Raw genomic sequence first — 72,089 nt, 5'->3', positions numbered from 1 at the left:
TGATTCATTTAGTCCATTAATACTGCTGGTGCATTAGTCAACCCAAACGACATCACTAAGAACTCGTAATGCTTATATCTGGTCCGGAATGCGGTATTTGAAATGTCCTCTGCTCTAACTTTCACCTGATGGTAACCCAACTGCAGGTCAATTTTAGAGTAAACCTGGGTCCCCTAGAGCTGATCAAATAAATCATTGATCCTAGGGAGAGGATATTTATTCTTGACTGTTAGTTTATTTATCTCCCTATAATCGATACACAATCTCATGGTCCCATCTTTCTTTTTCACGAACTGAACTGGAGCTCCTCAGGGTGAAACATTGGGCCTGATAAACCCCTTGTCCAGTAATTCCTGTAACTGATCTTTCAATTCTTTCAACTCGATTGGGGCCATTCGGTATGGTGCTTTTGATATTGGTGCTGACCCCAACAACAAATCTATAGTAAACTCAATCTCACGGTCTAGTGGCAAGCTAGGCAATTCCTCTGGAAAGACGTCTGGAAATTCTCTGACTACTAGTATGTCAACTTGTTTTAATTCTTATTTTAATAATTCTTTTATGTATGTGACATTCCCCTAGAAACCATCCTGTAGCATCTCCTCACCTGAATCACTAACACATGCTGAGGTGAGGAACACACACATGAACCTACAAATCTACATTCTTGCTCACTCAGGGGGTCTGAAAATTACTTCTTTTTTACGGCAATCTTTGCTGGCGTGATGAGTTGCTAACCAATTCATGCCCAGCATCACATCAAACCCCCCCATATCTAGGACCACGAGATCAGCTGGTAGTACTTTCTCCTGAATACTTACTGGAAAATTCCAAAGCACCTTCCTGCATCTTACTACATATCTCATTGGCGTACCCACAGACAGTTCTACATCCAATGGCTATGTCTCTACCCCAATTATTCTTACATACCCCGCCTATATAAAGGAATGAGTGACACCTGTATAAAAAAAACAATAACTTTATATGGTAAAGCAATAAGGGTACCTGTGACCACGTCTCCGGCCGTCTCAGTGTCACCCGGCGTCAACGCATAGACCCTCGCCGGCGCAATATTCCTCTGCTGACCTTCACGGGGCGTCTGGTATCCACCCCAAAATGGTTTGGGAGCTGGTGCATAATTCAATGGCATCTGACACTATCAAGCTATGTGGTTAGGCCTCTCGCAGTGGTAACAGACATTCTCCCCCAATTGGCACTCACCCGGGTGTCTCTGTCCACATCTAGGACAAGTGGCAGGAGGTTTTCCACCCTGAAATCCTCCATGCTCTACCATCTACTTTGCCAGATCTACCTCCTTTCCAAGGCCCTTGACTGGGACCCACCTGAAAACTCGAGGGTGTGGTCCTTTTCTTCTGACTTTGTACTCCAGTCTCCCTCGGAAGACTCTCCTCTGCTATAATTGCCCTGTCAACCAACTATAAGAAATCCTGGATCCTCAGTACTGCCACCTGCCTATGAATATCTCACCTTAGATTTCTCTCGAACATTCTGGCCTTCTTCACTTCTTCTAGGACAACATAGGGGCAGAAACATGATAGCTTAATAAATCTTGCCGCGTACTGCTGGACTGTCAATGATCCCTGGGACAAACTCAGAAACTCCTATACTCGAGCCTCTTTGACTAAAGCAGGATAGTATCTATCAAAGAACACATCCTTGAATCGGGCCTAGGTCATCAGCACTAGAATCGCCCTCTATTCCTCTAATAATCTGGTGGCTGTCCACCATCTCTCGGCCTCCCCATCCAATCTATACATAGCATATAAGACCCTCTGCTCATCAGTGCAGTGAAGTATGGTCAAGATCTTCTCTACATCCTACATCCAGTCCTCCACCACAATAGGGTTAGTCACTCCTGAAAATTCCGGAGGGTTCATCTTCATAAATTTATTTATAGTACATCCCTAAGCTAGAAATTGGACCTCCTGGCTCTCTAGAACTCTGAGCTATATCTGCCATAACTTGTTGAGCCACAACTACGTAGCACAACATCTGAATCTCTACCACTTGTGCTAGAAGGACCAACTCCGTCATCACCACTAGCGTGGGCACTATTTCCTCCTGGGTCCATCCTGCAAATACACAGAACACTGTTTCAGAATCCTATTGCCCACACGGATCTAGCTCATTCCATTCAACTAAAACTTTAGATTCTCTATTAACAATCCCTTCTAATCCTGATCCCACATCAAATTCTGCAACCTAAACACATGACTCGTCGATAGTTTACCATGGCTTTCTTGAAATCGTCATTCTAGGAAAAACACAGAAACCACCACAAAAGTCCTGTATTCAGACCACAGAATAAAACCTCAATTTTTTTCCTATATTCTAGTATTGTTTTCCACTGCACTCTAGAGTCTATAGAACCTAACAACCTAGGCTCTAATACCAAAATGTAATCTGACATCTATATGTAATGGGCACTCCTATGCAGCGGAAAAGCATAAATCACATAACCATCTATATACATATATACAATACCATAATTCAGCATTTCCCCATATTACATTTACACATATCAGTACCATCTTTCCAAAAACTTAACTACCCTATACCAACTTACCCTAACTACAGGGCAATAAGGGTTCTCTCTATCTGCGAGCCTAATCTGCTCGCCTAGCTGGTTCACCTGAAAAATGTTAGAATAATGGGGTGAGTTGATGCTCAGTAAGTGGAAATATGCTATTACTAGTGTGTGGCGACTAAGTTGCAATAACAATAATAATAACTTTCAAAATAGTATAAACTGACAAATTAGTACAAATATACTTTACGTTATCATTACTTAGAATATAACTGTGTCATCTGAGATTTCTATCTTTCATACTACTAATATCATACTATAAATGTCAAATGTTGCACAACTATATACGTATACATAACTGTGTTTTTCCCTAGAACTCTGCATGTCATGATTTGACCCCTTATGATAGGGTTGTGCTGCTCGTAGGTGGGACTTAACTTTGGTTGGCCCACCAGATAAGTCACTATACTCTACACTTCCTTAGCCTGACTTGTAATAACCCAAGAAATTCTTCCAGGCCTCCTTGACGAACACAGGGGTTTTATCGATGAAGGTTTTTCATGACCTTGTCGATGAAGACATGTCTCGTCGATGAGAAGATACTGAGAAAGGGTTTAAGGAAAACTAAAACTCGTCGATGAGGGTGCAGGTTCATTGACGAAATTTTTACAAGACTTTTCGACAAGATGATGTGTCCCGTCGACGAAGCCGGCCCTATAAATAGTTGAAACTTGAATTTTTCAGAAGAAAATCTCACGAGAAACTCTCTTTCTCTCTCTAAAATGTCTTCCTTTCCTTCTCTCTTCGATCCTGACTCCATTTCTTGTTGGATTGAAGATCTGAGGCCACCACGATGCTCCTGGCGAAGTTCTCTGCAAGTCTGCTAGAGCTGATCGTTGGTGGAGATGGTTTGAAGTTCATCCCAATCTCAGGGTAAGGTATTTATCCATTTTTTACCTTTCCCAGAGTTATAGGAAATGTAGTATGCAATGAAATATTGATATTTTGTTCTAGGGGATGATGTTTTTAGGATGTTGAACAGGGAACCCTACAGGTATAGGGCTAAAGTACAGTAGGGGTTTTCCAGAGTTTAGGTAAGGGAAATATGCTATGTTAGAGATTTTTATATGCATACTAGAAAATTATGAATAAGTATTTATAAGCATGCTAATCAGATTATTTTTTCAGAATAACATGAATATTATTTTTACAGTAGAATTACAAAAATTAAGCATGAGATTTTGATTACCCAAATGTGTGGCATGAGTTTATTATAGTATGGTATGTAGATTTTACAATATTACATATATTCAGTTATATAGATTATAGCAATGAATGAGACTTACAGTATTTCTCATAATAACATGATTTCTAAATCATAACACTCGGACAAATATTACAGACAGATATATAGATATTTCAGACAGATATTACAGAAATTACAGACAGATTTTATAGATATTACAGATAGATATCATAGTTATTATAGACAGATATTTTAGATATTTTAAATAGATATTACAGATAATTCAGATAGATATTTCAGATATTCCAGCTCAGATTTATAGTGTTATGGTTGTTTTGAAATCATGTTAAAAGCAGCAAGATGATTATATATTTATATATGTATACAGTATTACACAATATCAGATCCCTGTGGAAATTATAGACATATATATACAGCAGAGCACGGTACCGTTGCTATTTCAGACACGTGCAACCACATGACTTAGATAGTATGTGGATTCCATCTAACCGTGCGAGGGGAGATTGCAGTCTCCCCAGCATGCTAGGTTGAGGTAGCCGGTTAGACGACGACAGAGGTTAGAGGCCCGGAGTGATTGCAATGGGCTAGATTGTTACAGATTGGCAGTTGTTAAAGATTCAGATTGACTTGCCTGGTAGGCCAACCAGAGTAAGTCCAGCCTACGGGCCGCACAATCCTATCATGAGGGGATACATCATGATATACAGATCCCAGGGTATAGCAGAAGTTCCTATGTACATATATATCACACAACAACAGTTTATACTACTATATTAGCAGTACCTTCAGTTAGCAAACTCAGATACACATCTATGTTTTAAATTATACTCCGTATATTCTGTACAATTTATCAGCTTACTCAGATTACAATATCAGTATTATTTTAGTATTTCAAATGTGTAACTCAGCCGCCACACACTAGTCATAGTATATTTCCACTTATTAAGCGTTATCTCATCCCAGTGACTTACTATTTTTCAGGAGATCCAGTTAGGTAAGCTGATCATGCTCGCAGGTAAAGGTTGACTAGAGCTACCCTTACTGGAAGGGTAGGTGTGTTTTGGTATTAGTGATGTGGGGATAGTTTTTATACTTTGATGTTGTCACTCGGTATTTAGTATGATAAAAATATATTTCAGATTATTATAGTTTCTGGTGCATAAGACAGTGTACAATTTTTTAGTTACCGCTGCTTAGATGCATATGGTATACAGAATTATTCTCAGAACTCCTTGGAGCCTGAGGTTACCAGTAGTACTTCAGACAGGTGACATTTATTATATTCAGATAGAAAGGAAAAAAATTTATAAATAGCAAGTCATTACAATTTGGTATCAGAGCCTAGGTTGCTAGGTTCTGTAGACTTTAGAATGCAGTGGGAGTAATACCATAAAATAGGAAAGAATATGAGGTTTGATCTGTGGTTTGAATAGAGGATTCTCGTGGTGGTTTCTGTGTTTTTCCTAGGGTGACAATTTCAGGAAAAGCATAGTAAACTATCAATGAGTCATGTGTCTAGGTGGCAGGATTGGATTTTGGGGTAAGAAAATGGGAGTTTCTAATAGAGAAATTGAGATTTTAGTTGAATAAGATAAATTAGATTTGTATTGGAAATAGGATTTTGAAATAGCGTTCTTTGTATTTTCAGGATGAATCCGGGTAGCAGTGGTATAGATGCTGGAGGTGACAGACTAGGACCCTCCTATAACGACCTCAAAATTTATATCATTTTTTTCATATTATATATATATATATATATATATATATATATATATATATAAACTGTTCTGATACCCTCTGCTATGAAACTCAAGCTTTAGCAAGCACCAGGGTAATCCGGTATACATTATTCATACCTACGCAGCGGAAACATAAACCATACATCCATAAATACTATACAATACCAGAGTTCAATACATTCAAACCATAGACATATAAAACAACTCCCTCCAATATCACCTAATCCAAAATACAAAACTCAGTCACAAACTCACCCTAAAACCAGGGCTATCAAGAAATCAATAAATCTGCGAGCTTGATCTGCTCGCCTAGTTTGCTCACCTGAAAATGGTAAAATAATAAGGTGAGATATCGCTCAGTAAGTGGAAATATGCTATTACTAGTGTGTGGCGACCGAGTCGTAAGACTATAATAATAGTATGTAAAACTGCATGATCTGATAAATCTGTAAAACACATATATCATATGCATAGTAGCTTAAAATATATGTATCATCTGAACTTTCTATCATTCATACTGCTAATATCATATTATATACAATAGAAGCTGTAAAACTGTATACATATACATAACTGTGCTTTATCCCTAGAACTCTGTATGTCATGATTTGACCCCTCATGGTAGGGTTGTGCAGCTCGTTGGCGGGATTTAACCCGGTCGGCCCTCTAGGTAAGTCACTATACTCTACACTACCTCAGCTCGGCCAAACTGCATACTCTCCTAGGTGCGGGATTGGCTGCTACCTCGTCAAACTGGCCCCCTTAACCCAGCGAACTGGGGAGTTGCATTCTCTTCGAGCATAGTTTGATGGTACCCACACACTATCTGAGATATGTGGTTGCATTCTATCTATATTAGCAATGGTACCATGCTCTGTATTTAGTATTTGTGTGTAACGACCTACTATTTAACTGGGTTTTTATTTTTTATTTTTTATACTATAACATTTAAAATGCTCTGATATCACACTGGATTAAACGCAATCATCAACCTATGCAGCGAGAAGCAGAAATCAAATAAACATAACCATATGTAATTATATACAATACCAAAGTGCTAAATTGTTTCCCAAAATATACATACATGACTATTCCCCAAAAATATCCTCAACTGGCTAGGGCTATACAAAAATACTCCCAAAAATACTCACTCTAATATCAGGGTAATATTGAGGCCCCTCTATCTGCGAGCCTGATCTGCTCGCCTACCTGGATCACCTGAAAAATTGTTAAAGTAATTGGGATGAGCCAACGCTCAGTAAGACGAAATATGCTATTGCTAATATGTGGCAAATGAGTTACAATACTATGAAAATCTATTACTATATAATCATGTATCACTGATATAAATCATCATATTTTATCTGTTGCTCAACATTTCTATACTTTAGGCTTGTACTCAAAATACTTCTAATATATATATATATATATATATATTTGTCTCTGTAAATCTGTATAAACATAGTAATAACCGAAATCTTCTCTGTGGATAACTGTGTGTCATGATTTAACCCCTCATGACAAGGCTGTGCGGCCCGTAGGTGGGATCTACCCTAGCTGGCCAACTAGGAATAGATCACTATACTCCATAGGTCTGATCAACCCTCCTCTACCCATATCTAATGGGGAGCCTGTCCACTTGTGAGCTCTATGCGATCGACCTTTATACCACGTATTATCTGAATAAGTGGTTGCACTCTATATACTGTATATAGCTATAGTACCATGCTCTGTAACTGTATGGTCCAACAGGGTCTGATACTATATAATACATCTCTATATACAACTATCTGTTTTACCATGATTCTTTAATAACTATATAAACCATGACGTTGTAGAAAACTATATCTATATCAGCCGTGTTTCTGTAATTAACAGTAAATCTGTATGTCATGGTACTGTAAAACTGTATAATTATGGTATTTCTGTAATTGCTGTAAAATACATTCATTGTCTATATATTCTGTAAAACACATCTCTGAAAAATACTGTAAAGCATGTTTCTATACTATATCTGTATTCTCAAGCCACACAGTAATTTTAAAACATATTAATCATACTTGATAAACTGTATAAATCTCTGCTGTGAATAATACTCTGGTAGAATAGATATAATTTTATACTAAAATCATACTCGAATAACCTAGCATAGCATATTTTCCTTACCTGATTTCCGCTAAAATCCCCCTATTGTAGCGGGTCTTACACCCGCAGGGTTCTCCACTCAACACCTTGAAAACAACATTCGCTAGAACAGAATATTAATATTTCTTTGCCTACATCATTTCCTACAACTGACAGAATGCCAAAATTTGACTAAAAGGCCTTACCCTGATTCTGGGAAGAAATTCGACTCAATCCCACCGACGATCTGTCCTAGCAAACTTGAAGAGAACTCTATCAGGAGCGTTGTGGTGGCCTCAGATCATCGATTTGGCGAACGAAGGGGCTTGAATCGAAGAGAGAAGAGGGAGAGGCCGTAGGAGAGAAGAGAGAGAGAATATGCATTGAAATTCTACGTAAAAACTGAGTTCAAGCACTATTTATATTGCGGGATTCATCGACGAGCCACGTCACCTCGTCAATGAGTCCTGTAGGAAGTTCGTCAATGAACCTGCACCATCATCGACGAATTTAAGACTTCTCAAAAATCCTTGTCAGCATCTTCTCGTCGACGAGATCCTAAAGTAACCTCTTCAATGAAATCCAGTGTTCGTCGACGAGGCCTAGAAAATTTTCTTGGAAATTTTACCTCCAAAATGCAATGTTGTCAATGAACGTGAAGCTTTCATCGACAAAGTCGGCTGCCTCCTTCTGTTACTATTTCCATTTCTCTCCCTCTTTATTATTTAAATACTGTTATTTTTCGGGTCACTACACTATATCTGTCTGTAACCATTCCTTAGGGATCTGATACTATATATATACATATATACTCTTTTACTGTTTTCATCATGTTTCGAAAATTACTATAACGTTATCTTTCTGTACTGTAAATTCTATAATCTCTATATTTTGTATCTGTAACATCTTGATGCTATCTGTATATCTGTCTATAAAATATATATATCTATATACTCTATCTGTATACTCTGAATGTTATGGTAATATGAAACATAGCATACTGCAAATGCTATATATGCTGATCTGAGTAAGACTGTAATATACTATTTTGGATAAACATCTGTAATATACTGATTTGTATAAAACTATAACATACTGATCTAAGTAAACATCTGTATACATATATATATATATATATATCTGTTTTGTGAAACTATTTGAATAAAAGTTGTATATGTACGTATATCTGTCTGTGTAATCCCTGTGAATATCTGGCTATATCTGTATGTTCTGTACAACTTCATGTACTGGAAAAACTATATAAAGTTCTACATCAAATATTATCTACTCAGGCCACACATACTTTAAGAACACATATTCTGAAAAACTACATAATAACTGGCATACATACATGTTGGTAAAATTTCTATTAACATATTTAAATTTCCTAGCATATTATATTTTCATTACCTTATTTCTGAAAAGTCCCTACTATACTTTAACCCTATACTCACAGGGTTCTTCACTCAACACCCTGAAATGACATCCCCAGAACAAAACATCAGTATTTTCCTACATACAACATTTCCTATAACTGCAGGGAAAGCAAATTCTGAATAAAACACCTTACCCTAAATTTGGGATGAATTTCAAACCTCTTCCATTGACGATCCGCTCCAATAGGCTTGTAGAGAACTTCGTCAGGAGCGTCGTGGTGGCCTCGGATCTTCAATCTAACGAGCAACGGACTTGGAATAGAAGAGAGAAGGAGGGAGATGCGTTTTTAGAGAGAGAAAAAATCTTTTGCACCAAAATTCTACTGAAAAATCTGGGTTTTGGCAATTTATATCCCCAAATTCTTCGATGAGACGCGTCATCTCATTGATGAGTCTTTAAGGAATTTCATTGACAAACTTCTTCCCTCGTCAACGAATTTCAGACTGCCCCAAAAACCTCTCTCGGTATTTCCTCGTCGACGAGGCCTACTTATGCACTCGTCGACGAACTCCCTGTGTTCGTCAATGAGGCCCTCTGCAAAAATCTTCTGAAGTCCCTCCCTCTTTAATATTTAAATACCATTATTCTTTGGCTCGTTACATTCGCCCCTCATTATAAAATTTCGTCCTTGAAATTTACTATTCATATAACTCATCATTCTTTAAAGGCAAAATGGTCTACTTATTTTATTACCTGCCCTCATTTATGGTAGAGGAATACCGTGGTTACATTTTATGTTATGAGAGATTACACAAATAAAATTAAAAACTACTTACTAACTAAATAGTACATGAACTTGTAAAAGAAACATTAACAAACTATTTACATTACCTGATTACCTTTGAAACAAATGTGGGTATTTCTTTTTAATTTCATCCTCGAGTTCCTATGAGGCTTCTTCCATAGCATGGTTCCTCCACAAAATCATCACTAGCTAAATTTCTTTAGTATGCAGTTCTTGTGTCTCTCTGTCTAAAATTTGTACTTGTGTCTCTCTATAAGCTAGTGAATCCTTGAGTTCTATCTCTGCACAGCTGATTATGTGGGATGGGTCTGGGACACATTTCCTTAATATAGAAATATGAAACACGTTATGAATTCGAGCCAAAGCTGGTGGAAAAGCTAGCCTATAGGCAACTGACCCTATTCTCTCTAGTATCTCAAAAGAGCCAATATACCTAGGGCTCAACTTGCCATTCTTTCCAAACCTCATAACTCCTTTCAGAGGAGCTATTTTCAAAAATACTTGATCTCCCATATCAAACTCTAGTTCTTGAGAGCAAGTGTCTGCATAACTTTTCTGCCGACTCTGTGTTGTACTGATTCTTTCTCTAATTAATCGGACCTTGTCAAACTCTTATTGTATTATCTCTGGACCCAAAACTCACCTTTCAACTACTTCATCCCAAAAAAGAGGAGAACGACATCTCCTGCCATATAATGCCTCATAAGGTACCATGCCTATGCTAGCTTGATAACTGTTACTGTAAGCAAACTCAACTAATGGCATAAATTGAATCCAGTTGCCTCCAAAATCAAGCACACAAGCACGAAGCATATCCTCTAGTGTCTGAATCGTCCTCTCAGTTTGATCATCTATCTAGGGATGGAACACAGTGCTGAATGCTAACTGTGTACTTGTAGCCTCCTAAAAACTCGTCCAAAATCGTGAAGTGAACCGAGGATCTCGGTCGGAGACTATGGATACCGGCACACCATGAACACGAACTATCTCTTGAATATATATTTCTGCCAATCTGTCGATGGAATAACCGAATTTAATCGGAATGAAATAAGCGATCTTCATCAAATGATCAACAACCACCCAAATCGCATTCAACCCCTACCGCGCTGGTGGTAATCCTGTAACGAAATCCATCGAAACCTGATCCCATTTCCACTCAGGAATAAACAATGGTTGCAACTGCCCTGCTAGACTTTGGTCCTTAGCTTTAACCTGCTGGAACGTCAAGCACTGTTGTACAAATTGAGCTATCTCTCTCTTCATTCCACTCCATCAGAAGTACTCCCGTAGATCCCGATACATTTTAGTGCTACCTGGATATATGGTGTATAGGGATCTGTGAGCCTCATCTAATATAGTTCTCTTGATCTCGGTATCTGTAGGAACACATAGCCTAGTACGGAACCGCAGGGCTCCATCATTTGATATGCTGAATTCCTCACCCTGACCTTCTTGCACCCTAACCATTACCTCTACCAAATCTACATCATCACCCTGAGCTGCTTTAATCCTCTCGTACAACGTAGGCTAAACCACTAGGCTGGCAACAAATGCCTGAGGACTATCTTCTATCAATTCTATACTAAGTCTCTCTAAATCCATTTGAATCAAGTACTGAATCTCCATGGCTGCTAACACTGGACCCACTGATTTCCTGCTCAGAGCATTAGCTACCACATTCGCTTTCCCCGGGTGGTAACTAATGGTGCAGTCATAATCTTTAATGAGTTCTAGCCACCTTCTTTGTCTCATATTTAGCTCTTTCTGGGTGAAAAAATATTTCAGACTTTTGTGATCCATGAAAATCTCGCACTTCCCACCATATAAATAATGCCTCCAGATTATGAGAGCATACACCACAGCAGCTAATTCCAAATCATGCACAGGATAATTCTTTTCATATTCTTTAAACTGTCTAGACGCATAAGCAATGACCTTGCTATGCTGCATCAACACGCACCCAAGACTCTTCAAAGAGGCATCACTGTATGTAACATCCTCAAAATTCTTACCATTTTTTTTTCTACATCCATACCTAAGCAGCGGAACACACATCACATAACCATATATAAATATATATATATATATATATATATATGTAAATACTATACAATACTAGAATCCAGTATATATTGACCATAGCCATACAAAACAAATCCCTCCATCACCATCTACCCTAAAAATACAAAACTCTGTCAAAAACTCACCCTATAACTAGGGCAATCAAAATACTCTCTATCTGCGAGCCTAATCTGCTCGCCCAGCTCACTCACCTGAAAAATGTTAAAGTCATGAGGTGAGTCGACACTCAGTAATTGAAAATATGCTATTACTAGTGTGTGGCAACTAAGTTAAGGATACTTTTAAATAGTAACTGAACTGTAATGCAATAAATAATCTGTAAAGCATATCTTTCTTTCACAATTTAAAATATACTGTATCGTCTGTATTTTCTACTTTTCATACTGGTAATATCATACTATACTCATCATATACTGTAAAACTGTATACACATACATAAATGTGCTTTATCCCTGGGACTCTGTACGTCATGATTTGACCCCTCATGACAGGGTTGTGCAGCTCGTAGGCGGGACTTCATTTGGTCGGCCCTCCAGATAAGTCAATATACTCTATACTACTTCAACCCAGCCAAACTGCATCCACTATTAGGCTCAGGACTGGCTACTACCTTGTAAAAACCAACCCCCTCCACCCAGTGAACTGGGGAGCTACATCCTCTCTGAGCACGGCTGACGATACCCACACACTATCTGAGATATGTGGTTGCAATCTATCTGTATATAGCAACGGTACCATGTTCTGTAATCTATATCTGTACTATATCTGTCTGTAATCATTCCGGAGGGATCTGATACTATATATGTATATATATATATATATATATATATATATATATATATATATATATATACACACATATATAGTCATTTACTGTTTTCATCATGTTTCCAAAATTACCATAACGCTATCTTTCTGTACTATAAATATTGTAATCTCTGTATACTATATCTGTAGCATCTTGATGCTACCTCTGTATATCTGTCTGTATACTCTGTCTATATACTCTGTCTATATACTCTGTATGTTATGGTAATAGGAAACATGGCATACTATAACTCTGTATATACTGTTATGTATAAAACTATGATATATATACTGATCTGAATAAAACTGTATGCATGTATATGTGTGTATATATATATCTATTTCATGAAACTATTCATATAAAGACAGTATATGCATGTAAATTTCTCTGTATAATCTCTTTGAATATATATATATATATATATATATATATATATATCTGTATATTCTGTATAACTCCATGTACTGGGAAAAACTATATAAACTGTATATACTATCTATATTTGTGTATTCAGTATAGTATGATACATTATAAAAGCTGTATAAATTCTTCATTAGATGAAAATCTACTTAAGCCACATAAGCATTTAAACTCATATTCTGTAAAAACTGTATAATAGATTGGTATGAATATATGTCTATGAAATTTCTGTTAACTTTCTTAAAAATCCTAGCATAGCATATTTCCCTTACCTTAACTTTGGAAAGCCCCTATAAAACTCAAGCTCTATACCCGCAGGGTTCCTAACTCAACATCCTGAAAACAAAATCTCCTAGAACAGAACATCAGTATTTTCTTACCCACAACATTTTTCATAACTGAGGGAAGGACAAATACTGAATAAAATGTCTTACCCTGAGATTAGGATGAAATCCAACCCAACTTTTCCAATGATCAGTTCTGGCAGACTAGCAAAGAACTTCGCCAGAAGCGTCATGGTGGCCTCAGATCTTCAATCCGGTGAGAAATGGAGCCAAGATCGAAGAGAGAAGGGGAGGGAGTCATAGGAGAGAGAGGGAGAGAGAAAGAGGGAGAGAAGGATTTTGAGCTGAAAAATCATCTAAAAATTCGGGTTTTCGGTATTTATAGCCCTGGGTTCGTCAACGAGACATGCCATCTCGTCGACGAGTCTTTAAGGAATTTTGTCGACGAACTTCCTTCCTCATTGATGAATTTCAGGCTTCCCCAAAACCTTTCTCGGTATTTTCTCGTCGACGAGTTCCTTTATGCACTCGTCAACGAACTCCATGTGGAACATCTTTCGGGTTATCTTTTCCAAAATGCAATGTCGTCGATGAACGCGAAGTGTTCGTCGACGAAGCTTGCTGCCTCCTTCAGTTTCCGTTTCCATTTCCCTCTCTCTTAATATTTAAATATCATTATTTTTTGGGTCGTTACATTCTTCCCTCCTTATAAAATTTCATCCTCAAAATTCACTATCTGTATCTCCATCATTCTGTAAAGGGACAAGGGGCTACTTATTTTATTACTCTCCCTCACGTATGGCAAAGGAATACCGTGGTTACATACTATGTTCTGGGAAATTACACATATAGAACTAAAAACTATCTACTAACTGAAATCAATACATATACCTACAAAAGAAACACTATCTAGATACTATACTTTACCTGATTACCTCTATACCTCTTGGAACAACTGCGGGTAACTCTGTCTGATCTGCTCCTCGAGTTCCCAAGAAGCTTCCTCTATAGCATGATTCTTCCACAAAACTTTTACTAATTGAATTTCTTTGGTGCGCAGTACTTGTGTCTTTCTGTCTAAAATCTGTACTAGTATTTCTTCATATGCCAATGAATCCTTAAGCTCTATCTCTGCATAGCTGATGATGTGGGATGGATCTGGGACGTATTTCCTTAACATGACAACATGAAACACGTCATGAATACAAGCCAAAGCTGGCAGTAAAGTTAGCCTGTAGGCAACTAACCCTATTCTCTCAAGTATCTTAAAAGGGCCAATATACCTAGGGCTCAACTTGCCCTTCTTTTCAAACCTTATAACTCCTTTCAGAGGAGCTATCTTCAAAAATACTCGATCTCCCACATCAAATTCCAACTCTAGGCCGCGAGTGTCGGCATAGCTTTTTTACCGACTCTGTGCTATACTAATTCTTTCTCTAATTAGTTGGACTTTGTCGGACGCCTGTTGTATTATCTCGGGACCCAAAACTCACCTTTCACCAACTTCATCCCAGAAAAGAGGAGAACGACATCTCCTACCATATAATGCCTCGTATGGAGTCATGCCGATACTAGCCTAATAGCTACTATTGTAAACAAACTCAACTAATGGCATAAACTGGATCCAACTGCCCCCAAAATCAAGCACACAAGCACGAAGCATATCTTCTAGTGTCTGAATTGTCCTCTTAGTCTAACCATCTATCTAGGTATGGAAAGCAGTGCTAAAAGCTAACTGCATACCCATAGCCTCCTGAAAACTTTTCTAGAATTGTGGAGTAAACTGAGGATCTCGGTCCGAGACTATAGATACTGGTACTCCATGATCATAAAATATCTCCTGAACATATATATATTTGCCAATCTGTCCATGGAATAACCAATTTTAATAGGAATAAAATGAGTAGTTTTTGTCAGACGAACTACAACCACCCAAATCATATTTAGTCCCTGTCATACTGGTGGTAACCCCGTAACAAAGTCCATTGAAACGTGATTCCATTTCCATTCTAGAATGAAAAATGGTTGTAACTGCCCTACTGGTCTCTGGTGCTCAGCTTTAACCTGCTGACACATCAAGCATTGCTGAGCAAATTCGGCTATCTCCCTCTTCATTCCACTCCACTAGAAATACTCTCGTAGGTCCCTATACATTTTAGTACTGCCGGGATGGACCATGTATAGGGATCTGTGAGCCTCCTCCAATATAGTTCTCTTGATCTCAATATCCACGGGAACACATAGTCTAGTACGGAATTACAAAGCTCCATCTTCTAATATGCTGAATTCCTCACCCTGACCATCACGTACTCTAGCCATCACCGCTGCCAATTCTGCATCATCACCTTGAGCTACTTTAATCCTCTCCTATAGTGTAGGTTGAACCACTAGACTGGCAATAACTGCTTGAGGACTCTTCTCCACCAATTCTATACTGAGCCTCTCCAAATCCACCAGAATCGAGTGTTGAATCTCCATAGCTTCCAGTATGGATCCCGCTGATTTCCTACTCAGAGCATCTGCCACTACATTCGATTTTCCTAGGTGGTAACTAATCGTGCAATCATAGTTTTTAATAAGTTCTAGCCACCTTCTTTGCCTTATATTCAATTCTTTCCGAGTAAAGAAATATTTCAAACTCTTGTGATCTGTGAAAATCCCGTACTTTCCACCATATAAATAATGCCTCCAAATCTTGAGAGTATACACCACTGCAGCAAGCTCTAATTCATGGACAGGATAATTCTTCTCATATTCTTTAAGTTGTCTGGATGCATAAGCAATGACCCTGTCGTGCTGCATCAACACGCATCCAAGACCATTCAAAGAGGCATCACTATATATCACAAAACCGTTCTCCCCTGATAGAATAGCCAGTACTGGAGCTAAAACTAATCGCTGCTTTAACTCTTAAAAACTCTGCTCACAGTCATCAATCCATTCAAATTTTACATTTTTCCTCGTAAGTCGTGTTAATGGACCTGATAGCTTGGAGAAACCATCCAAAAAGCGCCAATAATAACTTGCTAATCCTAGAAAACTCCTGACTTCCTAAACATTTTCTGGCCTTTCCCGACTCACCACTGCTTCCATTTTACTCGGATCAACTGATACTCCTGCTTCTGAGATCACATGCCCGATAAAAGTAACCTGCCTTAACCATAATTCACATTTCTTGAATTTTGCATGTAATTTCATTTCCCTTAATACCTACAATACCAGCCTAAAATGATGCTCGTGCTCCTCACAGCTCCTCGAGTATACCAGTATATCATCAATAAACACAACCACAAACTGGTCCAAATATTGGTGGAACTCCCAATTCATCAAATCCATGAAAACCGCTCAACCCAAATGGCATCACTAAGAACTCGTAATGCCCATATTTGGTACGGAAAGTGGTCTTCGAAATGTACTCTGCTTTAACTTTCACCTGATGATATCCTGACCGTAGATTAATCTTAGAATAAACTTGGGTCCCCTGAAGCTGATCAAATAAATCATCGATCCTAGGGAGAGGATATTTATTTTTGACTGTCAGTTTGTTTATCTCCCTATAATCAATGCATAATCTCATGGTTCCATCTTTCTTTTTCACAAACAGAACTGGCGCACCCGAGGGCGAAACACTGGGCCTGATGAAACCTTTATCCAGCAATTCATGTAGCTGATCTTTCAGTTCTTTTAACTCGATCAGAGCCATATGGTACGGTGCTTTAGATACTAGTGCAGATCTCGGCAACAAATCTATCGTAAACTTAACCTCATGATCTAGTAGCAAACCAGGCAATTCTTCTGGAAATACATCTGGGAATTCCCTCACTACTGGTATATCAGCTTGTTTCAATACTTCTTTTGGCAATTCCTTTATGTATGCGACATACTCCTGGCAACCATCCTGTAAAAGTCTCCTCACCTGAATAACCGACACCAGCTGTGGCGAGGCACGCACACATGAACCCGTAAATCTAAATTTTGGCTCACCTGGGGGTCTGAAAATTACTTCATTCTGATGGCAATCTATACTAGCAGGATAAATGGCTAACCAATCCATACCCAGTATCACATCAAATCCCTGCATATCCAGGACCACAAGATTGGCTAAAAGCACTCTTTCCGGAATACTTACTGGAAAATTCCGAATTACCCTCCTGCATCTAATCACATATCCCATTGGCGTACCCACAGACAATTCTATATCTAATGGTTGTGTCTCTATTCTAGCATTTTCACATATCCCGCCGATATAAAAGAGTGGGTAGCACCTATATCAAACAAAACAATCATTCTATATGGTAAAGCAGTAAGAGTACCTTTGAGCATGTCTCCAGCCGTCTCAATGTCTCCTAGTGTCAACATATAGACCCTCGCAGGTGCAGTGTTCCTCTCCTGACCACCACGGGGCGCCTGATATCCACCTCGAAACGGTCTGGGAGCCTGTGCATAATTCGAAGGCATATGACACAATCGAGCCATATGACCCGACCTCCCACAGCGATAACAAACATTTTCCCCCATTCGGCACTCACCAGGATGTCTCCGTCCGCATCTAGGAAAAATGGCAGGAAGTTGTACGCCCAGAAATCTACCATGCTCTACCATCTGTCTATGACCTCCACCAAATCTACCTCCTCTCCATGGGCCTCGGCTGGGACATGCCTGAGAACTCGAGGGCGTAGTCCTCTTCTTCTGACTCTGTGTTTCCGTCTCTCTAGATAGACTCTCCCCCGCTATGTGGCCCTGTCAACCAATTCTGCAAAATCCTAGATCCTTAGTACTGCCACCTACCGGTAAATATTACGCCTCAAGTTTCTCTCAAACATTCTAGCCTTCTTTGCTTCATCGGGGACAACATAGGGACAGAAATGAGAGAGCTCAATAAATCTTGCCGCATATTGTGGGACAGTCAATGACCCCTAAGACAGACTCAGGAACTCCTGTACTCGAGCAACTCTAACTGAAGCTGGATAATATCTATCAAAGAACATGTCCCTGAATCGGGCCCAAGTCATCTGCACTGATATAGCCCTCTGCTCCTCCAACAACCTGGTGGCTGACCACCATATTTGGGCCTCCCCCGCCAGCCTATATGTAGCATATAAAACTCTCTGCTCATCGATGCAATGGAGTACTGTCAGAATCTTCTCTACCTCCTACACCCAATTCTCTGCAACTGCAAGATCAGTCGCTCCAGAAAAAGATGACGGATTCATCTTCATAAATTTTTCTATCGTACATCCCTAAGCTAAGGATGGACCTCCTTGCTCTCTAGAACTCCGCGCTATCTCAGCCATGACTTGCTAAGCCACACTGCGTAGCACAGCATCTGAATCCCCACCAACTGCGCCAGAAGAACCGCTCCATCATCCCCACTGGCGTGAGCGCTATTGCCTCCTGGTCCATCCTGCAAACACATAGAACACCGTTCCAAAATTCTATCTTCCTACAGACCCAACTTATTCAACTAAAACTCCAAATCCTTTATTAACTATCCCTCCTGCTCCTAGCCCCAAAATCCACTCCTGCAACCCAAACACATGACTCATCGACAGTTTACTATGGTTTTCCTAGAATCGTCACCCTAGGAAAAACACAGAAACTACCACGAAATCACGTATCCACATCACAGAACAAAACCTCAAATATTTTCCCTATATTCTGGTATTATTTTCTGCTGCACTCTAGAGTCTACAGAACCTAGCAACCTAGGCTCTGATACCAAAATGTAACATCCTTAAAATTTTTACCATTTTTTTTTATACATCCATACCTAAGCAGCGGAACACACATCACATAACCATATATATATATATATATATGTAAATACTATATAATACCAGAATCCAGTATATATCGACCATAGCCATACAAAACAAATCCCTCCATCACCATCTACCCCAAAATACAAAACTCTGTCAAAAACTCACCCTATAACAAGGGTAATCAAAATGCTCTCTATCTGCGAGCCGAATCTGCTCGCCCAGCTCGCTCACCTGAAAAATGTTAAAGTCATGGGCGGAGTCGACGCTCAGTAAGTGGAAATATGCTATTACTAGTGTGTGGCAACTAAGTTAAGGATACTTTTAAATAGTAACTGAACTGTAATGCAATAAATAATCTGTAAAGCATATCTTTCTTTCCCAATTTAAAATATACTATATTGTCTGTATTTTCTACTTTTCATACTGATAATATCATACTATACCCATCATATACTGTAAAACTGTATACATATACACAACTGTGCTATATCCCTGGGACTCTGTACGTCATGATTTGACCCCTCATGACAGGGTTGTGCGGCCCGTAGGTGGGACTTCATTTGGTCGGCCCTCCAGATAAGTCAATATACTCTACACTACCTCAGCCCGGCCAAACTGCATCCACTCCTAGGCTCAGGACTGGCTACTACCTCGTCAAAACTGGCCCCTTCCACCCAGTGAACTGGGAAGCTGCATCCTCTCCGAGCACAGCTGACGGTACCCACACACTATTTGAGATATGTGGTTGCACTCTATCTGTATATAGTGACGGTACCGTGCTTTGTAATCTATATTTGTACTGTATATAACTATAATCATTCCACAGGGATCTGATAATATATATATATATATATATATATATATATATATACACACACATATATACTATTTTACTGTTTTCATCATGTTTCCAAAATTATCATAACACTATCTTTCTGTACTGTAAATACTGTAATCTCTGTATACTGTATCTGTAGCATCTTGATGCTACCTCTGTATATCTGTCTGCATACTCTGTCTATATACTTTGTTTGTATACTTAGTATGTTATGGTAATAGGAAACATGGCATACTATAACTCTATATATACTGTTCTGTATAAAGCTGTGATATATATATACTAATCTGAATAAAACTGTATACATGTATATGTATATATATCTATTTCATGAAACTATTCATATAAAAACTGTATATGCATGTAAATTTCTCTGTATAATCTCTGTGAATATATATATCTATATCTGTATATTCTATGTAACTCCATATACTGGGAAAAATTATATAAACTGTATATACTATCTATATCTGTGTATTCAGTATAATATGATACATTATAAAAGTTGTATAAATTCTTCATCACATGAAAATCTACTCAGGCCACAGAAGCATTTAAACTCATATTCTGTAAAAAATGTTTAATAAACTTGTATGAATATATATCTATGAAATCTCTGTTAACTTTATTAAAACTCCTAGCATAACATATTTCCCTTACCTTAACTTTGGAAAGCCCCTATAAAACTCAAGCACTATACCCGCAGGGTTCCTAACTCAACATCCTGAAAACAAAATCCTCCAAAACAAAACATCAGTATTTTCTTACCTACAACATTTCTCATAACTGAGGGAAGGGAAAATACTGAATAAAATGCCTTACCCTGAGATTGGGATGAAATCCAACCCAACTTTTCCAATGATCAGCTCCGGCAGACTTGCAAAGAACTTCGCCAGGAGCGTCGTGGTGGCCTCGAATCTTCAATCCAACAAGAAATGGGGCCAATATCAAAGAGAGAAGGGGAGGGAGTCGTAGGAGAGAGAGAGAGAGAGAGAGAGAGAGAAGGATTTTGAGCTAAAAAATCATCTAAAAATCCGGGTTTTCAATATTTATAGTCCTGGGTTCGTCGACGAGACACATCATCTCGTCAACGAGTCTTTAGGGAATTTAGTTGATGAGTCTTTAAGGAATTTTTTTCGACGAACTTCCTTCCTCGTTGATCCTCATTGACAAATTTCAGGCTGCCCCAAAACCTCTCTCGGTATTTTCTCGTTGACGAGGTGTAGCTTTGTCGACAAAGCCTTCTGCCTCCTTTTGTTTCTGTTTCCATTTCCCTCTTTCTTAATATTTAAATATCATTATTTTTCGGGTCGTTACACTATATATCATGAAACCATCCTCCCCTGATGGAATAGCCAAAACTGGCACTGAGACCAACCGCTGTTTTAATTCTCGAAAAACTCTACTCACAGTCGTTGGTCCAATAAACCTTCACATTTTTCCTTGTAAGTCATGTTAATGGACTCGATAGTCTGGAGAAGCCATTTACGAAGCACCGGTAATAACCTGCTCATCTAAAAAAACTCCTAGCCTCCTGAACACTGCTTGGCCTTTCCCAATTCACCACAGCCTCTATTTTACTCGGATTAACTGATACACCTGCTTCCCAGATTACATGGCCGAGAAAAGTAACCTGCCTTAGCCAAAACTCACATTTCTTTAATTTTGCATACAATTTCCTTTCTCTCAATATCTGTAACACCAGCCTTAAATGATGCCCGTGCTCCTAAAAAATCCTCGAATAGACTAGTATATCGTCAATAAACACAACCACAAACTGGTTTAAATACTGATGGAACACCCGATTCATCAAATCCATAAATACTACTAGTGCATTAGTCAACCCAAACGGCATCACTAATAATTCGTAATGCCCATACCTGGTATGGAACACGGTCTTCGAAATATTCTCTGCTCTAACTTTCACCTGATGGTAACACGACAGCAGGTTAATTTTAGAGTAAACCTGGGTCCTTGGAAGTTGATCGAATAAGTCATCAATCCTAGGGAGAGGATATTTATTCTTGACTGTTAGTTTGTTTATCTCCCTATAATCGATGCACAATCTCATGGTTCCATCTTTCTTTTTCATGAACAAAACTGGCACTCCCTAAGGTGACACACTAGGCCTTATAAAACCCTTGTCCAGCAATTCCTGTAGCTGATCTTTCAATTTTTTTTAACTCGACTAGAGCCATACAGTACGGTACTTTAGATACTAGTGCGAATCCCGGCAACAGGTCTATAGTGAACTCAATCTCATGATTAGGTGGCAAACCAGGTAATTCTTCTGGAAATACATCTGGAAACTCTCTCACTACTAGTATGTCAGCTTGTCTCAATTCTTTTTTTGGAAAATATTTTATGTATGCGACATACCCCTAGCAACCGCCCTGTAGCAATCTCCTCACCTGAATGGCCGACACCAACTATGGTGTGGCACATACACGTGATTCTACGAATCTATACTCTTGCTCGCCCGGGGGTCTGAAAATTACTTCCTTCTGATGACAATCAATACTGGCGTGATAAGTTGCTAGTCGATCCATGCCTAATATCACATCAAACCCTTACATATCTAGGACTACGAGATCCGCAGGTAGTACTCTCTCTTGAACACTCACTAAGAAATTCTGAAACACTTTCTTGCATCTTATTACAGATCCTATCGGCATACCCACTAGATAATTCTATGTCTAACGACTGTGTCTCTACTCCAGTCATTTTTACATATGTCGTCGATATAAAAGAGTGAGTGGCACCTGTATCATATAAAACAACAATTTTATATGGTAAAGCAATAATGATACCTGTGACCACGTCTCCAGCCATCTCAGTGTCTCCCGAAGTCAATGCATAGACCGTCACCGGCGCAATATTCCTCTGCTGTCCTCCGTGGGGTGTCTTATATCCACCTTGAAACGGCCTAGGAGCCGGTGCATAATTCGACAGCATCCGACACGATCGAGCCATATGGTTTGGCCTTCCGCAACGATAATAGACATTCTCCCCTAGTCGACATTCACCAGGATGTCTCCATCTGCATCTAAGACAAATGGCAGGAAGTTGTCCACCCTAAAATCCACTGTGCTCTACCATCTGTCTCTAGCCTCCGCCATATCTATCTCCTCTCCAAGGGCCTCCACTGGGACCCGCCTGAAAACTTGTGGGCGTAGTCCTCTTCCTCTGATTCTGTTTATCAATCTCCCTAGGTAGACTCTCCTCCGCTATAGTGGCCCTGTCAACCAACTCTACAAAAAATTGGATCCTCAGTACTGCCATCTATATGTAAATATCTCGCCTCAAGTTCCTCTTGAACATTCTAGCCTTCTTCACCTCATCAGGGACAATATATGGGCAAAAATGTGAGAGCTTGATAAATCTCACCGCATACTGATGGACAGTCAACGATCCTTAGGACAGGCTCAAAAACTCCTGCACTCGAGCCTCTCTGACTAAGGCAGGGTAATATCTATCGAAAAACATGTCCCTGAATTGAGCCCAGGTCATCGGCACTGGTATAGCCCTCTGCTCCTCCAATAGTCTGGTGGCTACCCACCATCTCTCGGCCTCCTTTGCTAGTCTATACATAGCATATAAGACTCTCTGCTCATTGGTGCAGTGAAGTACTTAGAGAATCTTCTTTACCTCCTACACCCAGTTCTTAGCAACTATAAGGTTAGTCGCCCCATAAAAAGCAAACTGATTCATCTTCATGAATTTCTCTATGGTACATCCTTGAGCTAGAGGTGGACCTCCCTGTTCCCTAGAGCTCCGAGCAATCTTAGCCATAACTTGCTGAGCCACACTACGTAGCACAACATCTAAATCTCCGCCTCCTGTTCCAGAAGAACCCGCTTCATCATCACCACTAGCATGAGCACTACTACCTCCTAGGTCCATCCTGCAAATGTATAAAATACCGTTTTAGAATTCTATTTCCCTGAAGACCTGACTTATTCAACTAAAACTCCAAATTCTTTATTAACCATCCCTCCTGATCCAAACCCCAAATCACATCCCATAACCTAAATATATAACTCGTCGATAGTTTACTATGGCTTTCCTGAAGTCGTCACCCCAGGAAAAATACAGAAACCACCACGAAAATCCTGTATCCAGATCACATAAAAAAACCTCAAATTCTTTTCCTATACTCTAGTATTGTTTCCCGCTGCACTCTAAAGTCTACAGATCCTAACAACCTAGGCTCTGATACTAAATTGTAATGACCTCAAAACTTATATCATTTTTTTTTCATATTATATATATATATATATATATATTAACTATTCTGATACCCTCTACTATGAAACTCGGGCCTTAGTAGGCACCGGGGTAATCCTGTATACAGTATTCATACCTACGTAGCGGAAACATAAACCATACATCCGTACATACTATACAATACCAGAGTTAGATACATTCAAACCATAGACATATTAAACAACTCCCTCTAGTATCACCTAACCCAAAATACAAAACTCAGTCACAAACTCACCCTAAAACCAGGGCTATCAAGAAATCACTCTATTTGAGAGCCTGATCTGCTCGCCTAACTGGCTCACCTGAAAAATGGTAAAATAATAGGGTGAGACGACACTCAGTAAGTAGAAATATGCTATTACTAGTGTGTGACAACCGAGTTGTAAGACTATAATAATAGTATGTAAAATTGCATGATCTGGTAAATCTGTAAAACACATATATCACATGAATAGTAGCTTAAAATATATGTATCATCTGAACTTTCTATCATTCATACTGTTAATATCATACTATATACAAAAGAAATTGTAAAAATGTATACATATACATAACTGTGCTTTATCCCTGGAGCATTGTATGTCATGATTTGACCCCTCATGATAGGGTTGTGTGACCCGTAGGCAGGACTTAACCTGGTCAGCCCTTCAGGTAAGTCACTATACTCTACACTACCTCAGCCCGACCAAACTGCAAATTCTCCTGGGCGTGGGATTGACTGCTACCTCGTCAAAATAGCCCCCTCAACTTAGCGGACTAGGGAGCTGCATCCTCTCCGACCACAGTTTGATGGTACCCACACACAATCTGAGATATGTGGTTGCACTCTATCCTTATTAGCAATGGTACCGTGCTCTGTACTTTGTATCTGTATCTGTCTGTGATCATTGCTCAGGGATCTGATACTATATATATATATATATAGACACACACACACACACACACATATATACTCTTTTACTATTTTCATCATGTTTCTAAAATTACCATAACGCTATCTTTCTGTACTGTGAATTCTGTAATCTCTATATTATGTATCTATAGCATCTTGATGCAATCTCTGTATATCTTTCTATAAAATATATATCTATATACTATGTCTGTATACTCTGAACGTTATGGTAATAGGAAACATAGCATACTGCAAATGCTATATATGCTGATCTAAGTAAAACTACAATATACTATTCTAGATAAACATATGTAATATACTGATCTGTATAAACCTATAACATACTGGTTTGAGTAAACATCTGTATACATATATATGTATATATATATGTTTTGTGAAACTATTTGAATAAAAGTTGTATATGTACGCATATCTGTCCTCATAATCCCTGTGAATATCTGGCTATATTTTTATGTTCTATATAACTTCATATACTAGAAAAACTGTATAAAGTTCTGCATCAAAAATTATCTACTCAGTCCACACATACTTTAAGAACACATATTCTAAAAAACAACATAATAATTGGTATACATACATGTTGGTAAAATTTCTATTAACATATTCAAATTTCCTAGCATTGCATATTTCCCTTACCTTATCTCTGAAAAGTCCCTACTGTACTCTAGCCCTATACCTGCAGGGTTCTTCACTCAACACCTTGAAAATGACATCTCCCAGAACAAAACATCAGTATTTTCCTACATACAACATTTCCTTGAATTTGGGATGAATTTCAAACCTCTTCCATCAATGATCCGCTCTGGCAGACTTACAGAGAACTTTGTCAGGAGCATCGTGGTGGCCTCGGATGTTCAATCTGGTGAGCAACGGACCTAGGATCGAAGAGAGAAGGAGGGAGATGCATTTTTAGAGAGAGAAAGAATCTTTTGAGCCAAAATTCTGCTAAAATATCCAGGTTTTGGCAATTTATTGCCCCAAATTCGTCGACGAGATACATCATCTCGTTGACGAGTCTTTAAGAAATGTCGTTGATGAATTTCCTCCCTCGTCGATGAATTTCAAACTGCCCCAAAAACCTTACTCGGTATTTCCTCATCGATGAGGCCTACTTATGCGCTTTTCGGTGAACTCTAAGTGTTCGTCGATGAGACCCTGAGTAAAAAACTTTCGAATTATTATATTCAAAGTGTAATGTCATCAACGAACGCTTCGCATTCATCGACGAAGCCTGCTGCCTCCTTTTGTTTCTATTTCCAATTCCCTCCCTCTTTAATATTTAAATACCATTATTCTTCTGGTCGTTACACTTCCAGTATGGGAGGTGGAGATACAAATGTCGTGTTACGCAACATCACCTAGAAGGTGATGGCTGAGATGTCCAGGAGCGGAGGAGAGTGTGGCTGCATGATCGAGTAGTTTACGTGGATGAAACCTCTTTCTTTTGCTGGAGGACCTCACTCGGTTGTAGCTGAGAATTGGGTTAGGACATAGAGGAGATTTTAGCAATATTGGCATATACAAATGAGTAGAAAGTGGCATTTGTGTCGTTTAAATTAATAGGAGAAGCAAAGCACTGGTAGAGAGGAGATTGCTATAGAGGTAGTCAGGGATGGATGTCGGGCCGTGGTGGTTTTCAGGGTGGACGGATTGTTCTTACCAGTCCTAAATGTGGTCATAGACATCTAGGTGAATGTAGAATGGGAGAGGACGTCTGCTACCATTGTGGGAGGCTCGGGCATAGATCTTGGCTGTGTCAAGGATTGCCAGCTCAGGCACCAGCTCCCAGACCATACCAGGGTGGTTATTAGGTGCCCCATGGAGGATAGCAGAGGAACACTGCACCGGTGAGAGTGTACGCATTGACGCCGGGCGACGCCGATGCAGCTGGAGACGTAGTTACAGGTACCTTTACTGCTTTCTCATATACAACTGTTGTCTTATTTGATACACGTGCCACCCACTCTTTTATTTCATTGGTATATGCTAAGTTAATGGGGTATGAGACATAGTTGTTGAATATTGGGTTAGCTGTAGCTATGCCGTCTGGGTCAGTGGTGAGATGTAGGAGGGTACTTAGGGATTTCTTAGTGATTATACAAGGAAAGATGTTACCAGCTGATTTGGTGATATTAGATATGTAGGGGTTTGACATCATTCTCGATATGCATTGGTTGGTAGTTAATCATGCTAGTATTGACTGTTGTTTGAAAGAAGTGATTTTCAAACCTGCAGGTGAGCCAGAATACAGATTTTTTGGTTTGCGGGTGCGTTCTTCACCACAGCTTGTATCGGCTATTCAGGTGAGAAAATTAATTCAAGAAGGCTGCCAGGGATTTGTTGCTTACATTAAGGAATTTCCAAAATAAGAATTGAAACAAGCTGATATTCCTATGGTCAAATATTTTTCATACTTATTTTCATAGGAATTGCTTGGTTTGCCACCAGACCGTGAAGTTGAGTTTACAGTGGATCTTCTACCAGGGTCAGCACCAATATCTAAATCTCCTTCTCAGATTGCCCCAGTCGAGTTAAAAGAATTGAAGGATCAAATACAAGAATTGTTGGATAAAGGATTCATCAGGCCCATCGGATCGCCCTAGGGAGCGCTAGTTTTATTTGTGAAGAAGAAAGATGGGACCATGAGGATGTGTATAGATTAGAGGGAATAAATAAACTGACAATTGAGAATAAATATCCTCTTCCTAGGATCGACGATTTGTTTGATCAGCTTAAGGGGACCCAGATCCATTCTAAAATTAACCTGCGGTCAGGTTATCATCAGGTGAGAGTGAGGGCAGATGACGTCTCGAAGATGACATTTTGAACAAGATATGGCCATTACGAGTTCCTAGTGATGCCATTTGGGTTGACTAACATGCCAACGGTATTTATGGATTTAATGAATCGAATGTTCCATCAGTACCTGGACCAGTTTTTGGTTGTATTCATTGATGATATACTGGTCTACTTGAGAAGTTTTGAGGAGCACGAGCATCATTTGAGGTTGGTATTGCAGACATTGAGAGAGAGAGAGAAAGAGAGAGAGAGAGAGAGAGAGAGAGGAAGTTGTATGTGAAATTTAAGAAATGTGAATTCTGGTTAAGGCAGGTTTCTTTTCTTGGCCTGTAATCTCTGAGACAGGTGTATCTGTTGACCCGAGTAAGATAGAGGCAATAGTGAATTAGGTAAGGCCAGGAAATGTTCAAGAGGTTAGAAGTTTTCTAGGTTTAGTAGGTTATTATCGGCGTTTTGTGGATGGTTTCTCCAGTTTGTTAGGTCCGTTGACGCGACTCAAGAGGAAAAATATGAGGTTTGAATTGACTGAAGATTGTGAGCAGAGCTTTCAGGAGTTGAAATAGAGGTTGGTTATAGCCCCGGTATTGGCTATCCCACCAGGGGAAGACGGGTTTGTGATATACAATGATGCATCCCTGAAGGGACTTGGGTGCATATTGATGCAACATGGCAGGGTCATTGCATATGCTTCTAGACAGTTTAAAGAATATGAGAAAAATTATCCCGAGCGTGATCTAGAGTTGGCCGCGATGGTGTACGCTATTACAGTTTGGAGGCATTATTTGTATGGTGGAAAATGTGAGATCTTCACGGATCACAAGAGCTTGAAATATTTCTCTACCTAGAAAGAATTGAATATGAGGCAAAGAAGGTGGCTAGAACTTTTTAAAGATTATGATTGCACTATTAGTTACCACCTAGGGAAAGAAAATGTGGTAGCAGATGCTCTAAGTAGGAAATCAGTGGGACCAGCACTGGCAGCTATGGGGGTTTAACATCCGATCCTGATGGATTTGGAGAGCCTTAGCATAGAATTAGTAGAAGATTGTCCTTAAGCATTTTTTACCAACCTGCTTGTATAACCTGCATTATGTGAGAAAATTAAAGCAGCTCAGGGTGATGACGCAAAACTAGCAGAGGTACCGACTAGAGTGCGAGATGGTTAGGGAAAGGAGTTCAGCATATCAACTGACAGAGCCATGTGGTTCCGTACTAGGCTATGTGTTCCTGCACATACCAAGATCAGGAGAACTATATTAGAGAAGACTCACAGATCACTATACATAGTCCATCCAGGCAGTACTAAAATGTATCGGAATCTATGAGAGTACTTTTGATGGAGTGGAATGAAGAGGGAGATAGCCGAGTTTGTATAGTAGCGCTCGACGTGCCAAAATGTTAAGGCTAAGCACCAGAGACCAGCAGGACAATTGCAGCTACTCTTCATTCTAGAGTGGAAGTGGGACCATGTTTCCATGGATTTTGTTACGGGGTTACCACCAGTGCGACAGGGATTGAATGCAATTTGGGTGGTTGTTGATCATCTGACGAATACTGCCCATTTCATCCCTATTAAAGTCGGTTATTCCATGGAAAGATTGGCATAAATATATGTTCAGGAGATAGTTCGCGTCCATGGGGTACCGGTATCCATAGTCTCGGACTGAGATCCTCGGTTCACTTCATGATTTTGGAAAAGTTTTCAGGAGGCTATGGGTACACAGTTAGCATTTAGCACTGTTTTTCACCTCAGACAGATGGTCAGACTGAGAGGACGATCCAAACATAAGAATATATGCTTCGGGCATGTGTGCTAGATTTTGGAGGCAGCTAGACTCATTTTATGTCGTTTGTTGAATTTGCTTACAATAACAGCTATCAGGCTATTATCAGCAAGGCACCATACGAGGCATTATATGGTACGAGGTGTCGTTATCCTCTTTTCTGGGATGAGGTAGGTGAGAGGCGAGTTTTGGGTTCAGAGATTGTACAGCAGGCGTATAATAAGGTCTGACTAATTAAAGAAAGAATCAGTACTGCACACTCGTCATCGAGAGTTAGAGTTTGACGTGGGAGACTGAGTATTCTTGATGGTAGCTCCTCTAAGAGGGGTTATGAGGTTTGGAAAGAAGGGCAAGTTGAGCCCTAGGTATATTAGCCCTTTTGAGATACTAGAAAGAATAGGGTCAGTTGCCCACATGCTAGCTCTGCCGCCAGTTTTATCCAAAATACACGACGTGTTTCATATTGCTATGTTGAGGAAATACGTCCGCTAGTTTCATCCCTATTAAAATCGATTATTCTATGGAAAGATTGGTAGAAATATATGTTCAGGAGATAGTTCGCATCCATGGGGTATCGATATCACAGCACCGTCAGCCCCCTAGTCTGACATATGGCTCCGACGTCCCATCGTCACCCCCGGCAACTCCGGCGACCCCTGCTTCTCATGGCACCCAGGCGCAGCACAGCAGCCTCCCTCTATCTCTCCCATAACTAGCCGTGAGCCCCTCTCACCACACACACACTGTAACGCCTTCTTGCAAACACACACTCATGCACACACCTACACACACAGCCCACTCATGCATTATCTTAATGATTTGTTTAAGCATTTTTTTTTCTTTTTTATTCTTATTTGTTTTTCTTTGATTTGATTATTTTATATCTTTATGTATGTTTTTTTGATTAATTTTTTTGCTCGTATATTTTGTAAATTTACAAAAGGAGTAACATAAAAGGCTTTTCGAATTTACTTTGAGATAATTTCATAATTAATTAGGTACCGTTCGAAAGAACGGGCGTGTAGGGGGTGCTCGTACCTTCCTCTCGCATAACCGAACTTCCGATTCCGATTTTGATAACACAGACCTATTATACTCTTAATTGGGTAGTAATCAAGTGTTCTAACCACACTAAAAGGTTAGTGGCGACTCCAATATTCCTATTTTTCCCTGAAAATATAAAATAATTTTTATTTCGCCGAACCCGAGGCACACGCGCCCAAGGAAGTCGCGATAATTTGACAACTCCGCTGGGGACATTAAAGAGTCGAACCAATAATTAATTAGGAATTATTCCAATTTAAATTTATTAAGTCTTTTAATTACTCCACTTTATCTTGTAAATAAAATACTCCCATATTTGAATAAAGTGGTTTGTGCAAATTATAACAAGTTTGACATAGTAAAGACATATGTTTCCATAGTTGTAAATATCTTTGAATTAATGTTCGTAAATATCCTTGAGTAGTATTCTCATATATGTTGATATCCCTTATTAATGAGAATATTTAGTCCCTATATAGGTAGGTATCCTTGATTAATGTGAATACTTAGTTTCCATATATGTAGATATCCTTGATTAATGAGAATATTTAGTCCCCATATAGGTAGGTATTCTTGATTAATGTGAATACTTAGTTTCCATATATGTAGATATCCTTGATTAATGAGAATATTTAGTTCCTATGTAGGTAGGTATCCTTGATTAATGTGAATTAATGTTTCTATATAGGTAGATATCCTTGATTAATGTGAATATTTAGTTCTCATATAGGTAGATATCCTTGATCATTGTGAATATTTAGTTCCCATATATGCTGATATCCTTGATTAGTGTAAATATTTAGCCCCCCCCCCCCCCAAATATATGTGAATATCCTTGATTCAATGTGAATATTTGTTACTATGTTTGAAAATATTCTGGATTTAATGTGAACATTTAGTTGCCCTATTAAATACCCCTAATTTAAATGTTTGTTTCCTTGTTTGTTTAAATAAGTATGTAAATATCTTTCATTGGTTGTGAATAATTATTTCCATCCTTGTTTGAATAAGCATGTGAAGACCATTTTGTTTCTATATCTGCTTGTATAGCTTTGAAGATTTGATTGTGTAACACCCTGACCCCAAGGGGCCTGTGATATTAACTTTTTAGTACTAATTTACAGCGGAAGCAAAATAAACTCAGTTTTTATTAAATCAGAGCGCTAATTATCCATATTACAATTACTTATTTCAAAACAAGAAAATTACACAAACATAAATATCTGAAATCATACTAATATTTCTAATCAATCTTTATTTTTTCTAATCCCCACCCGCATGCTTGCTAAGCCTGATTTCTGACATGCCCTTCAGAGTTATCTGAAATAAAAATATGATTGGAGTGAGACAACGCACAGTAAGTAAATAAGATTATTATTAGTGTGTGGCCAAAATGAGCTTTTTAAAAATTTCGTAAAACAATATTTAATACTATAACATCAAATTTTCTTTTAGAATAAATATAAATTTTAAAATTTCTACATAAAACTTTTTTCATTAATTACAACAGTAAAATTTTATAATTATATACTATAACTGTTAAATTAAACTTTTAACTTTAAAACTGTAAAAATATTTAATGATAAATATACATATACTTTTCCTTATACGTTTTCCTTATATCGTCATTTAAGTACCAAAATGATCATTTTCACGTAAACTTATACTTTTCTTCAAATCATTAGTAACTTTGTATACGTAATTAAATATGTATAAATATATATTATAAAAACCACCCTTAGGCCTGTTTGCCGTAAGTCATGTTTACCCCCATGACTGGGTTGTGCGGTCCGAAGACTGGACTTAGCTGGCTGACCGACCAAACTAAATCAACGTACGTAAACTTTAAGTGAGATTTTCCTTATTAAGTCCTGGTCCGGAACCAAGTGTGCATTCAGGAGAAATCCACTAACATAAATAACCACTCTCTAAACAGAGTGGGTGCACTCTGATCCGTATAAACTTTAAGCTGCGGTACCGAGCATCTGTAACTTTGAACTTTCGTTGCCATAAGGGGTTTTAAAATCATCTTATTATAATTTATACAATTTAAAATAATATCGTGAAAATCTCATCTTTACTTATATTTTCATAAAAAATGTAACGTAGAAATAGACTCATGCCACACAATTTTTGTGTTAAAAATATATATAATTTTATTTTTGAATAGAAATAAATGCTGAAAATTTACCCGAGGGGATTAGACATTTCTTAACCCAAAAATTGATGCAAGTATATTAAAGATAGAACTGGTATAATTAAATACGCGTAAAAATAAACCCATGGAAATTTTGTGGAACTAATTAATATAATTGGAATTTACTTATAAAATAAACACGGGTATAAATTTTAAATAAAAAAAACTAACATAATCAAAATTTACTTACCTTCTTCTTTTACCGCATGCTACGAACACAATAACTATCTTTAAGAAATGAGATCGGAAATAGTGGGTGAGTGAGAACTTATTCAAAAATTCTCTCTCCACCACAAATTCTTTCACTCACTAATCATTCTTTTCCTTGGAAATTTGTTGTGAAAAATGAAGGTTGAGAGCTCCCTATTTATAAGAAAATTTTGGGGAAGAAATGGAATTTATTAAAGTGTGGGGAGATGGGTGAAATTATAATTTTTTTAAAAAAATTAAAGAATGGGCAAGGGATGGGCAAGGTATGGGTTGAGTATGGGATGGGGATGGAGGCCATGTGGAGTGCTTGCCACCATTCCCATTAAATAAATTTTTAATTAACTACTTACCTAATTAATTAATCAATTAGTTAATTAATTATTTTATTATTTTATTACTTTTCTTAATCATTATTATCATTGTTATTACTTTTAAACTATTTTTAGTATTTATTTATTTTATTATTTATTTTTGAATAAGAATTAAATTTAAATTTTGAAAACTCATGTGGGTCCCACATGGTCTTATGGGCCCCACACAATTTCGAGACCCGAATGGATCCTACGTAGCTCGAATAACTCTTATACAATTTTATGCATCCTACATAGCTTTGAGACTCGTGTAAACCTCCATGGGCTTTAGGACTCATGTGGGCCCCACACAGTCTTGTGGGCCCCGCATAGGATACCTATATTATTATTATTTTATCATATATTCTTACAAATTATATCAGTCAAAACATTATTTTGTGTACTTATTTACGTATATAAATAGTGTCTTATGGCTCCAGGACTCATGTGGACCCCACATAGTCTTGTGGGCCTCACATATGATACCTATATTATTATCATCTTATTATGTATTTCTACAAATTATGTCTGTTAAATACTATTTTATGTATATATACTTATTTACGTGTACAAACAATGTCTCTCCTGTTTATCCTATGAAATTCCATTTTGACCAGGCCGACCTCCAGGGAGCGACTGAGCCGCAATGGTCTCTGATCACTCGCTAAGATAAGGTCTTTCTTAGGCATCAAATATGAAATCAAGGATCCTACAGAAAAACAATTCTGTATTGATATTAACTTAATGACCATTTTTATTATTTTATTATTATTGTACTTTAATTATATATATATTTTTTTGGGTCATCACAGATTGCATGTATGTAGGTTTGAATAGATACTTGGGTATAGTTGATTAATTGCAAATATTTTATTTTCATTTTTTTTAAATAAGCATATTAATTGCAAATATTTTCTTTTCAAATTTTTTAGATAAGCATAGTAATTGAAAATATTTTATTCTCAATTTTTTTTAGATTATCATAGTAATTGCAAATATTTTATTCCCAAATTTTTTAGATAAACAAATTTTAATTGCAAATATTTTGTTAGCAAATCTTAATTGCAAATATTTTGTTTCCAAATTTTTTAAATAAAGCATTTTATTTGTATATATTTGGTTTCCAAATTTTAACTGCAAATATTTTGTTTCCAAATCTTTTTTATAAATTGCAAATATTTTGTTTCCAAAATTTTAGAATAAGTGTGTTAATTGTAAATATCTTATTTCCATATTTTGAATAAGCATGTAATTGATTGTAAACACTTTATTTCTTTTATTGTTTGAATAAATATGTGATTAATTGTGAATATTTTGTTTCCTTTGTTATTAAATAAGCATGTGATTATTTGTGAATATCTTGTTTGAATAAGCATGTAATAAAGGTGGGGGTAGAGGGTATAGGCTAAAATGGATGAATTCACACACCTGTGCACACCCTATACCCAGGCTTTCCCTATTATGATTATATAGGAGTGTAATAGCGTCAGTCCCTTTGTGGCAAAGCTTGATGGGACCTGCGAATCACTCCGCTCAATCTGAACTCTGTCCAAACCCTTTGGGTGAAGATAGGGTTCAAGTTGGGAATCTATTGTCAATAGGGTTAGAGCCTACCCACACATACTTGTCTATAGTTTTTCTCAACTAGGATGAGTCATGAAGAAACCCTATAAAATAGGTGTATCTACCTTGGGTTGGGATAAGATCCTCATCATTCTCCATGTGACAATCAATCACATGCTTATTCAAAATATGAAAACAAGATATTTACAATTAACACACCTATTCAAAAAATTCGGAAACAAAATATTTGCAATTAAAATTTGGAAACCAAATATGTACAAACAAAATGCTTTATTTAAAAAATTTCGAAACAAAATATTTGCAATTAAGATTTGCTAACAAAATATTTGCAATTAAAATTTGTTTATCTAAAAAATTTGGGAATAAAATATTTGCAATTACTATGTTAATCTAAAAAAAATTGGCAATAAAATATTTGCAATTACTATGCTTATCTAAAAAATTTGGAAAGAAAATATTTACAATTAATATGCTTATTTAAAAAATTTTGGAAATAAAATATTTGCAATTAATCAACTATACCCAAGTATCTATTCAAACCTACATACAATCAAATCTTCAAAGTTATACAAGTAGATATAGAAACAAACCGGTCTTCACATGCTTATTTAGACAAGGATGGAAATAATTATTCACAACCAATAAAAAATATTTACATGCTTATTTAAACAAACAAGGAAATGAACATTTAAATCAGAGGTATTAAATAAGGCAACTAAATGTTCACATTAAATCCTGAATATTTTCAAACATAGTAACAAATATTCACATTGAATCAAGGATATTCACATATATGGAGGCTAAATATTCACATTAATCAAGGATATCTACATATATGAGAACTAAATATTCACAATAATCAAGAATATCTACCTATATGGGAACTAAATATTCACATTAATCAACGATATCTACTTATATAGGAACATTAATTCACATTAATCAAGGATATTTACGAACATTAACTCGAAAATATTTACAACTATGGAAACATATGTCTTTACTAAGTTAAATGTGTTATAATTTTCACAAACCACTTTATTCAAATATGGGAGTATTTTATTTACAAGATAAAGTGGAGTAATTAAAAGACTTAATAAATTTAAATTGGGATAATTCCTAATTAATTATTGGTTTGACTCTCTAATGTCTCCAGCAGAGTCGCCAAACTATTGCGACTTCCTTGGGCGTGTGTGCCCCAGGTCGGCAAAACAAAAATTATTTTATATTTTCAGGGAAAAACATGAATATTGGAGTCGCCACTAACCTTTTAGTGTGATTAGAACACTTGATTACTACCCAATTAAGGGTAGAATCGATCTGCGTTACCAAAATCAAGATCGAGAGTTCGGTTACGCGAGGGTAAGGTACGAATACCCCCCTATGCGCCTGTTCTTACGAACGGTACCTAATTAATTATGAAATTATCCCACAGTAAATTTATGTTACTCCTTTTGTAAATTTACAAAATATACGAGCAAAGAAATTAATCACAAAAATATACATAATATATATTCCCTTAGAACTAAAGGTACGTGAAGCCCGAAAGTTTGTACTCCTTTTTGAAATCATAGGGATATACATACGAAAATACTTAATAAAATGATACTAGAAATAGTCAATATTGTAATAAAATATAAACATAGAAAATAGTAAAAATACAAAAAAAAAATATGTGATAATAATAAGGCTAATACATCATAATAATAATACACTAGATGTAATAACTATTCTTTTATGATAATGATACATGTATATCTCATAATATAAATAGCATATAAATGTTAAGACAATATTTTAATACCCTTGTGTAACACAACACGTAAATAGTAGTATTGTACAATAATAGTACTACTAGAATAATAATACACCTATATCATAATATTAACAATAATAATACAAATATATTATAACTATACTACTAGAATACTAATACACGCACACAATAATACACATATATCATAATAATCAAAACCTTAATGACCCAAATATTAACAATAGAGGAGATTTTTAATAGCCAATCACGTCCTAAAAGTTAGATTAATATAATAGGGACCAACATGAAAATAAATAAAACAAGATGATGGAATTGAAAAGAGATAAGCATACAATGTCCATTCAACCCTAAAAGAAAGTACAACAGTATAGAAACATGTCATAGTAATTCGAAACCTAAAATAAATCAATGTGCAATTAGTATGAAAATATGTGATAGTAATATGGAAACATATTTGTCCTAAAATTAATACACAAGTTATATGGAAGAAATTAAACCCTAAACATGGAAATCAATCCAAAATCCTACATATAATACACAATCTACATAGAAGCAAATACACCCTAAATAAAATATAGGAAATTGTATAACAATAATAATGACAAGAATGGAAGAATAACAATAATCTAAAAGCCCAAATAAATATGATAACAAAACAAAAAAAATTAAATTAAATTAAACATCAAATAATATACACATAAAGATATAAAATAATCAAATCAAAGAAAGACAAATAAGAATAAAAAAGAAAAAAAAAATGCTTAAACAAATAATTAAGAGAATGCATGAGTGGGCTGTGTGTAGGTGTGTGCCTGAGTGTGTGTCTGCAGGTGGGCGTTACAGTGTGTGTGTGTGATGAGAGGGGCTCACGGCTGGTTATGGGAGAGACAGAGGGAGGCTGCTGTGCTGCGCCTAGGTTCCGTGAGAAGCAGGGGTTCTCGGATTTGCCGTGGATGATGACGGAACGCCGAAGCCACAGGTCAGACCAGGGGGCTGCCACTGCTGTGATGCTGGTCGCGACGAACCTGTGTGGCGTCGGCACTGGCTCCCTCCCTGCTGCATGTTTCTGCTCCAGGGACGACGGTTGAGGTGACGGCGAGTGACGAGAGGCGACGGCGTCTGAGGGGCTGGTTGCTGGAGTTTGGTGACGAACGGAGAGACGACGGCAAGTGGCGAGAGGGGACGGCGTCCGAGGGGCTGGTTGCCGGAGGTTGGTGACGAAGATGGAGTAGTCGTGGGCTGCGGTGATGGTGAACGTGGCTGAGGGGGTTGTCGTTAGGAGATAGTGATGTGAGGGTGGTGGTTTTGGCGGTGGTGTATGGAGGTTGAGGGCTTGTGAGAGAGATGGTGGTCGGGACCGCGGCTGGTGTGGCTGTGAAGACGGTGGACCTGGCAGTGGGTGGTCTGTGCGAGAGGGCAAAGAGGGGAATGAGGGGCAGTGCTCGGGTTGCAGGGGAGAAGAGAGAGATGAGAGAGAGCTGGGAGTGAGGGAGAGAGTTCAGAGAGAAAGGGGATGGAGAGAATAGAGAGATGTGCGCCCACACCCCCCCTCCCTTTGTTGTGCGTCTCTAATGCCTTTTTAAAGGCTTTTTCCTAAACCCTAAGAAAAAAAAAAAAAAAAGCCCCTTATTTTTGTTTTTTTTGTTTTTTTTTTGCACTTTTTTGTAATAATAATAATAATAAAACTAACAACAGCAACAACAACAAGAATAATAATAATAATAATAATACTTTTTCTGTATTTGGTCCAGGCAAAAATATGGTGTCTACAACATTTTAGCATACATAATATTAAACCAAAATTACCAAAACATTCATAAATTATTAAAATTTAAAATACAAATTGTTCAAAATTCAAATACATACAAATACAAATTCAAAATAAAAGATACAAATTAATTTTATTCAGATAACAAGAAATATGGGAAAATTCAAAAGCTAAGCGCATTCGACCCGACTATAGTGTCTGGTATCGTCGTAATGTTTTGACGGTTGCAAACCCTACAAAATAATGATTATATTCAAGAAATTAGCTAGTATACAATGTTTGAACATATATGTATAAACTATAATTAAAAATTATTCGATAGCAAAATGATCGGACATTCGGACATAGTGTAAAAAAATTATACAATTGTAACTAACTAAATTTTATCAGTCGAAATTCACCTCACTCAATTCGGACCTCGTATGTCCAAATTGTAAGCTACATTCTTAAAATGAACTAAGTTTGTTAAGTTTGTCTGTATTCTATATTTGCTTCTAAGTGGGGAAAAAAACTCACGAGAAGGAGCTTTTAGGCATTGTCAGCTATGGCATGTCTAGGTCAATGTCACGGATGTGTCGGGACTGACCACACTTTGTTTGGACCTCGTATGTTTGACTTGGACACTTGGGTGCTTAAACTGAACTAAGTTTACTAAGTTAATTTGTTTGTATTCTAAGTTTACTTCTAAGTGGGGAAAAAGCACCCGGAGAGGAGTTTTTGGGCACCGTCAGATCTAACATGTCTAGGTCAATGTGATGGATGTGTCGGAACTTTCCACACTTGCTTTGGACCTCGTATGCTTGAATTGGACACATGGGTGGTTAAATTCAACTAAGTGTACTTAGTTCACCTTTAAGCATATAATTTTCAATTGGCATAGAGTTTTTAAGCATCGTCAGCTCCGGCACATCCAGGTCAATGTCATAGACGTGTCAGGACTAATCACACTCGATTTGGACCTTGTATGTGTGACTTGGACAGTTGAGTGCTTAAACTAAACTAAGTTTACTAAGTTTGCTTATATTCTAAGTTTGCTTCTAAGTGAGGAAAAAGCTCCCGAGGAGGAGTTTTTGGGCACTGTCAGATCAGGCACGTCTAGGTCAATGTGACGGATGTATCGGGACTGACCACACTCGGTTTGGATCTCATTTGCTCAAATTGGACACTTGGGTGGTTAAATTTAACTAAGTGTACTAAGTTCACCTCTAAGCGTATAATTTTCAATTGGCATGAAGTTTTTAGGCACTGTTAGATCCAACACGTCCACGTCAATATGACAGACGTATTAGGACTGACCACACTCGGTTCGGACCTCGTATGCCCGAATTCAACACTTGGGTGGTTGAATTCAACTAAGTGTACTTAGTTCGCCTCTAAGCATATAATTTTTCAATTGGCATAAAGTTTTTAGGCACTGTCAACTTTGACACATCCAGGTCAATGTCACGAATGTGTCAGGACTAACCATACTTGAAAAGACCTCATATGTGTGACTTGGAAACCTGGGTGCTTAAATTAAACTAAGTTTACTGAGTTTGTTTTTATTTTAAGTTTGCTTCTAAGTGGGTAAAAAGCTTTCAAGGAAGATTTTTTGAGCACTGTTAGATTCGACATGTCCAAGTCAATGTGGCGGACATGTCGAGACTGACCAGACTTGGTTTGGATCTCGTATGCCTGAATTGGACACTTGGGTGGTTAAATTAAATTAAGTATACTTAGTTCGCCTCTGAGCATATAATTTTCAATTGGTATGGAATTTTTAGGCACTGTTAGCTTCGACGCATCCAGCTTAATGTCACAGACGTGTTGGGACTGATCACACTCAGTTTAGACCTCGTATACGCGACTTGGACACCTGGGTGCTTAAACTAAACTAAGTTTACTAAGTTTGGTTATATTCTAAATTTGCTTCTAAGTGGGAAAAAAGCTCGTAGGGAGGACTTTTTGTGTACCATCATATTCAAAACATCTAGGTCAATCTAACAAATGTTTCAAGACTAACTACACTCAGTTTGGACCTCGTATGCTGGAATTGGATACATGGGTAGTTAAATTCAACTAAGTGTACTAAGTTTGCCTCTAAGTGCATAATTTTCAATTGACATAGATTTTTTAGGCACCGTCAGCTCCGACACGTTCAAGTCAATGTCATGGACGTGTCAGGACTGATCACAATCAGTTTGGACCTCGTATGCGCAAATTGGATACCTAGGTGCTTAAATTGAACTAAATTTACTAAGTTTGTTTATATTCTAAGTTTGCTTCTAAGTGGGGAAAAATCTCCCAAGGAGGAATTTTTGGGCACCATCTGATCTGGCACATCCAGGTCAATGTGATGGATATGTCGGGACTGACCACTCTTAGTTTGGACCTTGTATACCCGAATTGGACACTTGGATGGTTAAATTCAACTAAGTGTACTAGGTTCGCCTCTAAGGGCATAATTTTCTATTGGTATGAAGTTTTTACACACCGTTAGCTCCGGCATGTCTAGGTCAATGTCACGGACATGTCAAGACTGACCACACTTGGTTTGGACCTGGTATGCACGACTTGAACATCTGGGTGCTTAAACTGAACTAAGTTTTCTAAGTTTGTTTGTATTCTAAGTTTGCTTCTAACTGGGGAAAAAGCTCTTAGAGAGGAGTTTTTTGGTACCATTAGATCTAGCACATCCAGGTCAATGTGATAGACGTGTTGGGACTGACCACACTCGGTTTGGATTTCGTATGCCCGAATTGGACACTTGGGTAGTTAAATTCAACTAAGTGTACTAAGTTTGCCTCTAAGGGTAAAATTTTCAATTGACATGAAGTTTTTAGCCACCTTCAGCTCCAGCATGTCCAAGTCAATGTCACGTACGTGTCGGGACTGACCATACTCGGTTTGGATGTCGTATGCACGACTTGGACACCTGGGTGCTTAAACTGAATTAAGTTTACTAAGTTTGTTTGTATTCTAAGTTTGCTTCTAGGTGGGGAAAACGCTCTCAGGAAAGAGTTTTTGGGTACCCTCAAATCTAGCATGACCAAATCAATGTCATGGACGTGTAAAGACTGACCACGGTTGGTTTGGACCTCGTATGCATGACTTGGACACCTGGGTGCTTAAACTGAACTAAGTTTACTAAGTTTGTTTGTATTCTATGTTGCTTCTAAGTGGGAAAAAAGATCCCGGGGAGGAGTTTTTGGGCATCGTTAGATCCAGCATGTCCAGGTCAATGTGACAGATGTGTCGAGATTGACCACACTCTGTTTGGACCTTGTATGCTCGAATTGGACACTTTGGTGGTTAAATTCAACTAAGTGTACTTAGTTCACCTCTAAGCACATAATTTTTAATTGACATGGAGTTTTTAGGCATCGTCAGTTCCGCACATCCAAGTCAATGTCATGGATGTGTTGGGACCGATCACACTTTTTTGGACCTCGTATGTGCGACTTGGACACCTGGTGCTTAAACTGAACTAAGTTTACTAAGTTTGTTTGTATTCTAAGTGAGGAAAAAGCTCCCAAGGAGAAGTTTTAGGGCACCGTCAGATCCGACATGTCCAGATCAATGTGACGGACGTGTCAAGACTTACCACACTCAATTTGTAAAAATGAGACACCAAGATTTATAACATGTATAGGAATATTGGACTTTTTGAATGTATAGATTATTATATAATATCTTGTAACGCCCCGAACCCGCCACTGGTGCCTAGAGTGTTATTTTAAAATAAATCTCATAAAAGTGACATCACCATACGATATCTATGATACCACAACTGTAACAACCTGAACCCAAAAAGGGGGTCCCGAACACTTTCTTTCCATAACATAATTTCAAAGCATACAGCAGAAGCAAAAGACCAACCATTCCATACATACCAGAGTACTACCTCACAACTATTACATCTACCATATCCAAAATACATATTGCAACCTAGTAACCCATAAAACAACTAGATATAAACAAAATGATGCCCCACCAACACTCACCCTCACCGAGATCGTCTAAGCCCAGCTCTGGAGCTCCTAAGCTTGCTTTCCTGTAGGTCCTAAAAAATTGATACATTTATTGGGGTGAGACACTTTTCAATAATACGGATTAGATTATTACCTGTGTGTGGCTGTCATGAGTTTTAGTGTAGCAAATATATCCATCAGTTTATATTTAAATGTGGAGCATTACAAATGGTACTCACACCTATATATTTGAAAATACGTAGGTTTCCTTTTAGTTTATAACTTGGCTCAATAGTAGCCCCATTATATAAATCTAAAATTATGTATATAAGAACCTCCCTAATTGGACTATCATATCACATCATGTAATATCCCCACATGATCGAGTTGTGCAGTCTAAAGACTGGACTTAACCATGGCTGGCCTACCACCAGGTTAAGTCAAATATAATGCATCTGTAGTACGATTTGCCTACCGCAGCATGATCTGGATTCCAGGGGCTGTCCAGTACGATCAAATCCCCACAATTTAATCTAATCCCAGGAATATTTCCAAAAATCTAATATAATCAAATCCTGTAGTTTAATTTAATCCCAGGAATATTTCCAAAAATCTAATATAATCCAATCTTGCAGTTTAATTTAATCCCAAGAATATTTCCAAAAAAAAAACCTAATATAATCCAATCCTGCAGTTTAATTTAATCCTAGGAATATTTCCAAAAAATCTAATATAATCCGTAGTTTAATTTAATCCCAGGAATATTTCCAAAAATATAATATCATCCAATCCTATAGTTTAATTTAATCCCAAGCATATCTCCAAAAATCTAATATAATCAAATGCTACAATTTAATAAATAAACCATAATTTTCATACCAATACAATTACTCAGAAAACCATATACAATATTTTAGTAATTTATATACCATGATTTAAATGGGTGAATTTCTAAAATAACTGACATAAATTGTACTCCTCACCTTAGCCTTGGAGTGGTGCCTAAGATCTCCAAATCAAAAATCTGCTCTGATTAAAATGATGAGGATCAAAGTTAGGACCCTGTGGTGGTGTCCGATCGTTAATTTGGCTGGAGATTTAAGAGAAATTGAGGAGAGAGAGAGAGAGAGAGAGAGAGAGAGAGAGAGAGAGAGATTACCATTGTGATATGGATCGTATAATGAAGATGCACAGTGGAATAAAAAACAACAAGTGAATGTAAATAACACACATAATCAGAATAAGATCAACACAAAGATTTACGTGGTTCGGCCAAGCTTACATTTACAGAAGCAATGACACACAAATTTCACTAAGGAAATCAAAATTTACACAATACACTTATATAATGATCACTCTCAATTTCAAATTATGCCCATATGACATATATAGAGTTTCCTCGGAGATTCACCCCGTTTGCCCAACCACCCAATGTTCAAAAATTCAAATTTTCAAAAAACTGCCGCAGCCCAGGTGCCACTTATCGATGAACACAAAGCCTCATCGATGAGACCAAGAAGACCCTTCATTGAAGAATACAGGGCTCTCATCGACAATGACAGAAGTCTAAAAATTTTATGCTCTCGTTAATTGTTCGTCGACGAGCTTCAAAACCTTCGTTGATGAACCTCTGCTGTTCCCTCATCGATGAGCATAGGTTCTTCGTCGATGAGTCATGTTGTGCTACCCCCTTCATGTTTTTCCTCCTTCCTTATTTGCTTATCAAAAAAGAAGTATAAAAGTCACAAATAACAATCTCCACCTTGGCGATTATACACCCCTTAGGAGAATCTCAAAAATATGAACTGCTTCACTTTGAACTTAAAAACGCTTGGTTGGGTATGTCTCCCTTCTATCACTTGGAGACATGGAGTAAGTCCAAGCAATGCTTACACTTCTCTAAAGTAACTGATTTCATCAGAATATCCGCTGCATTTTCAGATGTGTGAACTTTCTCCAACATAAGTTCACCTAAAGTAATCAATTCCTATACTCTGTGGAACCTTACATCAATGTGCTTGGTCCTAGCATGGTATACCCGATTCTTTGCCAAGTAAATGACACTCTGACTATCACAATGTGGCACCACACCATCTTGCTATAACCCCAGCTCTTTAACTAAACCAGTAAGCCATAAGGTTTCCTTTGAAGCTTCGACAACTGCCATATATTCCGCCTTAGTCATGGACAATGCAACCAGAGACTGTACAATGGATCTCTAACATACCGGTCCTCCTACAAGGGTAAACACATATCCCATTGAAGACCTTTTGCCATCAATATCGCCATCATAATCTGCATCAACAAACCCTATAACTGAAGGACAACCCTGTTGCTTGCCGAACATGATGTCATATCCCGATGTACCCCGCAAGTATATGAGTATCCATTTTACATCTTCCCAATGTTGTCTTCCTGGATTAGAGAGGAACTCGCTCACTATGCTTACCGCATGAGCCAAATCTGGCGTCGTACATACCATGACATACATTAAACTCTCCACAACACTAGCATAGGGGACATTTGACATGTCTTGGATTTCCTCATCAAGACTTGGGCAATCTGCAGTAGACAACTTAAAATGAATCACTAGAGGTGTACATACCGGTCTTGCATTAGTCATGCTAAACCTCTCCAACACCTTCTGAACATAACCGCACTGAGTTAACCATAATCTCCCTGTAGTCCTGTCAACGAATCTCCATCCCAAGTATTTTCTTGACTGAACCAAGATCCTTCATGTCAAATTCCTTATGCAATAGGTCCTTTAACTGATTCACCTCAGTTAAATCCTTTGTAGCTATCAACATGTCATTGACATACAATAACAAGAAAACAAGAGAACCATCCTCAAGTTTATTCACATAAACGCAGCAATCATACTTACACCATTTGTAGCCAATCTTCATCATGTACGAATCAAATCGTTTATACCATTGCCTTGGAGACTGTTTCAGCCCATAAAGAGATTTATTCAACCTGCAAAAAAAATTTTCTTTTCCTAGTTCAATGAATCCCTTCGGCTGTACTATGTAGATTGTTCCTCCAAGTCACCATGAAGAAACGCCGTCTTCACATCCATTTGTTCCAAATGAAGATCATAGTAAGCTACCAACCCCAACACAATTCTAATAGAAGTATGTCAGACCACTAGAGAAAAGATCTCATCATAATCTATCCCCTTCTTTTGTGAGTATCCTTTTGCCACCAACCATGCCTTGAATTTCTCTTCTTCCTTTTATGAAATTGCCTTCTTCCTCCTACACACCCATTTGCAACCTATCGATCTCTTCCCATCTGGAAGCTCAACCAACTCCCAAGTTTTGTTCTTATGCAGTGATTCCATTTCCTCAACCATTGCTCCCATCCACCTATCTTTCTCTTGGTCGTGCACTGCCTCTTGAAAAGAAGTTGGATTGTTGCAACAAATAAGGAAAGCACAAGATGCTAACTTATCAAAACCACACCTTGATGGAGGCCTGATAGTGCGTCTAGATCTCTATATAGGAATATTGTTGACTTATTGGTTTCCCAAGCTTGAGCTCCTTGCAACCACAGGACCATGATCATTTTTGTTGCCCTGAGCTTCCAACTCCACCTGCACAACATGTTCATCACTACCCCAGCTTTCTGGCTTCTGTTTCTATTCATCAAACTCTTGAGTAAGCTTCACCATAGCTTTCTCATCAAAGACTACATCTCTATTGATCACCACCTTGTTTGCCACTGGGTTCCACAACTTATACCCCTTCACACCCTCTGGATATCCCAAGAAGATGCAATGACGAGACTTCGAGTCAAGCTTAGACCTCTTCTCACTAGACACATGGACATAGATTGGACACCCAAATACCTTCAATTCGGAGTAGTCTATTGCATTTCTCATCCAAATATCTTCCGCCACTTTACCCTCTAGCGATGCCCTTAGTGATCGGTTAACCAGAAAACAAGTCATACTAACTGCCTTAGCCCAGAAGTTCTTCGGTAGCCCTGTATTCAATATGAGACACCGAGCCCTATCAGCAAGAGTCTGGTTCATCCGTTCTGCCACACCATTTTGTTGAGGTTTCCGGTAAACTGTAAAATGTCTTGTGATGCCCTGCTCTGCACAAAACTCCATAAACCAAGAATCAGTGTACTTGGTCTCATTATTCGACCTTAAATATTTGATTCTCCTCCCTGTCAGGTTTTCCACTTCAACCTTCCAAATCTTAAACTTGGCAAACGTACTAGATTTGACACGCATGAAGTAAACTCAAACCTTCTGTGTTATCAATGAAACTCACATAGTACACATGTTTACCTTTTGATGCAACTCTAACTGGACCCCAAACATCTCAATGTACATAGTCAAGAATTCCTTTCGTATTGTGAGTAGCTGAACTGAATTTTTCCCTATTCTTTATTCCAAAAACACAAAATCCGTAGAATTCCAGCTAATATGATTTTAAACCTTTCAACAATTTTCTCTTGTGTAATTCTTTCATGCCATGTTCTCCCATATGTCTAAGGTGTATATGCCACAAAACTGTCTCATCTGATTTAGCATCCACGACTGCAACTCCAGCTACAACTATAGTTCCCTACAACGTGTAAATATTCCTATCTAGTTTCTGCCCTTTCATCACAGTCAAATTACCTTTCTGTACCGTCAAAACTCCACCTTTGGACTTGTAATTGAAGCCATTACAATCCAAAGTTCCAAGAGATATCAAACTCTTTATCAACTCAGGTATATGTCTTACATTATACAATGTTCTTACAACACCATCAAACAGTTTTATCTTTACATTTCCTATGCCAATGATCTTGCAAGAAGCATCATTACCCATAAGAACTGTTCTAGAATTTACTAACCTGTAAGTGCTGAACCACTCCTTGTTTGGAGCCATGTGATAAGAATATGCCGAGTCAAGTATCTAGGAGTCCATTAGATTATCTGAATTTTCTAAAACTGATAAAACATCACCATCTGCTGAATCCTCTTCTTGAACAACATTCACAGATTTAGAAATCGTCTCATGCTTATTAGCATTTCCTTTTTTCCAATCCGCACACTCCAGCTTCACATGCTCCTTTTTACCGCATTTATAACATTGGATTTCCTACTTCTTCTTAGATTGATTCTGGGATTTCTAATTAGACCCATTTTTTTAACTTTCCTTTTCTATGCTCATTACAACCCTTTACCACAAGTCATTCCCCTTTATCACATATTTTCAACCTTTGATGAAAATTTAACAAATCACTTGTTACCTCTTCCAAATCAAGTGTTTCTTTTCTGCACGTAAGAGTGGTCACAAGATTTTTGTGGGTATGAGTTGAGAGCAAAGAATTTAACAACATCAAAGCCTTATCATCCTCATCAAACTTCACACCAACTCTTATAAGATCACTTATGATTTGGTTAAATGCATTGATGTGTTGATCTAGACTAGATCCTTCTACCATTTTAAGCCAATATAAAAGTTGCTTAAGAAAAAGTTTGTTATTGAGGGATTTAGACATGTACCAACTTTCTAAGTTTCCCCAGATAGCTGCTAGAAATTTTCCTCCATCACCTGATAGAGAACTTCGTCGGCCAAACACAAGCGTATTGTCAATGCGACCTTTGCTTTCAAATCTACCCATGTTGTATCATCCATTCCTTTCGATTAAGTATCAAGCAATGCTTTAGCTATTCCTTGTTGCACTAGAATATCTTTCACTCTCCTTTGCCATAAACTTAAATTTCCGCTTCCATCGAATTTGACAATGTCAAATCTTGCAGAAGACAATCCCGATGCCATAACAACAATCGCTCTGATACCAATTTTTTGTGATATGGATTGTATAATAAAGATAGACAGTAGAATAAACAACAACAAGTGAATGTATATAACACACACAACCAGAACAAGATCAACACAAAGATTTACGTGGTTCGGCAAAGCCTACATCCACGGAAGCAATGACACACAAATTTCACTAAGGAAATCAAAATGTACACAATACACTTCAATAATGATCACTCTCACTCCCAAATTATGCCTAGATGACATATATAGAGTTTCCTCAGAGGTTTTCCCCCTTTTTCCCAACCATCCAACATTCAAAAATTCAAAATTTCAGAAAACTGCCGCAGCCCAGGCGCCACTCGTCGACGAACACAGAGCCTCGTCGACGAGACCAAGAAGACCATTCGTTGACGAATACAGGGCTCTCGTCAACAATGTTAGAAGTCTGAAAATTTCCTACTCTCGGTAATTATTCATCGATGAGCTTCAGAACCTTCATCGACAAACCTCTATTATTCCCTCGTCGACGAGCATAGGCTCCTCATCAACGAGTCCTACTATGCTGCCCATTTCATGTTTTTCCTCCTTCCTTATTTGCTTATCAAAAAAGAAGTGTAAAAGTCACAAATAATAATTACCTTATCCCAGGAGTGGTGCCTACGGTTCCATAATCATGAATCCGCTCCGATAAAAATGTTGGTGGTCAAATTTGGAACCCAAGGGTATTTTTTGTTCTTCGATCGATGCACATTTGGCTGAGAAAATCGAAGAGAGAGAGTGAGTTGGCAGAGGAGAGAGAAAAAGGAGAGAGAGGAAAGAGAGAGAGATGGTCCTCTCGGCAATTCAATTCAAATTGAATTCAATCTTCTTCCTAAAGATTCATATACCTATATATGTTATATTATTATATTAGTATTATATATATATATATATATATATTGAAACGACCTGCCTAATTTACCCATTTTTTATAATAAAATTTAATATAATAATCCTGATATCCTATTCAACTGAATAACATAATCAACCTCGACCCATGGGTACCAGGGGTATACTCAAAATACAACTCTGATACCTAAGCAGCAGGAAACATAAATTAAAACATACCATACAACCAACCACAATACTAGAATCCTACTAAAACTGTTATATATATACAAACATCCACAAAAGACCCAACGTAGCCTAGGGTCACTTCCCAAAAATAAATCCAACCCTGACTCTACAACTCATCCTTCTGACAAGGTAGCCCAATCGGACTCTACTGTTGCAAAACTCTATCTGCTCCTTTACTTGGATTTCCTAAAATGTTTATATAGCTAGGGTGAGACACCTCTTAGTAAAGGAAATAAACTAATATCAGTGTGTGGTGATATGAGCATTATCGTGTTATACATATAAACAGTATAATAAGCATATTTTGTAAAAACTGTCTGAAACATGATTGTCATATCATATAAAGCATACTAGATTTCTATACATGAAAAATCATCTTATATAACTGTACAATAATTAAATAACACTCAGGATGGATAGCTAGCTGATGTCATGTCTTACCCCCACATGACTAGGTTGTGCAGCCCGAAGGCGGGACCTAGCAATGGTTGGCCAACCATGTTAGATCAAACATAAGTCTATAAGTACGATGGGCATGCCTCCCCTGGTCTTGGACTGCCAGGGGGACAACTCCACTCTACACTAAAGCCACATCAACTGCCATCTCCCACACTACTGGCCGTGTGGTAGCACTATCATAATTCTGAACATATAGCTACAATATCGTACTCTTGAAACTAATCTAAACCATGCCATCTGGGTTCTGATATCATATAATAAGTTTCATATACTGAATATAGTTGTTTCGTATTTCATAATAATATATGACATAATAATATTTCATGATTTTTGTCTTGTCATACATGATTATGGCATCTGTGCCAACATGAATCACGATATCTGTGCTGACATGAATCACGACATCTGTGTCGGCATAACATAACAGGAATCATGGCATTTGCGCCAACATATCATAATACTGAACATAATTTCTCTGTACTATTTAATATTAATATCATAAAATCATGGTTCCTGTATTGTTTTATAAATACCCTGAAAATTGTCATATCATGCTTAATCTGGGAAAACATATTATTTTGATATACATAATTACATGAAAATTTAAACTCATGTCACTCAGAAGTGGGTAACATTCTGAATGAAAAATATGTTCTAAAGTCACAATTTCTGACAAATCACATTTAAATCATATCCCTGTTCATAGCAGTACTTCCTAAACATAATTCTATAATGTACATATTTTCCTAAAATTTAATGCTATAAAATAATAAATAATTTCACAAAAATCTCTGACTTAGTTTATCTCCTTACCTGGCTTACTGAGAAGCCTCCAAAACTCCCAATCCTACACTTATAGTGTTCCCAGCACAACACCTGAAATTAACATTTTCCCCAACAAAACTTTAGTATTATTTTCCTTAACATATTCTCCTCAATACAGAAACTCCAAATACCCAATAAAACTAAAATTAACTAACTTACCCAAATTTTGGGATGGTTCCCAAGTTAGCCTAACCAACGATCTACTCCAGCATATATGAAGAGAATCTTCCCAGGAGTAGCGTGGCGGCTTCGAATCGTCGAACCGAAAAAAAACCCGAGCCAAAAACTTAGAGAGAAGGTAGAGGGGACGGATTCTAGAGAGAGGAAAAGGCTACATGCAATTTTTTGTGTTGAAAATCTGAGTTTGGCATACTTATACACCTGCCTTCATCGACGAGACACGTCGCTTCGTCGACAAGGGGTGTTCGTTGATGAACTCATAACCTTCATCAACGAAGTTCACACCTTGAAGTTACCACTCTCGGTAATCTTTCGTCGACGGGACATGTGGCATGCAACGAACCCAATAGTGTGTTCGTCGATGAAACCGGAGGGTTCATCGACGAATCCTGCTTGTTCCTCTTTTTTGAATTTTCCTTTTTATCCCTCTATTATTATTTAATTCTATAATTTCTTCAGGTCTCTACATTCTCCCCTCCTTATAAAAATTCAGTCCTTAAAATTTACTTTCCGTATTGGCACCATCCTTTAATGAAAATAGGCTACTTATTTTATTATTTACCCTCACTTATGGCGAAGAAATACTGTGGTTACTTTTAGGGTTCTAGGAGATTACAAATGCATAAAATAAAATTCTCCTAAAACCCAAATACTACCTACAACTAAAAATTATTACATGTACTAACTAACCTGCATAAAAGAAACATTACACATCTCCTTGTATCTCTTCTTGATTACTGTTGTTCTCCGCTAAACATATGCGGGTATTTCTATTGTATCTCTTCCTATTGCTCCCAAGAAGCTTCTTCCACTGTGTGATTCCTCCATAGGGATTTTACTAATAAAATCCTCTTATTGTGCAATTCATGATCCTTCCTGTCTACATTCTGCACTAGAGTTTCTTCATAAGCCAAAGTATGACTAAGTTCTAACTCGGCATAACTAATGACATGGGAGGGATCTGGGACGTATTTCCTTAACATGGAAACATGAAATACGTCATGAATTATGAACAATGCCAGTGGCAAAGCTAGCTAGTAGGCAACTGACCCCACTCTCTCCAAAATCTCGAAAGGGCCAATAAACTTAGGGCTCAACTGACCTTTCCTCCCAAACCTCATAATCCCCTTCAGTGGCGCTATCTTCAAAAACACGTGATCTCCAACTTCAAATTCTAACTTTCAGTGGCGCATATTGGTGTAGCTTTTCTGGCGACTCTAAGTTGCACTGATTCTTTCTCTGATGAGCTAAACTTTATCGTATGCCTGCTGCACAATTTCTGGTCCCAAAACTCACATTTCACTAATCTTGTCCCAATAAAGAGGAGATCGACATCTTCTACCATAGAGCGCCTCATAAGGTGTCATGTCAATGCTGGTTTGATAGCTATTATTGTATGCAAACTCTACCAGTGGCATATATTGGGTCCAACTACCCCCAAAATCCAGCATGCACGCCCGTAGCATATCCTCTAATGTTTGAATCATCCTCTCAGTCTAGTCGTCAGTCTGAGGATGAAACGTCGTTCTGAAAGATAACTGAGACCCTAGAGCCTCCTACCAGCTCCTTTAAAACCGTGACGTGAAACGTGGGTCTTGGTCTGATACAATAAACGCTGGCACACCCTATAATCCTACTATCTCCTGAATATATAATTCCACCAGTCTGTCCATGGAGTAGTTAACTTTAATAGGAATGAAGTGAGTGGTCTTCATCAATATATCAACGATAACCCAAATAGTAATCTGACCATGTGGTGCTGACGGTAAACTCGTCATGAAGTCCATAGATACATGATTCCACTTCCATTTTGGGATGTAAAGCGGCTGCAATTGACCCGCTGGCCTCTGGTGCTCAGCCTTTACCTACTGGCACGTCAAACACTATTATACGAACTCGGAAATTTCCTTCTTCATGCCGCTTCACTAGTAAGACTCTCGCAGATCTCTATACATTTTAGTACTACCTGGATGAACCGTGTACAAGGACTTGTGAACCTCCTCTAAAATCATCCTCTTGATGTCCATATTTACAAGCACGCATAACCTGGAACGGAACCTCTAGGCCCCGTCATCAGAAATACTGAATTCCTTTTTCCTGTCCGTCCTAAACCTTAGTTATCAGCTCTTCTAATTCTGTGTCATCCCTCTGAGCGGTCTTAATCCTTTCCTATAGAGTAGGTTGTACTATTAGGTTGGCAATAAATGCCATAGGATCACTCTCTACCAACTCTACACCGAGTCTCTCTAGATCCATCTAGATCGGAAGCTGAACCTCTATAGCTGCTAGTGCTGGACCCACTAATTTCCTACTTAGAGCATCAGCTACCACGTTTGCTTTCCTTGGGTGGTAACCGATAGTGCAGTCATAATATTTCATAAGTTCCAACCACCTCCTCTATCTCATGTTCAGCTCCTTTTGAGTGAAAAAGTATTTCAAACTTTTGTGATCGGAGAATATCTCGCATCTCTTATCGTACAAGTAATGCCTCCAAATCTTTAACAAGTATACCACTGCAAACAATTCCATATAATGGGTAGGATAGTTCTTTTCATAATCTTTTAACTATCGGGATGCATAAGCTACAACGCTACTATGTTGCATCAATACACAACCAAGCTCTTTCAAAGACGCGTCAATGTAAATTACATAACCATCACCCCCTGACGGAATGATAACACTGGTGTAGTGACAAACCTCTGTTTCAGTTCCTGAAAGTTCTATTCACATGTGTTATCCCATTCAAACTTGACATTCTTCTTGGTCAGATGCGTTAGAGGCTCTGATAATGCTAAGAATCCCTCAACAAACCGACGGTAATAGCTTACCAGCCCTAAGAAACTCCTGATTTCCTCAACGTTCTTCAGATTGGCCCAATTCATTACTGCTTCACTCTTGCTAAGATCCACAGAAATTTCATCCCCTGATATAAGATGCCCCAAAAATGCCACTTTCTCCAACCAAAATTCACATTTACTGAACTTGGCATACAATCTCTTTTCCCTAAGCGTCTGAAGTACTAGCCGTAAGTGTGCCTCATACTCCTCAAAACTCCTCAAATAGACTAGTATATCCTTAATGAAAACCACAACACACCAGTATAAATACTGATGAAAGATTCTATTCATCAAATCCATGAATACAATGGGAGCATTCGTCAGACCAAAAGGCATAACAAGGAATTCATAATGCCCATACCTAGTTTTGAAGGCTATTTTCGAAATGTCTTCTGCTTTTTCTTTCACCTGGTAGTAGCCTGATCTAAGGTTAATCTTGGAATAGACCCACATACCCTAAAGCTGGTCAAATAGATCGTCTATACACTGTTTTTGATTATCACCTTATTGATTTCCCTGTAATCTATACACATCCTCATATTCCCATCTTTCTTCTTTACAAATAACACTGGAGCTCTCCACGGGGATACAATGGGCTGAATAAATCCTTTATTCAATAGATCTTGCAAATGGTCCTTTAATTCCCCCAATTCTGCTGGAGCCAACGAATAAGGAGCTTTAAAGATCGGTGTCGTTTCGGGAAATAAATCGATAGGGAAATCTACCTTGCGGTCAGGAGGCAATCCTGGCAATTCTTTTGGAAAAACATCTAGAAACTCTTTAACCATTGGTGTATTGCTAAACTTCAACTCATTTCCTAACACCTCCTTTACAAAAGCCATAAACCCCTGACAACCATCCAAGAGTAGCCTTCTCGCTTGCATAACTGAGACTAATGAGGCGGGGAACACACCTGCGACCCCACAAACTTGAATTCTTGTTTGCCTGGTGGTTTGAAGATCACCTCTTTCAAATGGCAATCAATATTAGCATAGTTAGCTGCCAGCCAATCCATATCCAATATTACATCAAACTCATGCATGTCTAGTACAATTAAATCAGCAGGTAGTACTCTTCCCTAAATTTCTACGGGATAACCACTGAGCACCCTATGACACTTTTCCATTGAACCAGTTGGTGAAGCTACTGAAATTTCTACATCTAATAACTAGGTCTCGCCTTTAGACAATTTAATGAAATTCGCAGACACAAAAGAATGAGTAGCACCTGAATCAAATAAAATAATAGCATGGCATGACAAAACAGTAAGGGTACCTGTCATGACGTCTGCGGCTGTCTCAGCATCTCCTGGCGTTAGAGCATAAACCCTCATTGGGGCTACACTCCTCTACTGTCCTCCACGAGATGCTTGGTAACCTCCCCTGAACTATCTAGGAGCAGGAGCAGTACCAATAGGTGTAAGACAATCTCATGCCAAATGTCCCGATCCTCCACAACAATAACATACACCTCTCCCTGCTCAGCACTCCCCCAGATGCCTCTTTCCACACATCTGACATACAGGGTAGGTCTGAGCACCCTGAACCTCACGGCCCCAAGTCTCCTACCTCTGACCTCTGTCATAGTTTCCTCTCCTCCACTAACCATGACCAAAGCCCTGCTGAAATCCTGAAGGTGTGGACCTCTTCTTCTGTCCCTGTTCCTCTACACCCAACCACTCACCGACCTCATCCAAAGCTGCCCTATCAACTAACTCAGCAAAATCCTGTATTTTCAGCACCGTAACTTGCCTATAGATCTCACACCTCAAACCCCTTTCAAATTGTCTTACTTTCTTTGCTTCGTTGGGAATGATAAATAGGTCTAAGTGGTATAACTCGATAAATCTCACGGCGTACTGCTAGACTGTCAGCTATCCCTATTCCAAATTCAGGAACTCTTCCACTTTTGCTTCCCTAACAATGATCGAGAAGTATCTGTCAAAGAATAATTCTTTAAATCGGTCCCATGTCATAACTATTGGCATTGTCCTTTGCTGCTCTAAAAGTTTCATTGCAGTCCACCACCTCTCGGCCTCCCTTGTCAGTTTATAGGTGGCAAAAAGGACCTTTTGCTCCCCCGTACACTGCAATGCTGCCAAAACTTTCTCGATCACCTGCATCCAATTCTCGACGACTGCAGGATCAACTCCTCTTGAGAATGCCGAAGGACTCATCTTGGTAAATTTATCTATCATGCACCCATGGCCTGCAGATGGGCCACCCTACTCCATGGAGCTCCGAGCAATCTCAGCCATAACCTGCTAATCCACACTACGTAATACTGCATCAGAATTAGCCCTGTCTGCACTCGAGGGCCCTGCATTGTCACTACCGCTAGCATGGGCACTACCTTTTCCAGGGTCCATCCTAAAAAAGACATTAAACATGACTTAGAGACTCTATTTTTATAACTTACGCATCTAACCAAAATCACCTATGTTGACATCCTTATCTTATTTCAAGATTTAGTTCTATACTTTAGAAACACAACCCGACAATAGTTTACTATGACTTTCCTGAAATCGTCACCCCAAAAAAAACACAGAAACCACCATGGAAATCCGGCCTCTAAACTGTAAAACAAAATCTCAAATCCCCTTCCTATACTCTGGTATTGTTTCTGCTGCACTCTAAAGTCTATAGAACCAAGCAACCTAACTCTGTTACCAAATTGTAATGACCTGCCTAATTTACAATTTTTTATAATAAAATTTAATATAATAATCTTGATATCATGTTCAACTGAATAACATAATCAACCTAGACCCATGGGTACTGGGGATATACTCAAAATACAACTTTGATACCTAAGCAGCAGGAAACATAAATTACAACATACCATACAACAAACCATAATACCAGAGTCCTACTAAAACTATTATATATACAAACATCCACAAAAGTCCAAAAGTAGCCTAAGGTCACTTCCCAAAAATAAATCCAACCCTAGCTTTACAACTCACCCTTATGACAGGGTAGCTCAGTCGGACTCTACTGTCGCGAAGCTTTATTTGCTCCTCTACCTGGATTTCCTGAAATGTTTATATAGCTAGGGTGAGACATCTCTCGGCAAGGGAAATAAACTAATATCAGTGTGTGGTGATATGAGCATTATCTTGTTATACATACAAATAGTATAATAAGCATATTTTGTAAAAACTATCTGAAACGAAACTGAGTAAAACATGATTGTCATATCATATAAAGCATACTAGATTTCTATACATGAAAAATTATCTTATATAACTGTACAATAGTAAAATAACATTCAGGATGGATAGCTAGCTAATGTCATGTCTTACCCTCGACTACCACATCGACTGCCATCTCCTACACTACTGGTCGTGTGGTAGCATTATCATAATTCTGAGCATATGGCTACGGTACTGTGCTCCTGAAACTGAACTAAACCATGTCATCCGGGTTCTGATATCATATAATAAGTTTCATATACTGAACATAGTTGTGACGTACTTCATAATAATTTCTAACATAATAATATTTCATGAATTCTATCTTGTCATACATGATTATGGCATCTACGCCAACATGAATCACGACATCTGCGCTGGCATAAACCAAGGCATCTGTTCTGGCATAACATAACAATAAATCACAGAATTTGCGTCGGCATATCATAATACTAAACATAATTTCTCGATACTGTTTAATATTAATATCATAAAATTATGGTTCTTGTATTGTTTTATAAATGCCCTGAAAACTGTCATATCATGCTTAATCTAGGAAAACATATTATTTTGATATATATAATTACATGAAAATTTAAACTCATGCCACATAGAAATGGGTAACATTCTGAATAAAAAATCTGTTCTAAAGTCACAATTTCTAACAAATCACATTTAAATCATATCCCTATTCATAGTAGTATTTCCCAAACATAATTCTATAATATACATATTTTCTTAAAATTTAATACTGTAAAATAATAAATAATTTCATAAAAATTTCTGACTTAGTTTATCCCCTTACCAGGCTTATTGAGAAGCCTCCAAAACTCCCAATCTTGCACCTGCAATGTTCCTAGCACAACACCCTAAAATTAACATTTTTCACAAAAAAAACTTCAGTATTATTTTTCCTAACATATTCTCCTTAGTCCAAAAACTCCAAATACCCAATAAAACTGAAATTAACTAACTTACCCAAATTTTGGTATGGTTCCCAAGTTATCCTAACCAATGATCTACTCCAGCATATATGAAGAGAATATTCCTAGGAGTAGTGTGGCAGCTTCGGATCGTCAAACCAACAAAAACTCAAGCAAGAAACTTAGAGAGAAGGTAGAGGGGACGGATTCTAGAGGGAGGAAGAGGCTGCATGCAATTTTTTGCTCTAAAAATCCGAGTTTGGCATACTTATACACCTGCCTTCGTCGACGAGGCCAAGAAAGGTGTTCGTCGACGAACTCATAACCTTCGTTGATGAATTTCAGGCCTTGAAGTTACCCCTCTTGGTAATCTTTTGTCGATGGGACACGTGGCATGTGACAAATCCAATAGGGTGTTCATCGACGAAACCGGAGGGTTCGTCTACGAACCTTGCTTTTTCCTCTTTTTTGAATTTTCCTTTTTCTCCCTCTATTATTATTTAATTCTATAATTTTTTCAGGTCTCTTCATATATCCTATCACCTAATCTATATATTTGTATTATGCTATTTATTTTATTATGTCATTTAATTAATCACCTAATTAGTTAATTAATCAATTAATAATAATAATAATAATAATAATATTTTTGGGGCTGTTACATATACTCTGGTAATAATCATTCCTAAAGTCTATAGAACATATTTTCGAAACTCTGATACCAACTGTGACGACCTGAAAATTTCGTCCTATCTCTGTGATACCATCTTGTAATAACTTGAATATCTCATATTATAATAATCACTGATAAAGCCAGCGGAAGTCCTCAAATATTAATTACCAAAGTACGAATTATCCCAATATAACAATACTATTTCCAATATCACAATTAACACCCCTAAAAATTCTATATGCATCAAAACATAATTTAATAAACATCTATTCTAAATAAAACCTTTTATCCCACCCACGCTTTCGCTATGCTACTCTGACTTCAACTAATCTTCTCATGGCATCTGAAAAATGTTAAATATTCATGGGGGTGAGACACCTCTTAGTAAAATGGAATAAATTAGTGTCAGTGTGTGGCAATGAGTTTATATATATATACGTATGATTCATTTCTTAATTAACTTAAATGAAATAGAAATTTAAACTATATTGTTAGCCTTGGTGTATTCCCAAGAAGGGGGGTAAATTAGAATTTTAAAACTTATTCATAGGTTAAACCAGATGTTAGTAGAATATTATAACCTATGGTCTTTCTATGCAATCCCAAATGCGCAAATAAATATAATATGCGGAAACTTAAATCATGTGCATCATTCACACTATAACATACACTTGCGGTAAATATAAAATATAGAAATATAAACAGACACACGATATGTTATCAGGGTCGGGCGAACTGTGCCTATGTCCTCGCCTTTAGCTAGCAAGCCTGAGGATTCCACTAATGCTCACTTAACGGGTGTGTTCACTTGATAGGTCACACCCAATTTTGATTATGATAAATACTCTTGGTACTAAAGATTATACTAAGGCTTGCATGCAAGTTCACTGTGCACGTGTACTCGGACTGAAAGACATATCATGATTGTGTGCGGTGTTCGTGCCAAAGAATGAAGAATTGTGTTGTGTATTTGTATTCATTATTTTATTTCTTCATTGTGGGATGTAATATTTATTATGGACTGCACACCCTATGGCCTGTAATATTTTTCCTCATGCATGATAGGTAGGTATGCTCAAATCGACCCTAGTTGGACTTTAGGTACCTACACCGAATTTTTTCGGTGTCCTTAAAATGAAAAATACCTAGAAATGACCCTAGGACACTCACTCATGCATACACATGTTTGGTCATCTGAAATAGGATGATTTTTGGCTGAAACAAGACCGAAATGCGCAAAGTGTGCACACTTGGTCGACTAACACTTCATGTGCAAATTGCCCCCGGTCGATTGAACTATTACAGTTCATTTGACCCCGATCGACCGAACTCCCCAGGAGTCAACTTTATTGACTTCCTGGTCGACCGAGCATATTTTTTATATCACCAACCTGGTTAACCGAGTTCCCATGTGTGGGAACTCAACTATATGGTCGGTCAATCGACTCCATTCAAAATAGTCTCGATCAATCGACCCTCGCAAAAAGGGAAAATCGCCTTTTGACTTACAAGTTCAGTCAACCGAACGTGCATTTCATTTTAGTCCCAGTCAACAGAACCTCACAAAAAGGCTTTAGACTCACAAGTCTGGTCAACCAAGCTCATAGTTCATTTTAGTCCCGGTCGACCGAACCTCAAGAACTTTGGTCAATCGAACTTGCCTTGTTCTGCCGATGCTCTCAAGTTGCCCCTCATTTTTACCGCAATTAATATTTTTTAAATGGGGTTAATTTATTTAAATAATATTAAAACTTTTATAATTATGCCATTTGTGTCCTTAACGGTCATATTTTTGGGGAAGTCTATATATGCCCTTTATTTGGAATAATTAGCAGGAGATTAGAAAGATCATTAAGGCCAGAATTCTCTCAAATCCAAAAATCATTTTATAGCCAATACTACTTCCAAACACTCACATACTCCACACTCTTCATCTCTTTAAGCATTGTGAGTATCTCTAAGGCTATTGTGCTTAATCTCTCCAACTAGAACTCTCACTTGTATTATTGTTTGATTGATTTTATTTAAGAGTTTAGCATTAAAGTTCTTCCACCAATTTCATTTGATAAATCTTGCGTGGGAAGACTTTGAAGGTTGTGGTTCTTGCATTGTTATTGCAAGATACCTAAACCAAGTTTTGGTATGCAAAAATCCTTTTCAAAAGCTAGTCTTTCAAAAAACTCCACTGTGCTTTGTATATTGAAATATCCTATTGAGTTTGTTTGATTTAACTTGCTTAGAATATTTGAAACCCTAATCTGATTTTGTGTTATTCACATATTGTGTTTCAAATCTTGCTGGGATATACACTCTAGATCTGGACTGATTATCATACTTGATTGAGTGTTTAGCACACATTAGAGCACTGAGCATATTTACATATCATTCATGCTTGTAATATTGACTGAGTTGTATTGGTGCACACATCTGCTTGTCTAGAAGCGTATTTGCATGTAAAAATTTTATACACATTGATTATATTCCAAGTTGGACCTGAAGAGGGAGACTAGCCCTGTTGAATAGTCCCGGACTGGCTTAAAACCTATTAGGAAAGTTAGGTGCACCATCCTGGTAAGGCGTGTTGGTTGAGTTCAGCCTTTTAATTAAAATGGTTGTAATCGGTGCTGCTCCACCCATTTAAGTGAGCCGTAGTGGAGTCCTTGTGCTGGTGTAGCCAAGGCAGGGACGTAGGAAATTTGGCTGAACCTCAATAACATATTGCGTGTATTGTTTACTTCTTGCACTTTACTTTTATTACATGTGTATGCTTATTTATTGATTGCATAGACTGATCCTAGGCTTGTGTAGTACTACTGTTAAACTGATTGACCTAAGCGATAATTTTTAAATACCAATTCACCCCCCATTTCTGGACTGCACCAAACTTAACAATTGGTATCAGAGCCTCGTAACTTAGACTTAGACATCATTTAGTTAAAAGATCATGATGGCTTGTGTTAGTGCATCCCCTTCATGTGAGGGAAGATTGGTCACACACCCACCAGTATTCTGTGGTGATAACTATGCTATCTAGAAATTCCAAATGATTGTGCATGTGAAAGCCTTGAATTGGAAATTTTGGAATGTCATTGATTAGGGTGATTGTATGCCTATGAAATCTATTGGATGTACTGATGTTCCTAAATCTGAGTGTGAACTAAATGATCATGATAGGAACTTAGTGCAGGTAAATTTTGATGCCATGAATACCTTACTGCATGCTTTAGATTCTAATGTTTTATGTGAGGTTATGGCGTGTAGTAATGCTAAGAAGATTTGGAATGAACTTGAGAGGAGATATGGAGCACCCATGCAAAACAATGTGATCTCTCCATATGACTCAAGCCCTACTAATCCTGAAGGAGGTAACCAGTGCTTTGTTGCCTTAACAGATAATGAGGTTATCTCTGTTCCTTTTGCTTTAGTAGATAAATTTGGTAATGACTATGTGATGAATTGAATGATGCATCTGATACTGATTCATAAGATAGTACTAATAGTGAAAGCATGCCTACTTATGAGGAATTGCAAGTTGAATATGTTAGAACTCATAAGTCTCTTGCTAAAACACTTGAACACTACAATATTTTAAAAAATAAGAATGAGGCATCATTGAAAAAACTTGAATCACAAATTCTTGTTAATAAAAATCACAAATTTGGAAAACAAGAATGTTATGCTACAAAAAGAGCTTAAAGATGTAAGATCCCAACTTACAATTGAAAATGAAAAGGATCTTCATATTCTTAATCTTGAAAATAAAGCAAACAATATGTAAAGAACTTATGAAACTTCAGAATGTTTGCAAAGAATTGAAAAACTCAAAAATTCAAGATTTAGAGAAGAAAATAGAAGACTAATCTAAGATCATCTACACGTTCACTAGAGGTAAGGAAAACTTTGATAAATTGTTAGGCTCACAAAAGATGACCTTAGATAAGCAAGGTATAGGTTTTAATGGAATTGAAAATAAGAAAAGGAAGAACCTATACATGGGGTACTTTGTAAAAGAATCAAAACACTATGCTAATACCTCCTATAGTCCATACACTCACACCACATGCATCTTATGTAAAAAGAAGGTGCACACAAAATTTGATTGTCCATTTAAAAGAAAAAGTGTGAAACCCAAACGAGTATGGAAATTCAAAGAATCACTGACTCCTAACCCATCGAGAATAAAAGATAGAAAAATGATATGAGTTGTTAAGAAAGAAAACCCCTTAAAATTCAAGGAAGAATTTGCTCAAACAAGAATTACATGATCACATAATTCTTCCTTAGTGTTTGGGATAAGCCATAGGGGGTAGTGTCAACTAAAGGCTTAGGAAGTGGTTCGGGTTGAAAATGTAAAATCTTAGTATATGTCCACTATTTAAAATCTTACATACTAAGTATTTTGAAGAATCAAGTCAATCTGCAAATTCAAGTATATAACCAATCTAAACTTAATGCATATATTCATTGGTTAAAATATAAAATCATTGGCTAAAGCTTAATTAAAATACGCTTCCAAATGGACAAAAGCATCCTTGCTAGGTATAGAATTCTTAATGCTTAATTCATGCTTGAATATACAAATCTTAAGTTAAGCATATTATATCCATTACATTTGAGTTTTAGGGAATTCATCTCGATATATATCAGTTAAACCTAAACTCACTTTTGAATATGAAAAGCTTAAATCAAAATGAAGTCATCACTCTAGGCTTAAAGCACTATTGATCATAAATGACTAATATATATTGAGTAATTCGCATAGCTATAACCAAATTAGAGGCATCCAGTAGGGGATTGGTCCCTTTGAGCTTAAATTGTAAATCCTTTAATTTTGGGTTATATCCTTCATAGGAAATCTTTACCTTACCACGATCACATCAGGTAAAGATTCATCCTCTCATTAGTTTGTATCCTCGCTCCAAATTTGTGATCATGCCTAAAGAATACTTTCCAATCACCAAAGAGCAATGTTCCAAAATTCATACTCTTCTAGTTGCTCTTTATCTAAATTGTTTGGACATTTCCTCTTCCATACATATATCTTGAATCATGTCCATTCATAATGAATACTCTTTGAACATAACTTAAATTTTAATTTTTTCACAAGTATTAATTCAAAATTTCTTTTATAAGCTCTCAAACATTAAATCAAATCTTTTAGAGCTTCAACTTTGTGAATTAAGTTAAATGGCTAAAATAATTAATATAGGTTTCAATGTAGATGATAGAACAAAATTCAAAGAAACCTATGCATGAACCTTAACATTCAAAGCCATTTGAACTTAGGCCTCTCACACGCGTTGAAATTCATATCAATAAAGGCACTATTGGCTTAGTACTCTCAAAGAAATAATCATTGTGACTTTTTGGTTCAATAAGCCTAAAGAATTCATGTCAAGTCTAAATTCATTGAAAATCTTAATAACATTGGCTAAAGAAAGTTGATAATTAAGAAAAGACATAAATTGAATAAGTGCATAACTCAGGGGGAGCATATATTCTTTCATGATTATATACATTAAAATGCTCCCAATTCTTATATATGCTTATATGTTTGTATGCTCTTGTGAGAACAACTCCGCACTAATCTCATAACTATCCATTGTTAGTTACTGGTCATGTCATATGTTGGATAGTTCATTTCTTTTATGAGTTGTTGATTGAACTACTGGAAAGCATGCTTGTGTTGAAAGCCTCCTGCATGGCGAATGCAGTGATATAATTTGCATGCTAGTTGTGGATATTAAGTTGTTGCTTACTTTATATGATTTATCTGTTAAAAACAACCCACGATCAGGTACAGGTTTGTAGGAAAATGTTTTATATACAAACGGCATGTTGCCGAAATTTCGCTAAGATTTTCCCATATAAAACCATGTGATAAAGATGATTATGATAAAATTAACGTTAAAACATTTTTGAAAGGATGAGTGAAAATCAATTAAGCAATTTAAACCTCATCCTAGCATAATCATCAAATATTTAGAAAGGCTAAAATTCATCCCTAGAAAAGGAGCATAAAGAACTCATTTGCATCATGCTTTGAATTTTAAATACTGAGGCTCTTCTAAGAATCTTGAACATCATATCCAGCTCTTAAAGCTATATATTTAGATATGGATTGTTCTCGGTTATATGCTTTAGTTCATGATTTAATATATATTCTCTGATGCATTTTCAAGATTCTAGGGAGACTATACTAGTTGCCATGTTTGAAATAAATTAACTAATATCCAGTGTAGTTATGTTAAAAGTTTTAAAATGATGGCTTATACAACTAGGCATAATGAAATAACTCTCTATTTAGTATAAGTAGCTTATTGCATCTAAGCTATAACTCAAATTGATAAGGGGAGCTTCTAAGATTAAAACACCTATCATATTATGCTCACAAAATTTTTAGCTTAGATATGGTGTTGAATCAAATGTGGCATGTGCTTAGATGAAATGATCTTTGTGAAAATCTTAAGTTGATATTTATTGTTTTGCCACAAGTTGTTTGTGTTTGTCATATGATCTCTCATATGAATTATTAAATCTTCAGGATCATCATGATTGTGGTTTTCTAGTTATATTCTTGTAGGTGCTTAATTGACAAACCAGAAAATTTGTGCTTCCTTATTTCAAATTAAAGCTTTTGTTTCAGCAAGCAACCCCCCCAGTGCTTTTTGCAAATGTCATAAGGGGAATATATATATATTGTAATACTTTATGGCAAGAATTATTTTCAAAACTCAAACTTTCTCTCTTGCCTTGTTATTATTATTATATACATATATGGTTTTAAAGTCACATAACTGGTTCGGTAATTTCATACGAAAATGCATGCAAACTAGTTAGACTGTGTTTATGCTCAAACTTTCTTTTTGGGATCATATGTCGTGCGTTCTTAACTCAAATTTTCCACGGGTCTTATAATATATTTCAATTGTAATGGTTTGTGTATGTCTATGGTCTAACCTTGTTTTTATGTCATTTAAATCATTTAAATGACTAGTTATATAGTTTGTATGATCAAATTATTATACTTCATACTTTGTCATTCATTGTGCATTGTATGATTATATTATCTTTTTGGATGCTAAAAGTTATAATTCTTGATCATATTGTACTGGTTGAGTTGATTGATGAATATGTGCTATATACTATTGATTAAAACTCATACAGGTCACTTAGGTACAAGGTTATGATTGGGATTGGTTTATTTTCAAACGGCATGCTACTGAAATTTTTTAAATTCCTCCCAATATACCTTCTGTACCTAAATGACATCCTTTGCTTTCGAGTTTTATTGCTTAACCCTTTTTGCTGTTGCCAAAAGGGGGAGAAGAGGCAAAAGTGGGTAAAACAATGTTTAATCATGCTTAATATTTAATTACCCATTACTTTAATTATCTTTATGCATAAAGTCAAGGGGGAGTCTTTCTTGACTGTACCCACTTTTGCATAAAGTATTTGTCGTCATCAAAAAGGGAGAGATTGTTGACCTAATAGGTCACACCCAGTTTTGATTATGACAAATACTCTTGATACTGATGATTGTACTAAGGCTTGCACGCAAGTTCACTTTACACGTGTACTCGGATTGAAAGACATATCATGATGGTGTGCGGTGTTTGTGCCAAAGAATGAAGAATTGCGTTGTGTATTTGTATTCATTATTTCATTTCTTCATTTGGAGATGTAATATTTATTATGGACTGTACACCCTATGGCCTGTAATATTTTTGCATTATGCATGATAGGTAGGTATGCTCAAATCGACCCTAGTTGGACTTTAGGTACCTACACAAACCATAGAAAGACCTTAGGGATCACACTTCGGTCGACTGAAACCAGATTTTTTCGGTGTCCTCAAAATGAAAAAATACCTAGAAATAACCCTGCGACACTCACTCATGCATACACATGTTTGGTCATTTGAAATAGGGTGATTGTTGGCTGAAACAGAACCGAAATGCATAAAGTGTGCACACTTAGTCGACCGACACTTCATGTACAAATTGCCCCCGGTCGACTGAACACCCCAAGAGTCAACTTTATTGACTTCCTAGTCGACCGAGCATATGTTGTATATCACCAACCTTATCGACCGAGTTCCCACGTGCGGGAACCCAGCTGTATGGTCAACCAACCGACTCAAATCAAAATAGTCTCAACCGATCGAATCTCGCAAAAAGGAAAAATCGCCTTTGGACTTACAAGTCTGGTCGACCGAACGTGCAGTTCATTTTAGCCCTGATCGATCGAACCTCGCAAAAAGGCTTTAGAATTACAAGCCCGGTTGATCGAGCTCATAGTTCATTTTAGTCCCGGTCGACCGAACCTCAAGAACTTTGGTCAATCGAACTTGCCTCGGTCGACCGGTGCTCTCAGGTTGCCCCTCATTTTTACCACAGTTAATATTTTTTAAACGGGGTTAATTTATTTAAATAGTGAAATTGGATAAGCTTTCCTAAGAGGGGGGTGAATTTTGATTTTTAAAAATTAATTTCCCTCTTTAATACTTTTGTGTTATAACAATAATCAGTGCTCAACCACAATCACAAAACTGAATCAGAGAAATTTCAACCAAAACAAAATGATCAATCACTTAATAAAAACCATGTAGTATTGTGAAAAGCTTGCTAAATTTGTATAAGCCCTGTTGTTAATTTTCACAAACATCCTTCTTCCTAATGTTCAGCTTTTAAATAAACTTTCAATTTAATAAGTCAATGATGATCAACCAACGTAATCCCTTTCAGTTTCCGCAATCAATGATGATCAAACCAAAACAAATTAACTTCCGATCTATTTAACAACCAAACACTTAGAATTTAGAGTTTGATATAGCATCCACGCAATTTATAAATTTTGCTGAAAAGTAAAGAGTAGGGAAGAAAGAAGAACACAAGGTTTTATGAGGTTGGGCTTCAACACCGCCTAAGTCCTCGCCTTTGGCAAAACCACCAAAGGATTCACTATCACCGTTCCTTTACCAGGCAAAACAATACCAATTGCAACACTCATTGATTAAGGCTAGAGCCCGCCTTCACCGAACAATATCCCCTTGTTTGGTCTAACGATTCTACACTCAAACCGTCAATCAATCTACTGCAAAGATTTAAAAACAAGGTGTACAAGAATTTGCTCCTCAAAAGCTTATTAGTACAGACAAAAACTATATACTTCAGTAAATTCACAAAATGAAATTCATATTGAAGCTCTAGAGTTTTATCACCGTAATAATCTTTCAATAGAAGAAAAAATTAACAGTTGAAGCACAATTTTAGTGAGACAATCAGAAAAACTTATGAGAATTTCGTGGATATTGAGAGCAATAAAGAACTTTCAGACTTTCAGAGTGCTTGAGAGAGAGTTTAATTGCTAATTTGAAAACTTGGTGTGTAAATCAATGCATCTTGAGGGTATTTATAGATAAGGAAAGGTTTCTTGCTTGTTCCCCTAGTTTACTCGAAGTAGGGTCCAAGTTTTAAAATAATTTGAGCTTCAAATAACTGAAATTTTAAAAATATGCCCATTGAGAAATTTGAAATTTGAAATTTGAAATTTTCCGTGAGTCATATGACTGTGGGATCTCTGGCAGTCGTCTGTCCATATATTTCATGCATATTTTTCACAAACAGAAAGGTGGCAGTTGGCTGTCCTCAGGGTGGCAGTCGTCTGTCACTAAACAACTCAATTTTAAAAAAACATCCAGAAAGGTGGTAGTCGGCTAGCAAAACAAACGCAGATGTCTTATTTTGCCCTGAGGGTTGTCTGCTAAGTGCTTGACAGTCGTCTGTCATGCTATTGACTTCTTATTTAATACCCTTTAAATTTTCCAGTCGTCTATCCAGCAGGCTTTTCCTTCTTCTAAAAACATGTTTATCTCTCTCATTTTTGTTTGATTAATCTCGGAATATAAATTTGTTTAACTTTGAAAATCTTTTTCCATGACTTTAAAAACTTCATATTTCTAAGTGTGTCTTTGCTTAATGAGTTTCAAAATGAATATTCATACATGAATCAATTTGAAGTACTTACAAAGCTTGTCCTATAAATAAATTTGACACTTCTTTGCTTTGAGTTCTTTTGAGCTTTTATTATGGATCACTTGTATTAATGTAAGGCTTTCCTTGTTCCTTGATCCTATGAGCTTTCATAGAGTATTTGAAGTTTTGAGCAAATCATTTTTGCCTGAAATACTATCACTTGAAAACACATTAGATAACCTTACATTGTTATCATCAAAATCAAGAGTTGTAAGCCTAACTAGGCCAACAATCTCCCCCTTTTTGATGATGACAAAGAAGAGTAAAGATACAAAAATAATACTCCCCCTGTCAATAAGCATAGTCTGAAAATAATTTCATTAAGACATAAGTTCAGAAGGTTCAAAGTTTTAACATTGAAGAAACAAAATACATGGGACTTATAATACATAGAACTCATAAATACATCAAACTAGAAACAGATACATAAACAAATGCATACATAGACTCATAGACTTTGCTCACACACATACTCCCCCTTTTGACATCAACAAAAAGGCGTAATACATTCAAAAATTGAGCATGTGAAGCAAACAAAGTAGCAAAAAGTTCAAATAGCATCAAAAGTCTATAGTCAAGTATTAGAAGTTGTGTCACTACCTGTGTCTTCTCCTGATTTTTCCTGAGAGTCTTCATCATCATTCTCATTACTCTCTTTATCTGAATCAGTGTCATTTTGTGTGACACATTGCTCTATATTTTCAAGACATTAATCTAATAAAGTGTATTTATCATCAATATTTGCGATTTTGTCTTGAAAAGAAGAAAACCCATCCCTTATTTCAAAACTAAAGCTGGAATAATGCTGATAAAAAGGAAGAAACCAAGGAGGCATATCAACTTCTTCAGGAGCTAGATTATGTTCTTCCTATGCTGGTCGTGCAGGTCTATTACCCTTAAACATCCATCCCTCAGTGTACTTCTTGTAACCTATTCTCTTTAAAGTGGTGGAGGAGAATATGTTGTAATGGGTTTGCTTCACTAATTTGGAAGCTGGAGTAAGGACCTAAAAGTGAGCAAAAACCAAGGAAAGAATGCCACCATATGGAAGTCCAATTCTAGGCGATTCAAGCTTCATGACCATCCATTTTAGTACAAGGCTGGCTAAATCCAATTTCTTTCCTTTTAGTATGCACCACATGATAAAGCAATCAAAGAAGGAAACATGATCAAAGAATCCTAATCTGGGAATTATATTATAAGCAATGATCTTGTGAAGAATTTGTGCTTGCAGATTGAGCTATTCGTATGGTGGATGATTTCCAAAATAGACGGGTTGATCGTTCATCACAAGAGGCAGAAATTCTTGTGGGGAAAAACTCTGCTCTATTGTCTATTGTTTTTCTATTGGATTGCACTCAAAATCACCATGCTTAATATGAATTATTTTCCTTAGTGTGTGTGGAGTAAGTGTGATCTTTTGGCCAAGTACTTCAGTGTCAAATCCAACATCTTTCTTTACCAAGTGATTACGAGTCAAAACTGCGTAATTGGGCACTTTAATCTGGTCTTTATGGCTTATATTTTTAATTAAATGTCCAATTATGCCTAATATTTTAACAAAGTGATGAATTTATTATTCTTGAGTTTTATTGCACAATTTATGAATTTTTGGTAATTTTTGTCGCAGGAAAAGTCCTTGGAACCAAAACCGAAACCTGTTCATATTTCATGCATAACTTTTCCGTCCGAGTTCCGATCGAGACAATTCAAATTTATGGAGAAATAGGAAAGGATTATCTACAACTTTTGTACTTTGAGTTGTAGGAGAAATGGGCTCCAGAAGGGTCAAATTTGGTGGTGAACAGAGAACAAAAAAATGAAAAAAGAAAAAAGAAAGAATATATATTAAATGGGCTTTGATTTGACCCGGCCATGCAGCCAGATCGGGTCAGCCAGACGGGTCAGGCGATTGGGTCTAGGGCAAGCCTCCCCTCTCCTTTATTTAAATTTCCTATTCTCCTTCTTTTCTCCTGTTGGGCGCTGCCCCAGCCGAGTCCTTCTTCTCCTATTATCTTCTTCTCTTCTTCTTCTTCTTCTTCTTCTTCTCTTCTCTTTACTTTGATTTATTCTCGTCTTTTCTCTCTCTCTCTATTTCTATTTGTTTTCTTTTTCTTTCCCTAAGCTCTGCAAACCCGAGACTCAATCCTCCCTTCTCTTTCAGTCCTCTGCTTCTTCCTTCAGTCTTGCATACCATCCAGCCCTCTACAATCCGAGCATACCAATATTAGCAAAGAACCGAGAGTCCACACAGCAGACCAATAGAGCAGCAACCTTCTGCAACCAAGAACTCCCAGAATAGAACAGAGCACAACAGCAATTCCCAAGCACTCCACTCTAGCCCAGCTCTCGGATATTCAGCAGTCTACCCGAGTTTCTGCCAGTTGAGAATCATCACTGCCACAGCCATGGGTGTCCTTTGTTTCTCTCTCTCTCTCTCTCTCTCTCTCTCTCTCTCTCTCTCTCTCCTTTTCTTTTCTTTTCTTTTCTCCTTTTCCTAATTGCAATGAAATAATATTTCTTTATCTTTGTTTTAGTTTATTGGAAGTTTAGAATTTGAATAATTGTTAAGGGATATTAATTTTTTTTTATTGAAGTTTGATTTTTTTATTATTATTTACTTATCTTGTTCGTAGTTAAAGTTAGTATTAGGTCTAAGCATTTAAATTGGTTGCTTTATTTATCTTCGCTTAATTTAAATTCTACATTAATTCGTGTTTGCATTTAAATTATGGTGCTTACTTCAATTTCGTAGTTTTGTTGAAGGTTCGTTTCTTTTTGTCCGCGTATGTGTATAATTGAATTTTCAGTGTTTCCATGAGTAGATTAGAGTTTCCATCTTTGCTCGTTAATTCAGTGCTTGTCATGTTTAGGGTTTTTAGATTACGTGTCATTTAATTCGTCAAAAGTGAAATTGAATCATCTTGAAAATCCGAATCTAAACCGAGTTCAGTAACCTTTTTGTTTCGATTGGAAAAACGTAAAATTTGAGATTAAACGCATTCGCTGAGGAGATGATCTAACCCTTGGGCTGAATATTACACGACGTAACTCCTATACTTGGGATAACTTCCGAGCTGCTTATTTTTCGAGTGAGTCAAGCTTTTGGCACCGTTGTCGGGGAATGTCGATTTTAGTCTCAAATTAGCGTTTCTCTTGTCATTTTTATTAGTTTTATGAAAAAGAAAAAAAAAAGTAGAAAACAAAAACAAAGAAAATTGAGTTTTGAAAAAAATAAAACATATAAATATGGCTGCACTTGCACCACGCACGATAATAAACTTTTTGCAGCTTGAATATGCCACTCCATCTTCTTCCACTGATTTTCCTAATGATGAGTTTAATTTCATGATGCAGCGTGGGAGGACGTCAT

Source organism: Malania oleifera, chromosome 13 (assembly GCF_029873635.1).
Source record: "Malania oleifera isolate guangnan ecotype guangnan chromosome 13, ASM2987363v1, whole genome shotgun sequence".
In the NCBI taxonomy this organism is placed as follows: Eukaryota; Viridiplantae; Streptophyta; class Magnoliopsida; order Santalales; family Ximeniaceae; genus Malania; species Malania oleifera.
The sequence above is the reverse complement of the archived record's forward strand: the minus strand, read 5'-3'. Positions refer to the sequence as shown.